This window comes from Chenopodium quinoa, unplaced genomic scaffold (assembly GCF_001683475.1).
Source record: "Chenopodium quinoa cultivar QQ74 unplaced genomic scaffold, ASM168347v1, whole genome shotgun sequence".
NCBI lineage: Eukaryota > Viridiplantae > Streptophyta > Magnoliopsida > Caryophyllales > Amaranthaceae > Chenopodium > Chenopodium quinoa.
This window is the reverse complement of record NW_018742815.1, coordinates 2,648,171-2,705,301: the sequence shown is the minus strand read 5'-3', so window position 1 is coordinate 2,705,301 and position 57,131 is coordinate 2,648,171. Positions and strand designations below refer to the sequence as shown.

The window sequence follows — 57,131 nt, the reverse complement described above, 5'->3', positions numbered from 1 at the left end:
GTATCCCTTATTAAGGTTTAAACCACATTAAAATGGTCAAATTACCTCAAAAATAGAGTTGAAGTTTTCCAAAATTGAATAATACTTCCTCTGTCCCAAATTACTCGAAACGGTTTGACTTTTTACACTATTCACACATCTCCCTTTGATCATCTTTTTTTAACTATTATATTTTAATGTATAGTTTCTTAATATAAACTTTTTATAACTTATATAAATATATAACAAAAGACATCAACGATCAAACATGTGCATCGACAAGCGTGTCCAGTCAAAATGTTGCAATTAATCTGGGACATAAGGAGTAAATCAAAGGTTTTTTTTTCCAAAAAAAAAAAAGATAAAAGTTATGCTACAACTATTCAAAGTACACTAATGTGAAGAGATTAAAATGAGTTATGTTATTCAAATTGTTTTGTCTAAACTTATATTAATGAAATTATTATTATTATTAGCTTGATTATATATTGATATGTGATATTATGTAAAAACTGAGTTAAGGTAAAATACAGTCCCTAAACTTTTTTATTTATAATATTTTAGTTCCTCAACTTTCAAATGAGGCAAAATGGTCCCTCAACCACCCAAGCCTCACCATTTTTGGTGGAGAAAAAGCTTAGTCAGCAAAGTTTAGGAACCATTCAATATGAAGTGTCATTTAGTTATTTTATTTTTAAGCAAAAGTTTAGGGATTTGTGATTCATTTGTTCCAAAAAGTATACATCAACCTCTAAAATTATACGTACACTCCATATTAATTTGCTCTTAATCTTGCATATGTAAGGTTAAACATCAATACAAATAGCCAAAACGTCAATTATTGGGACTAATTATAGTTTCATTATCTTGACTTTGGTGCCTAATCTTGTTGCATCTTTGTGGAATTGTCGTGACGGAAACTTATAGCCAAATGGACCCATGAGGCCGCCATGAGCCCATGACCCTTGGATGATATGGATTGGAAGTACATAATAAATTAATAACAATCAACTTATTATACACATGGAAATTTGGTTATACATAGTGTAATGCTAGTATATTATATACTAGATGTAAGCCCTGCGATGCACGGTTTTTAAATATATCATTTTGTATATTTTTTTGTCTAAGAGCTAAAAATCGAATAAAATGCGCAGCTTCAACGCATTTGTTAAGAGTTTGACTTTAGTTGTCTTACCTTTTTTCTTCTTCTTTTAGGCCCATTTAAGCCTTAGATCTTCAAAGGTGTGTTTTTTTTTAAAGAAAAAAGGGATTAATCCTCAATTTTGTAATCTATGCTAGTAAGCCCGTGCGATGCACGGTTTTTAAATATTTCATTTTGTATACGGAGTATTTTTTTAAGGTAAAATATTTTGTTAAGTTTTAAATTATTCTTATTCAAATTTTACGTATATAAAACTTGAATTTATAAATTGAAATAAATATTATCTCATTCATCGGATAGTTAGATAAAATCATTAAATAAAAATATATTTTTTAATTTCTAATTATTTGTTAAAATAATATAAATCCTAATGTAAAAGATAATTTTTGTTTTTTTCATAATTTAAATCTTAAATTACTATTTTTTGTTTTCAATTCTCAAATTTCATTTGTTAATTTTTTCTTAAATGGCGTCTGAAAATTAAAATTCTACATTAATATATAAATCTAATTTTTCATTGGTCGAAATATTACTTTTGCTTATGTGACGTGCGATGCACGAATTTTTATATACATTTTGTATATAAATATTTTTTTGGTGATCTCTTAATTTTTTTCTTGCATTATAAGTTTTATTCTTATTCAAATTTTACGTATATAGAACTTGAATTTATAAATTGAAATAATTATTATCTCATTCATCAGATAGTTAGATAAAATCATTAAATCAAAATATATTTTTTAATTTCTATTTGTTAATTTTTTCTTAAATGGCGACTGAAAATTTAAATTCTAAATTATTATATAAATCTAATTTTTCATTGGTCGAAATATTACTTTTGCTTATGTGGCGTGCGATGCACGAATTTTCATATACATTTGCAAAAATTTAAAATTTCATTCGTCACTTTTGTTTAGGTGGCGAGTGATTTTTTTAATTCTAAAATAAAATAGAAATCTAATTTTTAATTGGTCGAAAATATACCTTTTCTTATGTGGCGCACCCAATGCTCTTCAAAAATGTCTACTTTATTTATATATATTAGATTAGATTATTGATGTTTAGTTGTATGTTGTATGTTATAGGCCGCAATTGATGTTTAGTATACTAGTAAATTAATAACAACATAGTGTCAAAAAAAATAAAAATAATAACAACATACTTGTATAGTTGTATGTTGCATGTGATAGGCCACAATTGGTCATTCGTGCGCATAGGTGCTTTGGTAACTTGCTTTTTGACGATCGTTGGATACTTGGATATACATCATCCTAAGCTACGACTAGTAGATTGAGTAACCAAAGAAGACTGACAATAAACTAAAATACGAAATATGTAGTAACAAGGTTAAAGTTATTAATAATGTAATGGTCCAATGCAATATATATGCATGTCTCTTGTGGTATAGTAAGGATGGTCAATAAATATTAGACGATTTAAGTATACTGTATGGATTTAAAATTTCCAATCCAATCCGGAAATTATACGGAAATTATTTACGAAATTGGTCTCGTGGCAAAATTATTTCCCAAACTAAGCTTCTGAGGTGGAACGTTGTCTCGGACAGCGTTTTACACTCAGTTTTTTTTAAAAAAAAATTCAAGAAATAAAACGCTGCCTCAGGCAGCGTTTTATGGTAGTTTGACTTTTTTCAAAAACTTCGTATTTCATACCTGTTTTATACAAATAAACGCTGCCTGAGGCAGCGTTTATATCTTTAAATGAAACGCTGCCTCAGGCAGCGTTTAATGTACAAGCATAAAACGCAGCCTGAGGCAGCGTTTTTATCTGTACATTAAACGCTGCCTCAGGCAGCGTTTCTTGCGGGAATTATAACGAATTCCAGGCCTTTTTTTTCTCAATCTCTTTCACGCAATTTACACACTCTCTCTCACTAACTCTCATTGTCAGCAACAAAGAACCACAGCCGTTGCCAACGCCTCCCCTGCCGTGTAGCCGCCCCTGCCGCCGCCAAAGTGAACGGAAGTTGTTGCCGGCATTGTCTCACTCACTCTTTAAATCCGGGTAAACCCTAAATTTGTAGCACATTGTTGAATTTTACATTGAATAGTTGGTAGTAGATAGTTGTTGTATGTTGTAGCAAATTGTGATGTAAATTGTATTAATTTGTTGCTAATTAGTAATGAAATGTGATAAATTGTTGATAATTATTGATGATAATGTGGTACATTGTTGAGGAAAAATATAGACGAAATTGTTGATTAAATTGTCGACGAAATTGTTGATGAAATTGTCAATGATAATGTGGTTTGTTTTTGATGAAATTGTTGATGGTAATGTGGTCTATTATTGTGAAAAAAATGATAAAATTGTTGATGGTAATGCGGTATTAGTATGTTGATAGTTGTATGCGGTACTAAGAGTTTATGAAATTGGTGATGAAAATGTTGATAATGAGAATGGACTTGTTTCATTGTTGTCATATTAGCTACACATGTAGGTTCTCGAAATTTGATATAACTTTCCATTATCGAAGCTATGTATGTTATGTATTGTTAAATTAGGGTTTTTTGGCGTTGTTTTAGAATTCGATTATCCTTAAATGTGTTTTGGTTGGTATGTAGAATATGGCGTCACAAAATGTAGTGTTGTTATGCCGGTGGGGAGGTGAAATTATGTGCGATGGATCAAATGTTGAGTACAGTGGAGGGAATATGGAACTTATAACACTTGAACCGAACATGACTGTGAATGATCTGATGAATGAGGTTCACAGTGAACCGAACACACTGTTAACTTCCAGTTGAGAACCTGTACATGCAACAAACCCCTGATATTCCACCTTCCATGCTCTCATGTTCTACCAGTGTGTGCGACTTATTCACTGTCCGAGAGGCCATGGGTGGACCCTTTCCTGCAATCGGATGCGTATATGAACACGTATGCACCACAGTTCTGGCCTATTCCATGTGAGGCCACTTGGACGCAGTACATAGGACCTAGACTCATCCCGGACGCCAGCATGGTAAGAGGAAAAGGTCGGCCAAAGTCAAAGCGCATACGCAATGAAATGGATGACACTAACCGACCTAGGACTAAATGCAGCCGCTGTCACCAACAAGGTCACAATCGCAAAACGTGCCCAGCTAGATCAACCGAAACATAAGCTTGTAATTGTTTAGCTATAGTAGTAGAACAGTAGATTCATGTAGTAGTTGATTAATGACGTTATGTAACATTTGTAACGCTTGGATTATATTTGAGATTTGGTGACTTATATTTCGTACTTGTCTTTTACCTGTGACAGTCATGTCAATTTCATTGACTAGTAATTCTGTTTTTTAATTGGTTTGGCCATATTGTTTTGAATGAACAGATATCATGGTCGGACACGATCGGATACCAGGACCACTTGACCCTTCTGTCCTTACACTGCAGGATAGACATCGGAGTGTTGACATATGGGAGCAGACGGTAATTTCTCACGTGCCATTTCATATACAGATTTGTCTTGTTTTTTTGTATACTTGACCCTTATTTACAGTTTTTAAATGAATTACCAGGTGGACATAGCGGAAATGTTGGGGTGCAGGCACTTGAGGTCCAGCTGGGAAGTCGATCCACGCGTTCTTCAGTACGTCGACTGGGTTGGCTTTGGTGGTATTCATCGCGTGGGCTACAGAGAAATAGATCGAGGACTTATCACAACATTAGTTGAGAGATGGAGGCAGGAGACACACTCCTTCCATCTTCCTGTGGAGGAGGCGACAATCACGCTGCGGGACGTCGCGATACTCACACACCTTCCCATCCATGGGAATGCAGTGACAGGGGGTGTGGTACTTGACCCCGCAGGTTTAGTAGGTCGGGTTTTAGGGGTTCAGCCAGAGCCAAACGAGATCAGGGGCAGCGTGCTGAGGACCGGTTGGCTATGCGACACTTTTGGACATTTACCTCAGGACGCTGACGACGCCACAGTGCAGAGATACGCCCGAGCTTACTTGTTCCTGCTCATCTCGGGCGTGCTCTTTGGAAACAAGAGCGGAAGCCATCTTCAGATTATTTACCTGCAGCTGTTAGACCACGACTGGGATGAGATCTGTGGATACAGTTGGGGTAGTGCTTGTTTGGCGGTCTTGTATCGCCATCTGTGTAGAGCATCACAGCGTGGAGCACAGCTGATTGGAGGTCCTTTGGTTGTGCTACAGGTAAACCTCATCATTATCCTTAAGCCTAGTCTGATAATGACTTGACGTTATTTATGCTTTACCTTTTATTTGATTTTTAAAACAGCTATGGGCTTGGGAGCACATCCATGTAGGGAGACCAGGTAGGCCTGTTGTACACCGTCCAGGGCAGCTGGACCAGGACGATCAGTACGCAGCATACGATGCTCCCCCGCTCCCTGAACCCGATCAGGCATACGGTTGTAGGTTCGTAACATTATACTTGTGTACTCAAATTTTGTTATAATTAGCTAGTACAACTTCTTAAATAATTTGTTGCCACAGGTGGGTGGTTCCCAGACTAACACATGCGCATACAGCGAGAGGTCTTCTCTACTACCGTGACGCCCTCGATCGACTCTCGGATGAACAGGTGGAATCTTGCACTAAATTTGTAATCGTTTGTTTACTCTTTATACTGTTTATTGGCATTGCCCTAACCTTTTCACGATATATCCTTGTTGCAGAGGACATGGGATCCCTATTCTGCTGTGTTGGTAGAGGCCACGCCGGAACACTTGCTCGAGCATCGTGCTGAGTTGCTTTCCAGGACCCCATGATCTGTTTCGAGGTCGTGGAGAGCCACCTACCGAGCCGAGTGTTGCGACAGTTCGGACTTCACCAGCCTATCCCCATGCCCTGTGACACTAGTATTCGCCTCCACGGCATTGACCGTCGTGGAAAGTTGGAGACAAACTGGGCACTGGAGCATCATCAATTCATTGAGCTTTGGGGCCAGCGGTTGGAGTCCATCGTTGACGGTCACCTGTTTCAGGGTGTTATGGATCCGCGTGATCCTTACATGGTATGGTACAGGCAGATTACACACCTTTTCATCAACCCTACCTACACCCCACCGTCCACGCACTACCATCCAGCTTATGATGTTATCAGCGGACTTGTGAGTTTTTTCAGTTTCTTGTTTTCCAAAATTATTTGAAATTCTATATCATATTACTAATTCATGGATGATTACTGCAGGCGGGGGATATGGGTGCGATGGTTGATGCACTTTCAGATAACTTAGCAGCCGTACCCACCAGAGCCCAGGTTGAGCAGGTACGAGATATGGGCATACATAGCTTGCAGAGATATGGCCATGGCCATCTCGTCCACCCCAGGGACGATCATGACCCCAACTCCTTCCATTCACAGTTCGACTTCGGACAGAGTAGTGGTGAAGGTCATACTTCGGGCTCTACACAAGCAGAGGATTACTTCATCCATAACACCGCTCCCGGCCACAGCCAGGATGACTCATCGTCTCGCCAGCTGACTTCTCCACCGTCCCGAGACCCATTCACCACCATTCAGCATTACATGAGGCGTCCGAGGCGTGTTCGTAGATGGACGGAGGACACACAGGATGGAGATCAGTTAACTCCAATACATGAGTCCGGATAGTATTAGTTAGTTGATCCTTTTGTGGTACTCAGATATTTAACAATGTTGTATATAACGCTTACATTATTAATACAAGAAATGTTTTCTAAATGACTCTCTGTACAATTTGAAGTTTATTTCCCTTATTTGTCTGAATTTGACTTTTGTTAGTGAAACTATATCTTTTATATCCGTTATATGTATCAAGCAACATATATTTGGTCTCCTGCACTTAAAGTGCTGTTTCACGATGGTTATCATGCTGTTGGGGTTGTTTCCAGTGTTTGATGGTTGTTGGTGGTGGTCGATGGTGGTGGAAAGGTTGGGGCTGGTGGTGGGAATGCTCTTGCGTTGTTTAGGGTGTTTTATGGTAGTTTATGGGTGGTTGAGAGTGGCGGGCGGTGGTGGTGGGGGAGGTGGTTGATGGTGGTGGGGGTGGTGGTTAATGATGGGGGTGGTGGGAATGTCCTTGCATTGTTTAGGGTGTTTTGCATTGCATAGGGGTGGTCGAGAGTGGCGGCCGGTGGTGGTGGGGGAGGTGGTTGATGGTGGTGGATGGTGGTGGGGTGGTGGTTCATGGTGGGGCTGAGCTGATGCTGCTGGGTGAGGGTTATGTGTAGGAACAGCAACAGATTGCAGAAACTGCTGGTGATGCAGTGTAGCAGATGCTGCTGGTAATGCAGTCTAGCAGAAAAACGCTATCTGAGACAGCGTTTTACTTCTTGATTTTTTTTTTAAAAAAACTGGGTGTAAAACGCTGTCCGAGACAGCGTTTCACCCCAGAAGCTTAGTTTGGGAAATACTTTTCCCACGAGACCAATTTGGTAAATAATTTACCAATAAAGCTCAATTTGGGAAAAAATCCCAAGCTGAAGGGGAAACAATGTCAAGTTTCTGTCATTACTCATTTTTCAATGTAGATTTTATCTAGTGTGCGTGTATGAGTATGCTTTAAGTAAAATCACTCAACATTAATTATGGATAAAGCACTTAATAACGAATACTTGGATAAGTATTCTAAGGCTATAAGCTTAATGAAGAAGCTCCCTGAAGATGATCCGCGAAGCTTCATCCAACAAGCCAATGTGCATTGTGCATATTGTGTGGGGGGACACTATCATCAACTAGGGTTCCCGGGTTTCGATTTTCTTATACATGACTCTTGGTTATTTTTTCCTTTTCATAGGTGTTACATATATTTTTTTGAAAAGATTTTAGGCAAATTAATTGATGATCCATCATTTGCTTTGCCTTTTTGGAATTGGGATCATCCTGATGGTATGTATATGCCCTCTATATATACAAACCCGACATCAACCTTGTATGACCCATTTCGAAATGTAAGTCACCTTCCCCTAACCTTAATGGATCTTTCCCACGACGGGGATGATAATAATGAACTTTCCCCCAAAGAGTTGATAGACTCAAATTTGGCAATTATGCATTGCCAAATGGTATCCAATGCCAAGAACCCAACACTGTTCTTTGGTAGGGCTTATCGAGCAGGTGATGAGCTACCAATAGGATCCGGGACAATCGAGTTAATGCCACACAATGTAGTGCACAATTGGACGGGAGATCCAACCCAACCTAATGGGGAGGATATGGGTATATTCAATGCTGCAGCTCGAGACTCAATCTTTTATGCCCACCATGCTAACGTGGACCGAATGTGGGTGCTATGGAAAACCCTAGGAGGTAAGAGGAAGGACATTGAAGATTCCGATTGGTAATGTTTCATTCCTTTTCTATGACAAAATGCCCAACCAGTACGAATTAGGGTTCGAGATTGCTTGGATCACAAGAAACTCGGATACATATACCAAGATGTTGATATCCCGTGGCTTAATTTTAGGCCCAATTCTTCTAAGATTAAGCAAGATAAATTGTTGTCTGTTGCAAAAAGGAGGGAAGATTCAACATCAGGGATTACACTTCCTAGAACTTTAGACTCTACTATACGAACACGAGTGGCAAGGCCACAAAAATTAAGGAGCCAGAAGCAAAAAGAAGACGAAGAAGAGGTGCTAACGATTAACTTGGAGTTGTCACGAATGGATAAGTTTATCAAGTTTGATGTATACATTAATGAAGAAGATGATCATCCTAAGAGGAAGAGTCGTGTGAACGCTGAGTATGTCGAATGTTTTGTGAGTTTGCCACACAAGCAACACAAAACTAAAGATCGTAATAAAAAGACTTGTTTGACAATAGGGTTGACAGATTTGATTGAGGATCAAGGAGTAGATGGCGATGATAATAGCGATGTGATATTTGTGCCTAGAGCTGGATTAGATGCAGTTGTCATCATTGATGTGAAGATTGAATTCATTTCTTGATGGTGGTTATATGATTACATCTACTAAATTACTCTTAACTTATTGTCATTTACTCAATCTCATATGGACTTGTATATAATTAGATGCAACTATACAAGTAATGCATAAATAAGTCTTATTGCGAGTTGTAATAGATAATTTCACATAAATTTATACATGATAATCATGGGAGAAATAAAGCATCTATCCTACATTGTTTATTCGAGGTTAGTATATGCTAATTAAACATTTCCATAATTCAACAGTTTCGTTTCTCAACGCGATATGGCATGAATGAAAATAAAAGCAATAGATTGATTGTGTTTGAATTACATTGTCCACCTAATTAATAAAGTGTTTATACACAGATCGAAATTGGAGTGCAGTTCAACACTTATTGAAATTTTTTCCATACAAAGTGAGAAAAGAGTACTTTATTAGGATGGAGGTATATTCCAAGGAAATCATCTTGACACATTCCATATATTATGAGAGCGTATATTTCTATACTCTTCTCACACAAATGCTTGCTAATATCAATTTAAAGTGTGACTAAATCTTTTTTTTTTTAATTTTATTTTTTAACAAACTCTACATAAATCCTTTTAGTTATTATACTTCGTATAAATTTCAATTCTATTACGAAAGTTCCACTAAGTAGATTCACTTCAATCAATCGTCACTTTGTCAAGATCAACCCACAACTTCTCTTAAATTTCTAAGTTAGACCACCATATTATACTCTCATGATCTTCTTCTGATTAGGAAGATCATAAATACTTATCTGTATTGGTTCCAAAACCATATAATCCCACATGAGAGGTTCGTATATACACCCGGATGTCCCAATTTAATTTTTTTTGTTTTTTTTTACATTAAAGTCCCATTAAACTTTGCCAGGAGTCCAGTACGTAGAAAAACTACAATTTCGTGTTGTACTTTGTTAGTTCGTTGTTTATTTTTAGATATCCCCCAATAAATATTTACTACTACTACATTTAAGTTGTAACTGTTGCAATTGGACAAAATTTATACGGAGTACTCTTCACTTATTTTACTTTTCTCACTTTTTGTTTCGCCTTCTCCCGCATTCTCTCTCCGGCGACACCACTACCACCGCCGGCGACGCCGCCGTCAACCGATCCTCCTCAATTTCAAGGTTAGCTCATTATATTAGCTAAATTGAAAGTAGGTGAAATAAATTTGCCTTTTTTTTTTTTTTGGTTGTTTTAAATAAAAGATTATTTGTGAAATTGAAATTTATGTACTTTTTTTAATTACATGAATTATTGGTTATGTACATTGTTGAATTTCATACCAATTGGGTATTATAAAGGTATAATCTTGCTTATATTTTCTTCAAGATGTTGAGTTGTGTGAATTTGTATTAAATTTTGCATTTTGCAAGTAATTGAATGATCCTTCCTGTATTTTGTTGCGCCCCGAATTTTAGGGTTTGTTTTGATTACGAGTTTTATGGTCTGTATTTCTGTGTATGTGTGTGCCTGTGAATTGTGGTCAATTGCCGGGGTTTTTGAATCAATATTGGTTTTTTTTTTTTTTGGGATGATACAGCTTATTTCAGGCTCGGTTTGGTTTGGTTTGGTTCCGGTTTTTACCCCGGCTCGTTCGGTTTTGTTTTGGGTTTGTTGATGTGTTTTATGGTTTGTTTGTGTTTGTGCATATATATATGCTTGTGAATTGTGGTCGATTGGCCATTGTGGGGAAACTGAATAGCTGTTATTTTCGAGTATTGTGTAACTCTGTGCTAGAGTCAGTATCAGAATGACCCGGAAGTCTTATGGTTTGTTTGTGTTTGTGGATATATATGCTTTGGTATCTTCTGTTGTGTTTTGATTTTTATCTTGTGTTATATCTATATGTTTATTGTTTGTGTATTATGAAGTATATGCTTGTTAATCATGGTCGATTGGTCATTACAAGGAGATTGGAACAATGTTAGTTTTCGAGGATTATATAGCTTTCTAATCATTTGGTTTGTAATAGGAGGGTGACAAGAGAAAGGAGGAGAAAAAAGGCAGGATTTAGCTTTGGATATGTCTATATTTGAAGGATCAGATCTTTTATTAGACATGGAAACAAACGCATGTAATAAAAAAAGACGGAGGGGTGAATCCTTTGTTACTGCTCCAGATAATAAAGCTGATGAAGATTATGTTTCATTTTTGGAAGGTTTACAACAGTTTTGGGAAGCGAAGTTTGTGGAGGATGACGATGTTGATCCAACATATATGGAATTCTTGGGAAACTTGAAGGAGTACAATAATGCATATATGTGTGATGTGTCAATAGAAAACGGTGTATTGTCCCCGATCTATTATGAAGATGAATACGAGTCACCTAATCTGATGAAAAGGAAAACTTCACAACCTTGTTGTGGTACTGTTATTCATGAGAAAAGGAACTTACATCAGGATGTCGGTTTAAAATCAACTCGAAAAAATTCCGGTGTAAAGGATAATTCATGTGATGTATTTCCCAGGAGCTTAGATGCAGCTGAAAATCCAAAATCTGGTTGGAAAAATTCCAAAGCTGGGAATGTCTCTGATGGATTCAAGAGGAAAACTCCTATATCTCGCAGGGGTGATCGTGCTAGGGAGAATAGGATCTTATATATTGATCGTAATCAGAAGAGTTCTGATTCCAGGAATGATCATCTCGAGGAGAATAGGAGTTTAGACATGGATAGTGATCAGAGCAATTCTGATTCTGAGAATGTTCGTCCTTATGGAAACAAGAGGAAGACTCCACATTCTAGCAAGGGAAATTGTGTTAGGGAGAATAGAAAATTAGACGTGGATAGTGATCAGATACTAGGTCCAAAATATTCTGGATCTGGGAAAAAGATGTCTATAATAGTTGATGAAACTTATGAAACGTTCTTGAATAGTCTCCACATCACTGAAGACTCTGTGATATATGAATATGGAGACCTACAGCGAATCTCTTATGAACCCAATGATCAGCAGAAAACTGGTGTTAGAATTAAGAAAGATACAAGACCACCATCATTAACTCGTAAACCTACAACACCAATTCCAGTACCACAAACTCCACCTTCTAGAGCAAAAATTACATCACAAAAGAAATCAACTCCAACAGATAGCCTTAATACACTAAGCACGTCTGTAAGTGTTCTTTTAGCAATATTCCATTTCATCTAAATAGTGCATTTTTTCCCCACCTCTGACATTCACACTAACTTGTCTATTATCTTGATGCTTTCCCATAGAACAAGACGTGCAAAAAGGGGAAGATACAAAGAGTAGATTCTTCTGAGTACTGGTACTTGAATAAAGAGTTACATCGTTACCTAAGAAGACCCTATGAGAGAAAGGAGTTTGACGAGCTTTTGGCGGAATTTAATTCTAAAAAGCCTGTGTCAATTTATAGAGACTCCCGTAGCGGTGGATCTTACAGGCCGGGACATATGGGCAAATCTTTGCTTGAAAAATTTCCAGGTAAGTTTGTTCTTGGTTTGGTTGATTAGAGTGCTTCTTTTCTGTCTTCTCTTTCATCATTGCAGCTTAAGAAAGCTGGGAAACTACTTAATTAAAGTTTTAGACTACTTGGTCCAATGAGTTAGTTATTACATGAGATCACTTATGTGAAAAGTTTTTTCTGAATGATTCGTCTAGCTGTTATAAATGATGTACATTTATTTGTTTCACCCAATTTTCTGTTTTTGAAATATTGACTTACCTGTAACTCTGTCAATAAGAATGAAGTATGAGACACTTAAGGTGGTAAAGCAAACGGATAAATTGGTAATACTTTCCAAGACGGCACTGTCATATGTGGCTCTTACTCATAAGAAAATATCATAATTCTTTCTCCTTTTTTTGAATTGCCTGTATTGTGATGCTAATATGCTATTAATGCTGTCACTTGCATGTCCTTCCTTTTCTGCGCTGCAAAGATTAATTGTTTCAGTAGAAGTTGGGTTCATGTGTACTTTTAGACAAACAATTCATATATCTGTTGATGTCAACTTAAAAATTTCTCCATACTATATTATGGTATTTGATGTCATTTTGAATGTAAGAGTGCTATGTGATTTCCTTTTGCTACCTTGACAATAATTGATATTTGTAAAATAATAGGTAGATAAATTTACCATCCTGAAGAGAGAAAAAAAATTAGGCCCTGTTTAGTTTGCCTTATCTTTGCTTATCTGAACTTATCTGATATATGTCAGATTTGACCAAACTTTGACCTTAAATATACGATAATCTATACGGTAATAATGTAGCAAGTGGGGTTTTGTTAGATTCGTAATAATGTGTATTTTATTAATATGTGATTTTTAGAATATTTTTCATTACAAAATTAAAGATATTTAGCGATAAAAAACTACACATAAAGCGATGATATGATCTAAACTTTTTTTTTTTTATCTGAACTTTTTTTTTCTGAAATAAGTAAAAATATGGTGAACTAAACAAGGCCTTACTTGGCTTTGCCGATGAAACTATAATATAACCATGGGTAGTGTAATTTGTGGAATAACCTTTTAATCTATGAGGACCATGACTATATATATATGTATGTATATGTGGCTTGTATCAATAAGTAATCGAGTACAAATCATAAGCAGTTTCTTTTGTTGCTTCTAAGTTTCCTACTTTATTAACAATACGCATAAGGGTTCAAATCAACTAAATTTCTGAAGTCTCTGACTTCTGGTGCACATTCAACATCCTATCTGCAAAATAGTCAAACTGGTGTGTTAAATCATTTTAGAAATATATCTATGCTCGACAAAATTAGGATCCATGACAAAAAAAAATTTAAAATCTTTTCCATCGCCATACCACATTAGTACAAAGACAACAAATGAACAAACTCATTCTGTGCGATGTTTACATTTGGCATAATTTTTAAAGGATGATACGTTCGTATTGCTGGGTTTCTTTGTAAGAAAAAAAAAAATTTGCTTAGATCGTTTCATATTTTTTGCAAACGATTTGACATAAAGTGTTAGTGGAAAGTGTCAAATCGTTGCAAATAATTTGAAATGGAGTTGGTACATCTAAACTTCAAAACTGGATATACAATAAAGGAAAATAGACTTATGTATGATTGTATGCTAATTTCGCTATCATGTTGCTTTTGTGGCTAAGCTGGTTCCTATGGTTTGAGTAGATAGTTTACTACCTTTGTTATTTATGTTCAACTCACTTTCCATTTAGCCCCCCCCCCCCTTCTCCGTTCTCCTATGTTCTACTCACTTGTACTTTATTCCATTTTGGCAAACCCCCCTTTGCTGTTGTTTTTCTACCAGTCCTTGAACCCTGGACCTATGGTTTCAAGAATCTTGAAAGTCACCACCAGATCCAAAGAGGACTAGTTTGGCAAACCCCCCTCTACTATGCTACCTCATTATATTATCTCCTTTCTATACTCTCTTGCCCTTTTCTTACACCCACCCACCCTTTTACTCCATCGCTCCTGCTTTATTTAACTTTCTCTTACACCCACTAACCTTTATCAAGCTTTCTTAATTTACGTAATTACAACAATAATATATATGTAATTCCTCTGTTTGTTTTTAGTTGCCACGCTTTACAGTGCAAAATTCAACCATTAATATTTATAATTATAACTAAGCAAAAATTATAAAAAGTTGATATTTTGAAATTATAAATCGAGACAAATATAACAAAACCCCACATGACTCTATGTCTTATTTTGTATAAATCACAAAAGACGGTCAAAGGAGAGCGTGTGAATAGTGCCAAAGTCAAAACGTGTCAAAAAAATTTTTTAAAAAGAAAGAGATTAGGTATGTGTGTGTAGGGGTGTTCAAAGTTTGGTCCGCACTGGAAAAATGGACTGGATCGAACCAAATTAATCGGTCCGGTCTCCGAGCCGAGAAATTCATTTTTTTGGACTACAGTCCGGACCGTTCCAAAACCCTATAAAAACTGGTCTTGGACCGGACCTGTTTTTTGCTTAATATTATACATAAAACCTTTAATAATGATTAAAATTATCCGACCAAGCTTGAAAAATTTGTCACATGAGTCTTTTTATACTAAACATACAAAAAAAGACGTTAAAATGTTGTTTTTCATTTTTTTTTTAAATTTCCATAAATCATATAAATTTAGGAAATTTTTAATAAAAATTCTAAAATCGGTCCAAACTAGTCCGGTCCAGGTTTTGGACCTATTTTTTGGGTTCGGTCCAGTCTTCGGTTTATTAAATTCAATTTTTCGGTCCTAACAGTGTGTGTGTGTGTGTGTTTTTTTTGTCAAACTACATATGTTTTTTCTTGCTTATATTATCCTGCAGATTTTTGTCTGTCATTGCATCAATCATTTGCTTATCTTGATGTCAGATCTGAAACTTGAAATAGAAAAGGCACAACCTAATCGCCCCAAGGTTTTGAATCTCCTACGAATGTGTAGATTTTATTTGCAGGTAACAACTCATTTATCTTTTGTTTGTTTTGGTTTCTTCTCTTCCACTTTCTTGAAGATTATGTCACTAACATAAACTAGTTTGAGATTAAATTTATTTAGCCCCTGCTGTTCCTGGGATATAAAAGCCCACCAACAAAACTTGGCTTCTTCATATATTAGTAGTTTTAGTTTTATTTATTTATTTATTTTGGTCAGTAATTCAGTATGGTAGCATGCTTTCAGTTCACACTATACCCAAATAGAAATAGTATGGCCTTTATTCCAAAACAAAACTGTAGAGCCATATTGGTTGTAGAGTAGACATAATTGGAAATTGAAAATCTCTCTTTGTTGGTGATTTTAGATCATCATCCTGTTCTTCCTGTGTGAAATTTCTGGTCCTTGTAAGAGATAAACCGTGTATGTTAGGGGTCAAGCCAAGTCATTCAGTCTATTTTACTCCAGACTTAAGGCCCGATCTCAGTGTTCATCATACATCATAACCACTGGGTTTTTGTATAACCTCTTTTGACTATTTTGCTTATCAATGGACAAGATCTTACTGAAATGTAATGATAACTCTGTCTGTGAAGTAAATAAAATCTTTGTCAATTAGTTGTCTTTTGAAAATAAAGGGTCTAATCTTTTGGAAAGTATTGTCTGCTTCCATCAATGTTCTTGTGACTGCTTCCACCAATGATGTTTTATTTACCTTAACCAGGGGAAGGAAGTAGCTGGAAGAAAGAAAATCTCTGTACTAAAATGAAATAATATGGAATTAGGAAGTTAAGCTTAGATATTTTAAGCAAGAAAGCAGCCTAAGTTGATTGAAATTTTTTACAGTTCTGATCTTCATAAATTATGGCAAACTGTGCTAGACATTTACAGATGCATGGTCTCATTCCAGTGAAAAGCATGCTGCCTAGGAGCATTTTAGCTTGAAGATATTTGTGCCTTTGTGGCAGTATATGTAAATTATTGAGAGGAAGTTGCTTTTTGGCAATGCCTACCTACGTTTGTTTTTCTATTTAGTGCAGAACAACATTGTTTTAATGATTGTTTTTTTCTAGTCTTCTGACAATATTAGCTTTTATTTTTGGCACCAGAAAATCCCTTCAATTCCCAGTGGAGTTTGTGAGCCTTGGAAGGATGACCAGACTAAGAAAATTTTGCCCAGATCGTCCTGAATGCCCATAAAATGGTTCCACTTGACTGGTTGTGTGGCACGTCATGGTTTATTTTGTAAAAAGTCTCGTATCTAATTCTGATTTTTGCTTCAGTGAACCATGCTGATGATATACACGAATGTTAAGCAAATGGAAGAAATAGGTTGTATATTAGTGAATCATCTGGCTCATTGAAGATCCCTTTTTGTATTACAGTAAAACAAGCTTCAATGTGTAATAATAATATGGTTACATCTTATTACATACCTGTTTCCACTATCTGATTCTTGATATTACTGTACATCTGGTAGCTCATTGCTGTTGAATTTCATTCGCGGTTTTCCCATGCTGAAGTTTAATACTCTTGAATTCATGTTGTATTTTATCTCACCGTCATAGAGCATCTTTCTGATGTAATGCTCTATGTCCGATCCAATGAGGCGAAGTGTGTATTCTGTCAGAGGTGCACCCTGGTTTCCAATCAAAGGTTATACTGTCAGAAAATTCAGCAGTTTTACTGACTCAGATACATTGGACAGTATGCAATTTTGGCACTGCATGTATTTAGCGTTTTCTACTGATTAGTGATTACTGATTCAGACCTCTGGTAGCAAAGTGGACCTAAAGTTTCCTATTTTTGACTCCATCAGCCACTACCTGTGAGTTTTCCAGTAGAAAATTCTTAGTTTCTTTCTCAATTTCAGTATCAAATACGCAGTATTATACCAAGTACAGGGTTACATCTGAGACATTTTTTAGAGCTTAGGATACTAAATTATTCATCACTATTCAATATTTCCGGGAGTGTTTGCCTGTTTGGCTAATGGCTTTTTGTTGGCTTTTTAATGTGGCATGACCAGTCGTCTATTACCCAATATAGGGAATATCTTATCACTATAGAAATTGGCCATGATTAGAAAATTTTACATTTCAGAGTTAAAGCTGTTGGAATTGCTTATGGAAGCACTTGAATTTTCTAACTATTTGATTATACTAATATGATTATAACTAGCCCATTTGGCTGAGGAAATTAGAGACGATACCTCATAATGATCGACGAGCTCCTGGAAGTAGTTGTAAACCTGGTTGCAGTTGTCATCAGTCCACAAGAATTCATTAGTTGGATCAAGAATAAGTGTGAGTTTATCCATCTGCGTCTGATCCATCGCGCAGGTTTCAGGGTCAATGTAGGCAGCATAGATCCTAACATGCCTGGTCACACTGCTGAGCCACTGCCCTCCATATTCTCTTGCCAAGTTTCTGTTCTTGACATTCACTTGGGGTTCAATTGGAGTCGGTATTTTCTGCTGTTGCTTCATTCCTTCTTGCTCTTCATTTTCATTTTCTGCCTTCAGTTGCTCTGATTCTTGAATTTCAGCTTGCTGTTGAGCTGAAATACGGAAGCTGAGCCTCTTTGGCAGGGCTCGTTTGCTTCGGATGTTCGAAGAAAAGGTAGGGAGTTTAATTGAAGGTATGTATGATGAAGCAGCTGCCATAGTTAAACAAGTTGTTTTGGTTATTGTTCTGAGGCATAAGCTTCCAATGTATTTGAGTCCTCTATTTTTTTTTATTTTTTTTTCGGATAAGATGTAAGTTGTGTTGTTTTCATTTGGGGGGAAGGGGTTGGAAATTTGAGATTAGATGAGAACGGTACAAATTACAATATGACATTCCGTAGAGATTTTTTTATTATTTTTTATTTATTTATTTTTATTTATTTTTTTTGACAATTTAATTTAGATAATAAAGAGCATTTTGAGTGGAGCAAAATACTCCAATGAATTAGAAAAAGGCTAAATGTCAATACAATGTAGATAGTGATATTTGTGACTTAATACCATTATGGAAAAATTACTCCCTCATTCCATATTAATACCTTTATGGAAAAATCACTACAATTTTATATGATTATCTCATTTGCATTTTACCACAATTGCATTTTACTGAACCAATGGTAAATTCAATCCCAAAGTTATATTCTTTTCTTCTCACAATTTCATTACCATGACTTTGCTTGTCAAGTTACACTAAAATTCGTTCCTATTATCCTTTTTTTTTCTTTTTTTTTTTTTTTTTTTTTTTTTTTTTGTTACTTGACATAAAGAGCATCAAGAGCTGTATGATGTGGAAGAAATTGCCTTGATGTGTTTAATGATCCTCCAACCTTGTAGCAACACAAATTCAAAACAAGCTCAAGAGGAAGTTCTCAAATGATTGGAAAAATTTTCCCTTCTGTAAATCTCACTAATTCATTGATCATTACATAAAGTACAAATGTTATAGTATAATCTCTACAACTTTACAAGGCGGTATATTAAATAAAAAAGAAATAATAATTAAAAAAAAAGTATACTACACAATCCCTTCACTCCCAATGAGCACCCCAAGAAAAAAGGAAAAGAAGAGGAAATGCATATAAACAAGGCATTTACAAATGACTGCATCTCCATGACATTCCTTGTCCTTTCAATGACTGCAGTTAGTGGCGTGTTTAAGGACTAATAAAACCTAAGATTTACCTAAAGCCTACCCAGTAAGCGAAGAGGCTTTATCAGTTCGTCAAAATCATCCAACTGAGAATTCTGAGGGCCGTCCTCAGATAAGGTGTGATCACTCGTCGGTCCATCCTCTTGTGCTTCATCATCACTAACATCAAGGCTGACAAAATCACCCAAGTCTCCTTGAAAGAGAGCACTACTGACTTTGTTGGGTTCAGCATGATTCTTAAGCATAATGGGTTTTGTCTCAGGATCTACAACCACTGAGAGACCAGAACCAAAATAACGTCCCTTAGCATTCTTCTGATCTCTCTGGCCTTTCCGTTTCTTAGTCTTTCCTTTCTTTGGATGGTAAAGTTTGCATTTTGATCCTTGGGGGCAGCTACCGGAGGCTTCAAATTCGGGGCAGATGTAACTGTGCTTCTTCCGGCACTGCAAGTGTGTAGACAGAGATTTGTTCTACTTGTTTCTATCAGGTAAGTCGACATGTGACACTCACAAGCAAACAGAGAAGTTTGGTTGAAGAAACCAATAAATGAAAACATAATAGTCAATTTGAAATCCCAAAACAAAACTTGAGATACCCTTCTGATAATTGTGTCACAGGACTTTATTTATGCATGCCATGAAATGAATGGTTAATATAATCATGATGGTAAAAAAGACTCCTGCTATGATAGACCTAGAACAAGCTGGACAAGAAAATCTGACAATATCCAGAGAAAACACGACAAACAATGCCACATCCACCATTGCAAAGTCGAACCAGAATCCAGAACCCATATATGTGAAGATGTATGCACTACCTCCAACTAATTTAGTATCCTAAGATTGGTAAGATAGAGCCGGTAAGGAAATGTCAGGCAGGGGAGGAAGAAAAATCTTCTGTACAAAGGTCATAGCATTGAGATTAAAAAAAAATGCTACTTGTCTGTGCCTCTATTTTCTTTTATGTTCTAATATAATTTTCAAAGTAAATGTTGTTTAATCAGGTAAATATTAATCATACTTTCAAAACACAAAAACTACACAAGCAGTAGAGTTTGCAATACCAAGGAATTTTCCTTCTAATCTAGTTTGGAAATAATGGGGCGTTTAATAATAGAAAGACATGAATAAAGGGGACAAAAAAGAAACTATTTTGCAGAAAGAGGATAATGATTTGACAACAAAGACATCATATTTTACCCCCCTTGTCCATAATGACACTTTTAACTCGTAAACTTTAACCAACAAAATGGGAATGGCAAAAGTCAAATTTATGTGCAGCGGCTAACTAAAGAAAATTATTCTAGACAACTAAAAAAGGAAAGGTGGACAAATGCATTTGGACAGAGACAAAATGCAAAGGGCTAATGACTTGAAAAACAAAGATTTAAATATATTGATGTTAGCAATTAATACCTCATTCCCTTCAGCACAATAGCCCCTGAGGAAGCTCTCACATATAGAGGCTTTTGGATTCACATTGACATGACGATAAGGACACTTCTCATTAGAGCATAAGCCTGCATGAGAAGGCAGTCAACATTTATGCCCGTTGTGATACTAATCAAATGCATAAAAGATAGAAAACCACCTTGCAGGAAAAATGAACAATCGGGCATTCTTTCCGGAATAACCTGCATCACAGATATAGAATTAAGCAACAATGGTCCAAAGACAATCATCCAGACAGAGGGCATAGCATGATAGACCTTATGAGTCAATTTGCAATCCAGATCGGCACATAAACCCTTCAAAAATTTGGTGCAGACAGCAATTTTGGATGGATCATGTATAAATGAACATTTTCCTTCACCCTTGTTGCATTTACCAAATCTAGTGAAAAACTGGCAGAATTTACGTTTTTTGGCTAATCGCATCCTAGCAGTGTGCAAACTCCATCGAACTTTTTCACTAGCCAAAATGCGAGTGCGCCTCTTTGGGTCTCTAACAAGTTGGTTGCCATTGCCAATCCGAACATACCTACCAAATAGGAAGATATTTATCCAAAACCAGAGGGAAAGAGTGAGTTTTATTCCAAGAAATAACATTCCTGCAAACAGTTGCTAGTAGTATTGACATACTCATCACTTCCAATTATTAGCCTCTTTGGCACATAAGTTTTTCTGACATCCTTATCTGTCTTTGAAGCAGTAAAGTCTGATGCTTCCTCATCTATTCAACAATTTATGGTTAGTTTAAATACTATTGAATATCAATCATAAATAACAGATGAATTCTTAAAAGAAGATTGAGGGAAAGGAGGAAATCAACAGGATAATCTGAAAGGTAAATTGATACCATGTGGATCAAAATTCCAAGCAGCTATGTAAAGGAGCATTAACAATTAGCAACACAAGGCCACCCATTAATTTAGTTAAACTTATATATAGAGCATTAAGATATCCTCCAGCAACAGTAAAATTTAATATCTATATTGAGCGAAGATGAACGTCACTCACAAGTCACACCCTTTAGCAGAAGAAATATAGAATGCCTACAACTACAACTAAACGGGATGGGAGCCAACAATTGACTCACTACCACAAGTTTTAAATAATCAGAGCTTGTAAAACTGCACTTTGACACACTCTAAAGCTGTCCATGACCATCCTCACACAAGACTAAAAACAACTCTAACCATGGCCTTCTATGACCGCATATTGTAATTCTTTAGCTGTATCCTCTATCAGGACTTAACAGTTTATGCTAGCTAATTTTCTAGTGGAATGACAGTAGAAACCATCTAGCACATCCCATTATTCCCAATCGGCAACAACTACACAAACCACATTCTAAAATACAAAGAACTGAATAGATGCACAATGTTCGTATAGCACTAGGTGACTCTAAAAGCAAGTTGCTAGGAAGAAGCATATATCAGCTGTTGATCCTCTACATCCCACAAACCCCTTCCAAACACAAGGATGCACGGTGCAATACTTGGATATAAATATATAGACCAACTACTATTAACGACAGCATGAGAATCAACTTCTACCTCCTGATTTTGACATAGCTATGAATAGGCTACCGACTACCCCATTGATATACCTCTCGCTGGATGAATGTTAAGAGTCTATGTTGTAATTGAAACAAAACCAAAATTTCTTTTTAGCTCTTAATCATATGATGAAGGAAATTAATGAAGCAAAAGAACCAGGGCAAAGTAAACTAGAAACCTGAAATCCTTTGAAGTGTCCTCCTTGAAGGATCCATACGGTATCGAAAAACGCCAATACGAAATATTCGTTCTCCTGTTCATCACAAATATTTATAACCAAATCAACTAGAGTGGTGAAGGTTGCAACAAGACCATACCAAAATACACAATACTTAACCAGGGGTATAGGGGAAGCCCACACTACGAATTAGTTATTTATGTCTCAAAATAGATTACAGAATACATCATGACCTAAGAATCTTGTGATCAACCTACCTGCTTTAGAATTAGTTTGTAAGGATCCAGATTTTTGTACAGAATTCATTGCAGCAACTGCCTTAGCAGCTTCCTGTGAATGGTTAATAAACAAACTAATAAGACAAAACGGAGTATAATACCCAATTACACACAAAAGAGCCATAGGAAAACAATATCATTTGTAATCATCACATTGAAATAATGATTTGACTAACCTCTCCAACCTTCTTTGAACGCTTTTCCATGGACTTCGACCATTTTAAACTAGTTCCAGGAAGACTTATGACCTTTGATCTTCTTAAAGAAAAACCACGACTCGACCTTACATACACAGCACCCCTCTTTTTGGAAGAAAGCAGTTTTCGACTAAAAAACAAACCACATAATTTCAGTCAGACAAATGCATCCACAAGCAAAACCATTGAAATAAAATCAAATTGATATAGCATATGCTTTCAGCAAATAGAAGAATTTTAAGAGCTGGCCGAGGTCAGCCAGACAAACCTCCAATAAGTAGCTCTTTTCCAAGGTAACAAGTGGGACAGCAGTCTCCTTGATCTCATTGAATCAACACCTTTACCACAGGACTTGGACTCACCCAACTTCCAAACAAGCGAAAATTTCGTAGATTTAACTGCATAATATAGAAAAATTAGTATGGACTCTTTTCCAGGTAGATGATTATAATATGACAAAAAAATTACGCATGCAGACAGAAGCTAAAGCCAGATGGAAAATTCCAACTAATTATTAAAAAATATTACAAACATAAAATGCTATGTAGTAATCCAGTATTCAGTTAATGAACTAAAGTAGTCAGATGGGAAGGCGAGTAATAAGATACCTTTATTTGATAGTCTTTTGGTAAAACTTCTGCCAGAGGAAGCATGAAAAGCCCTTTGAGAAACTGACATGGGATTATCTTTATTTACCACAGCCAATTGCTGAATATTGCCATCAGAGGAAGCTCTAATGAGTTGGTTTTTTCTTCTCTTGAAGTAATTGACATCGGAAGATGTAGCTGTGCCCTTGTCAGTGTTAAGCAAAGATGATTGTGAGGACTTTAAAGCAGCAATCAATTGATTTAATTTGTGCTTAACGTATATCATCTTCTCTGAATTCGATCCAACCAAATCTCCATCACTCAAAATAACAGGATCCTCCAAATTTCTGTTCACAGCAGATTCAGGATCCATTAAGGAATTCAATGCAACATCAGGAGATTTAAGTGCCTCTTCACTGTCAGTTCCTACAGAGTGATCCACATGTAAGGAAGATACGCATTGTCCAGAGTATACAGCATCATTATCTGATGTCTTACTACTGCAGGGTAATGGAGGTGTTTTTGGCATTTCAATGGGGGCATTTCGCCCTCCTTTCACAAGCCCATCAGGTAACCCAGTAGACTCAATCATCACAGAGCCCACAATCTTGCTGATCTTGTCTGTCTTATTTGGCCTTGGCCGATCGATGGTTGCACCAACAGCAAGAGAACCTGAAGTGGATGCACCAACAGCAAGAGAACCTGAAGTGGATGCACCAACAGCAAGAGAACCTGAAGTGGATGCACCAGAAATGGGATTTCTTACAAGACTGTTTCCTTTTCGTATGTAAGAAGTGTCCTGAACCTTCACAGCTTTACTAGACAGTGCCCTGTGTGGTGGAGGAATTCCCCCGGATGGCTTTTTTGCAGGTATGTTAGCTGTTAAGTTACTTGTTCGATGCCATGTACGAGGTTTTACTGGAAAAGTCTGTGATTTAGAGGGTTTAATCACGGCTGAAAGATGGCTGGTGGAAGGACTTGCTTCAGAACGGGTTAGCACATTCTTCCTCTGTCTGATCATGAAATTTGAGCTGGATTTTGTAGTCTTTTCCTGCTTTGATGACATCAATACACCTTTCTGAGCAAATGGCTGAACACCTGATGTTGCTGATATACCTGGCTTCGAGCTTTTCTTACGACTTTCAGGAAGCAGATTGGCCTGGGAGGTAATCGAGCTCTGTTTTGCAAAAGGTTTACTTGATTTTTTGTCATCCTTACACAGCTTCTCACCTGAGGTCACATGAATCACTGGACTGGCAATTGATGTATTCAAGGATGAAGGAAGAAGAGAGCAAGCCTCAGTTAGGCCCGAATTGGATGGTGTATCCAACATATCAAAGTTTGCAGTAACTCCGCCATCAGTAGATTCAGCATGTGACTGCAAACAACCAGACAAAGAGGACAGATTAGAATTTAGAGCAATAGCACCATCAAAATCCAAATTCATTGCCAGAGATCCTTGCTCTGCATCCCTGGTATGATCACCCGGCAAGCACTGCAAATTACTCTTTCTCTCAATTGTTGTCAACGTATTGAGCCCATTTCCATCATCGGCTCCAGCCGTCATCAAAATCTTGTCTACCTTCTGATGACACCCGGATTCAGGCAAATTAGACTGCTCTACATCTGGTGGGGTACTCTCTGTGATAGATAAACATGAATCTGTGCACAGGAAGTCAGAGATTGAATTGTCAGCTAAGCTACATGTTTCTGCACACAAATTGCTGGCTGCTCTGTCAGCTGCACCTTTCCCAGTAATTACAGACTTTTGTAGTTCAAATCTCTCTGAAAATTGTGGTGAATGATTGGTGGAGGGCTCATCAGCTACCGGTGTCAACAATTTTCCAGACACGGGTAAATCAGAACTCTCAAACTCTGGTGCATCAGAGAAAACGGATTCCAATGGATATACTTTCCTTTTCTTACCAAAACTAGAAGAATGCTCAATTAGATCTAAATCAGGAGGGTGATTCATGGAATTCATACCCTTCAAACAACTTCCAGCAATTTCATTCCCATGTGCAATATCTGATTCGACACATGCTGACCCTGAAACTGCAGAGCTATGTTTCTCCACAGGATGGGTTGCATTCTCAATAGGAAAGCTTAAGTTCACAACCAATTGACACGATTCCGATATTCTCGAATCTAAAGAGTTTGGCTCAGTTTTGGATTTTCTCTTTCTGTTGAGTTGAGAGCTATCCTTGTTAACAGGAACAGCCAATACACCACCTGCATCAACACAAGTCTTTGAATTGTCTTCTTTTCCTAATGTGGTATCATCATTGACTAACATGGTCTCTGAACCTTGACAATGTTCCTCCTGAATGTCATTTGTATCCCTGACATCAGAAGCACTGTTTTTTACATGTTCTAAGCTAACGGTAACATCATCATTGTAACTGAGGGAGGTTCTTTTGTCACTACAGACATCAATTGAGAAACTTTCCAACTTTTCATAATCCTCAGAATATTTTGATTCTGGCTCATGATTTCTATCAGAATACAAACTCCCTAATGATAGTCCAATAGTAGCATTTTCAGGTGAAGAAAATACCTGATCTTCACAAGACTTAACAGCATCAGTCAATGGGCATGATAAATCCACTATATTTTCTTTCTTTGAGACATTAGCTGGAATTGAGACAGAACTCATGTTTTCTACAAAATCCAATGTATCCACGTTTCCACGACAATTGTCATTACTATCCACATTGTCTCCAACACGTATCACCAACTCAGAGGAACCTTCCTCAGAACCATTATTGATGACCAATACAGGAGCCATATCCTGATCCTTGACACTGTCCTTTTCAATATATACGTCTGAAATAAATTTCTCCACAAGTTTTGTCACGTCCTCATCAGGATTAGAGATTTTCTGCTCATCTTGTAACATACCCTCCATGTTTCCATGACCATCAGAAAATCCAATCCTCAGGGATCCTGGTGAACCAGGAAGATGTTCAGACATTCCAATCTCCCTAATTCTCTTAGAAGAATCAGATGCTTCAGTAACAGGATGACCTAGAACTTCCCTTTGATCTGAAGCAGCAGAGGATTTACTGACTTCAAATTTGCCCATATCCACTAATATGTTCTGAGTTGAATCAATAACATTGCCGCCACAAGAAGACTTTGTCTCTAAATTCTTTACAGAGACATCAGAAGGCATAGAGACATCAGAAGGACGATTGGCTGAACAGTCAACATTTACAAGCCCACTATCTGTCTTTATGGACACTGATCTAGATAGGCGGGAAATAGGACTATTGGCTTTCCTCTTCTTCCTAGCAGTACGCGTAGATACATTATCTAATCCAGCTTTCTTATTAACCCTACCCAAAACCTCACCTTTCGAATCTGCCTTAGAAGTAATACCTCCAGACACGCTAATAGATCCACCAGAAGACAATTCTGAGCGACTACCGTGTACCTCTAGATTATTTGGACTGCCAAGTCTCTTCATGATAGAAGACACTCTAACCCTATTCTTAATATCTTTCTCTTCCCTTTTAGATACAGAAGAATAATCAGTAAGACTCCCTACTTTTGGCAGACTATCACCATCTATTCTAACACCTAAATCAGTCAATGAGTTATTCACGTTACATTCTACCCCAGAACAAGAAGGGGCAGCCATGATCGGCTTGGCCACTAAAGCATTTGATTTAAAAGACACGTCAAGCTCGACAGGGTTTCTCACTCTCTCTTCACTCACCCTACAATCTAAAGACTCTGAATTCGACTCTTTTCCTTTGTGTGGACTAGGAGTTTTATTACTGCCATTATTTTTGTCAAACCTATTCCTAAAACTACTACTATGTTGCTGCTGTGGTTTCCCTGGTTGTATCCTAAGAAATGCACTCTTCTTCTGCACATTCTTCTTAGGAGTACCGCGATTACTATACTCTTGAACCTCTTCATTCCTCCCTCTATTACTTCCCTTATCATCAACCTCAACCCCTCCAATCCGAAACTTGATGGGAGAACGAGACACTTCCCTCGAACCACCACCGCCACCACTACCCCGCCTCATATTCACATTCTCCTCCAATACAACATCATCCCTACCACCCCTCACCAATCCCTCATCATTCAACGACCCTCGACGACATTCACTACTCCCCGAATTCAACTCAATCTCCTTCCTCGCCGGCATCATCTCAGGATAATACTTTTCATGATGCTCAAACTCACGATGATCACGACCAAAATCCCCTTCCAACCTATCAAAAACCCCCAAAACCCTACGCTCATCACCCCGTTCCCGGTCCCGTTCCCGATCCCGCCTCAATTGATACTCAACCCCATCAGAATGATGAACCCTAACACGAGATTCTAAACCCAATTCCTCCCTAAACCTAGGAGGACTTTCAATCTCACGCCTAACCCTATGAACAAATTGAGTAGGAGAACGACACACACCAGGCGACATCGGCGAAACTCTGGAATCCGACATCGGCGAAACCCTAGACGCCGACATCGGCGGAAGCGGCGGCGGCGGCGGGAGTTGAGATACCCGAAATCGAAGCTGATTTTCAACATCAACATCATCAATCCCATGATGATTATGATTATGAACATGATGATAATGATTAGGAGGGATTACCCGAGTCGGAGATCGAAACCCATCTCGATGTTCATCTTCCAGAAGACGACGATGATGAAGATGAGGCTGTTGGTGGGGGTTATGGTGGTATTGGTGAGGAGGGGAGTTGATGAAATTGAAGGGGGTTTCAATGGGGGAATGATGAGAAGGTGGTGGGGATGGAGGAGGAGGATGATGAACGAGGCGAGGAGAGAGAGGATGATGATGATGGTGGTTGTGGTTGTGGGGTGGAGGAGGAGGAGGAAGGTGGCGTTGCGGCGGAGGTGGGAAGTGATGAGGGTGGTCGTCGGGGAAAGACGGCGGCGGCAGCGGCGGCGGCGGAGGAAGGTAGCGAGGTGAGTCGATGAGTTGAGGGTGTTGGTGGTGGTGCTGTTGTTGCCAGGGTTGTTGGTGGTGGCGGTAATGGTGGTGGTGGTTGTTGTTGTGGTGGTTCATGGTGGTTGAGGGGAAAAGAGAGCGGTTATTTGGAGTAGGGGGTTTGTTTGAGAAGTAGAAGAGTCGGAGTTGTTTACAAGAAGAGTGGTTGGTATGATTTTGTTTAGGGAACCATAGTGAACTTTAAGAAAGACCCTTCATTTCACTACAGTTGGAACCTCACTGGCCTTATCGGTAAATTACTTACTTTGAGCTGGGGTCCCCGCCAGCTTTGGAGAAATATGAAAAGACAAACTAGCTTTATTCCCGATTTCTTTTTTTTAGTAAGTAGACCGCAAAGCCCTGTTTTAAAACTTCCCTTTTTTCTTCCGTCCACGAGGTTCTGAAAGAAAGAAAGGGGCGCAGCTGCTATATTTGGTTACCCCCGTCGCGTCGTTCGCTTTCATGCGTGTGAAAGTAAGGTCTCCCCTTCTTCATCCGAAGTATCTCCCCGGAACGAGTCCTTTCCTAAATGGCTAAGGCTCGCAAGGGCCCTTTTGGGGCTTTGGTATTTTGAGCTAGGTTTTACGGCTTCAGTCCGGTAACCGAGAGCGAATTTTTAAATTCCTCGGATTGAATTTTGACTAGGACTATAAGAGGAGTCTTTGATGATTTTTATTGGTCAACATTACAGTGGATTCAGGGATAACAGGATGATGAAGGGAATAAGGGTTGATATTTTTAATTTTTTTTTTACGGCCGTAATTTAAGGGTTGATACTTGATATTAAGCCGTGGGATTAGGGGGCTTTGATACACTATTACACTTGTCGTGTTTTGGAGAGTATTGTGGCTATAGATGTCTTGGGTTGGGTTAGTTTATGACACAACACGACATAAGTTAGGAGGAACAAAAGTACGATACGGTTATGATACATTGATATGTTATTGTTTGTGTTAGGTTATGGGTTATGCCTTTTTAAAACACGACATTATAAAAAAGGTAAAATAAGTTATACGTATTTGACTTAGGTAGGCAAATAATGGTACATCAGCACATGTGCTCTAAGGTTGCTTGAGTTGCACTTTTGACAGGTAACTTATGCAAGTTTTGTACATCTTTTAAATTTTTTAATATAGTATACAATTATGAGCTAAACTAGATTGATATCCTATATTAACAAAAACATGTTAATATCACCAAAATTCCTCTCTCCTCCCCTCACATGGATATTTTTTTCCTGCTCCCTCCTCCATTCCCATGGCCACTACTTCCTTCTATCTCCTTCCCTCCTATGGTCATGCCCAAAATCGACCACCTTGACGGATCTAATGCGGTCAGCCTGTCGGCCGACCAACATAAGACACCCTAATACAAATTATGAAAATTGGGCCTATACTAACCCCTTAGGAAAAGGGATTATCTCATACTGATGGTGTTGCGGCAATCGGATGGTGGTGCTAACGGTCTTGCGATGGTTGGTTGGTGTTACTAGAGTTTGTATGGTTGTTGACTGGTGAAGCTAAAGGTTGTGCGATGGTCAGCTGGGGTCGAATGGTGAAGCTAAAGGTCATTTGGTGAAGCCAAAGGTTGTGCGGTGGTGCAATTGATAGAGGGGCGAGAAAGGGGGTGTGGTTGCTAAATTTACAAAATTATCCTTGGTGTGGCTACTAAATTTACAAAATGAACCTTAATATTAACAATTTTTGTTAAAATAGGATATCAACTTGTATTTTCTCTACAAATTCAAGCAAAATGTAGCAATAATAGTACTAATTTATGTCATTCTATGCTTAATTAACATTGCTTTTTTTATATGAGTTGGGTCTTATTTCAAAAACGCTCAAACACCAACTGCAAACTCCAAACTAGAAACTCCTATTTCTTATTTAAATTTCTTCTTTTCTTAAGAACCGCCTAAGAAACCCCCATTATTGATGCTCTTATCTGACCACGAAAATTTTGAAAGGACTCCAACAAAAGATAATGGTTAACTGATTACATGATTTAGTACACATTACATGGTATTTCATAGTCCATAGTATATAACCCAAAAATATCTAGTTATAATTTTTAGGAAAATTTGGATTTTGGTACCTCGAAAATGGGGGTAATTGAATTTTAGTACCCATCTAAAATTTTATTTTAAATTGGTACCTCAAAAATGACTAAACTATAGATATCAGTACCTCCGTTAGCATTCTGTCAACTTTGTCGTTAGTAGGTCCCATTATCTAATTATTTAATAATTTAATTTATTAAAAAAAAGAAAAAACATTTAATTAAAAAAAACTTAAAAAATAATTAAAAAAAAACTTTAAAAAAATAATAGTACCCCGCCACCCAGCCCTGCCTCCCCGCGCCGACGCCACCCCCCACCCACCTGATCTGAAAACCACCACATCGAAAACCCCCTCCCTTTCCCGTCGCCGATTTCCCTCCTCTTTCTCACTCTTGGCTGCCTCGACATCACCCCTTCCCCCTTTCCCCCAAATCAATTTTTAGGGTTTTAGGGTTAAATTTCTGGGTTGTGGGTGGTGGGTTTCAGGGTTCGTGGGTGGTAGGGTGATGGGTTTCTGGGTTCGTGGGTTGTGGGTGGTGGGTTTAGGGTTCGTGGGTGGTGGGGTTGTGGGTTTCGGGGGATCGTGGGTGGTGGGGTGTGGTGGGTTCGTGGGTGGTGGGTTTCTGGGTTCTTGGGTTCGTGGGTGGTGGGTTTATTGGCACCCCTGCCTGGCCGCGGCGGCAGTTGCTGTGGCTAGGCTTCGTGCCTGGCCGCGGCAGCAGCTGCTGTGGCTGGGCTTCGTGCCTAGTCGCGGCGGCAGCTGCCGTGGCTTGGTGGTCGCCGTTGGCTGGAATAAGGAGGGAAGCGTGACTGGTGGTTTTTTTTTTATTTTATAAGTTTTTTTTTGTTTTTTTATTTTAAAAATGTTTTTTTTAATAATTTAAATTATTAAATAATTAGATAATGGACCCCACTAACGAAAAACTTAACGGAACATGGACGGAGGTACCAAAACCTATAAAGTTACACTTTTGGAGGTACCAATTTAAAATAAAATTTTAGATGGGTACTAAAATTCAATTACCCCCATATTCGAGGTACCAAAATTCAAATTTTCCTAATTTTTAAAGGTTGTCAAAAATGTTTTACTTGTAAAAAAAATAATTGAAAACGAAGAAGATAATGTCTTATCTAGTTATCTTGGATCATCACTAGTTTTGTGTGGTTAGGAAAACAATTGATTGAAAATGAAGTGTAAGATAAAGAATAACCATTGATATCGTTGAGAGGGAAAAAAACAAACAGGTCCAGGATTAGCATTTTGCAATCAATAAGCCCTAGCAAATGAAACAATATCAACCATAAGAAAGAATACTTGGTGCAATATCACTTTAGTTACACAATCAATCTCAACTATTTCATTTTCACTTATTATATAGTACAATATGTTACATATCTATGTACAAGATTCGGCCATATATTAGAGAACTAACAGTCTAACAGGCCTTTTACAGCTACAGTTTCAGCTTCACAGCTTCATTTCACTATCTATCTTACACTTGACAACAGAAAACATACCAAAAAAAAAAAAAAACCACCGAATAATGCATCATTTCTCGCAGTCAGATATACTGTAAGTAAACCCGACAACTCCTTTGTTACTACATATACAAGCAAATTAGGCCAAGAACTGGTAGGGATTAATTGTTGATCTCAGGAAAAGGGAAGAAAAGGATATCATATACAGAAAAAATTGAGTTGTCATGTATAGTTAGGATCTCCCAAGAAAAATCTGCGTCTCAGTCAAGGCTTGATGAGCGACTCCACCTGCCTCGGAGGTACTCTTCAAGTGAAACGTGTTGCTCCAAGCTGCTCACGGAGAGAGAATCATCCTCGACATCAAGCAATGCTAGACTAAGGTGTGACTGGAGATCAATCTGTGTAAGACCATCCTCGTCCTGCCTGTCAATGTTGTCTGAAGCGTTGACTTGGAACCTTGCCCATTTTATAGTATCAGGGTCTCCTTGCAGGAGCTTCAGTATCTGTCTCGACCAAGAATAGCAAATTAGAAAGAATGAATACAATCGTTCAAATAAACACAAAATTAGAAATTTGAAATAAAACAAAAAAGGTATATGAAACATGTAAGATACGAGGGACTAAATTTGTGCCAATCTATCTCACAAAAATAGTGATATGCTTCTGTATGAGTATGACTACTAAATGAAGTTTTAAGAGAAAAATAACTTCCGAGTAAAAGAGATACGGGTTAAGACCTTATTTTTACCATAACTATATTCAAGGGAAAAAAGACGTTCACAAAAACAAAAAAATATGCAGCTTGTAGATATTTGTTCTCTCTAAGGATGGCAATGAACAAAGCCTGACCCTCAGTCCTACCTCAGGGAACTTCCCAGATCAGTCACAAACTTAAATATTTACCAATACAGTACATGGAAATACAGCTTGTGGACATAAAAATGAGACTTTAAAGTGCTTTAGTTGTAATCCTTGTAAATTCAACTTCTAAGCATAAATCAAATTGCAACTTACAACTCTCATATGAGGCCGAGCTCGTGGTGTCCGTCTGATGCAAAGGGTAGCAGCCAAAACCATTCGTTCAATCTGGTCTTGGTTATAATTACTGCCCAAGCAAGGGTCTAGCAACTTGGAAACTTTACCGCCATTTAGAATTGGCTTAGCCTGATGACAATGAACACTCGTTATATTGAGATGAAAAATCAAAACATAATGCACAATGGAGAGAATCCATACAGGAACAGGAAGAGTAACCTACCCACATAACTAGGCTCTCTTCACCTTTTGGTAACTCATTGCTTATGGGTTTTCTTCCTGAGAGAAGCTCAAGAAGCACAACCCCGAATGCAAAGACATCAATTTTGTCCGTCACTTTGCCGTACATGAAGTATTCAGGAGCCAAGTAACTGCAACGATTAAACACATTTCAAATTATGCACCAACAATTAAATTATTTATACATGCAGGAAAAGGTGCAAAATTATAAAATCATGTTTCAAAAGGTTAAAAGCAAGTTCACATGTAGTGATGGTTACAGAAAACAAAGACAAAATTTAGAAGTTTCCGAATACAGACCCAAATGTTCCAGCCACATCCGTACATGTAATATGTGAAGAAGTTGATGCCCACTTAGCAAATCCAAAATCAGAGAGCTGAAGACAATAGAAGCAATAAGTCCATGAGCATCCATAAAAAGAGAAACCAGAAACATTTGCACAACAAGTTACATAGCTCATTACCCGTGGTTCAAAATCCTTAGACAACAATATATTTGATGACTTCACATCCCTATGAATTATTTGTTGACTGCTATTATTGTGAAGATAATAAAGCGCCTCAGCCACACCCAATGCCACCTTGAACCTCTCATTGCAACCAAATGCAACAGGGTCTTTTTTGTCGCCTGCAAATAATTATTGAACTATTTATTGATATCACATCCAACTATACACAGCTTCTAATAACATCATGATTAAAGAAATGCTTGATCAGCAAACTACCATGAAGATTCTCTTCGAGGCTTCCTCTGGATAAAAGATCATAGACCAGTAGAAGGTTACTATCCTCAAAACAGAACCCAAAGAGGGAGATTATATTCTTATGATGTAAGGAAGTAATTATCTTAATTTCCATCATAAATTCCTGTAACACGTCCTCAGAAGGTTTTAAAATTTTCACTGCCAATTCTTTGCCATCAGAAAGAGTACCTCGATAAACCCAACTACTGCCTCCTTTTCCAATCAAATTATCTGTAAGCAACAAATTATAAATCATTATGCACTATAATGATTATCTACATGATCATTGAAATGGAAAAAAATGGTGTCAGAAGTCAAACCAGGCATGAAGTTTGATGTTGCTGACTGAAGCTCCTCATACTTAAACAACCTACATGTTGAGGAATACCTCTCATGAAGACCTTCCAATTCTCTGAGTGCACTTCTAGAATCTTCATCCAGAGTGTGAGATGGGATTTCAGTGCTAGATGGAACCATACCATTATTCTGTACTCCTTGATCACAGGAATTTGCATCATGCTCCTTACGATTTTTTTCAATTGAAGATGAGCTTACAGTGGACATATAATGTCTGCTGGGCAATGATGTTGCCCATTGCACAACGGAGATATCACGTGAAGAAGATGATGTAGAGCCTTCTCTTGCAGACAACAATCTACGTCTAAGGAGTGGCCAACCCGGTCTAAGTTCAGGCAATTCTTTTACCAGCAACGAAACTGAGCTTGATGCTGCTTCCAACTTCTGGAATGGAACTAAAGCCTTAGAGTTGTCTTCTTGATTATTATCACCAGGCTCTTCAGTCATGCTGGTGCAAGGGAGGGAACTATTTGAAGAAAATGAATGAGAACAAATACAACAAGTCTGTGTTGTCAGCATTTCTGGACGCAAAGCGTCAATTTTTAGCCTGGTTTGCTCCAAATCTTCATCTATACCTTCATCACATACCACTTTAGGTGAAATATCTGCATCATCATTGTTGAGTATTGAGTTGATAGTTGATGATCTTTGAAGTCCTTCCAAGATACTATTCTGCTGATCATTGGCCCCTGAATAAAATGAAATATTCAGATATCTATATATCTACTAAAATTCAATTAACCCAAATGATCAACCCACACCCAAGCTGTATCCGACCTGATGGCCCTTTTTTTACCTGAATTGAAAATGACTTGACCCAACATGAATATTACTAGGATCGAAATTGATTTATTCCTTTGTAAACTACAATTTACAATAGACATAAATGTGACTAGACCCCATTGACCCGAACCAAATGACTCAGCTAAATTATCCCAAACTGAACCCAATCCAAATTATCCTCTTCTACCTCCAAACATATGTCACGACATTCAGAAACAACTTGAATACAAACTAAGTGGATAGACTGCTTACAACCTTTCGAATCCTTGCGTTTTCCTGCAGCAGCAGTGGCTTCTCTTTGGAAGACAACTTTCCCATTACGAACAGCAAGAACAGAACAGTCCTGAGGTAATTTCTTGGCACAATACTTGGCCACTGAAGTAGATGAGCGGATGGTGTGATGTTTAACAGCAGTACCAACTATAACTTTATTAGCAGCATATGAATTCGCTTCACGGACTATAATTTTACGGACTGATGAACCACGGCATATCTTCAGCTTAAGATCAACCTACAAACAAAGATACCAATTTAGCAACTTAGCAACTTAGAATCAGCCCCACAAAATTTTACTTGTGCAGGACTCAGCTTATCTTAGTAGGCTCTGTCTGATCCAAATATTTCGAAGAAACTAATTATCCGATTTTCATTTATTTGGTTTGTAAGGTAAATCTGTTGGGAAATTAAAATACTTCTCAAACTATTTTCCTCCTAAAAAACACAGCCTTTATTTTGTTTCCTTTTCTGCCAAATTCTGCATAGCCAATCACAGATCAGACGCTAACCTGTTTCAAGTTGCAAAAACCTTCATATACACCAAGAACAGAATCAAATGCCTTCACCAGTGAAAGAAGCGATGATTTACCATCATTATCAAAAATTTCTGTTCATAAGTCAAAAAAAAAAACAATTAATCTCAAAAAACTCTAAGATCATAAATTACAATTAAACATACAAGAACACATCATTGCATTTCCAAAAAAAAAAAAAAAAAAATCCCCCATAACCATAAGAAACCAAATATTTTCAACAGTAAGTTATACGTAGTACAAAATGAGAAATCAAAGAGAAACACCCACATTTAAAATTCACCATTACTACCCATAACATCAAATTCAATGACAAAATCATCCAATTTTTAGTTTTTATTTTTGTTACAAAGAAATCATTAATTTCTGGCTTGACCCCAGAAATTTTTAAACATTTTAGAGTAAAAACAATGAGAAATTTTGGAAAAACACCCAAATTTGATATCCACCATTGGTGCTCATAACATTCAATAACAAAATATCACACCCATAAAATTCTACCTAAAACCCAGAAAAAATTGCGCCATTTTAAGAATACCCAGATAACAAAATCACTAGAAAATTTCAGAAAAATACCTAAAACTAAAATCCACCATTGGTGCCCACAACATTCTAATCCAATATCATAATCAGTTTAATCACACCCACCAAAATCTACTTAAAACCCAGAAAAATTCACATTAATTTAAGAACACCCATATAAAAAATTCACAAAAAACTTCCATAAATTAGTCAAAATGATAAAGAAAAGTTTACCATTTGGAGCAAGAACATGAAGAGCAAGCACAACATCACCAGGTTGAGCAACTTTAACAAGAGACCAAGTAAGCAACTCTCTACTTAAAGCATCCATCTTCACCCCGACAACCACCGTCTGCGACGGCCCATCGCCGCCGTCATGATCAGTCGGAATCATTTTCCGGCGAGAAATTAATTAATTGAAAAATGTCAAAGTATATTGAGAAAATGAGAAATGTTACAATGATGATATTTTAGTAGCTTGTAAAATTGGGTTAAGTCCATAATATATGATTTAGAATCAAATATTTATATAAATGGAAGATAATGAAGGTGAGTTTGGTTTGGGGTTTAAGGTTTAACCGCCGTCTGGTTGCTTTTCAAGGTCGAATAACAGATTAGAGGAGAGAGAAAGAGAGCGTAGTGAGTACTAAATATTCTTACTTTCTGGTTGGATGAAGGCACTTTGTAGAATGGGAAGGTGGCTTGGATTTTTCGATCAGCTAATTGCCTGTTGCCTAATTTGTGGGGCTTTTTTTTGGTGCTACTTCTTGTTTTTATGTTTTTTTATACGATTTAGAAACATGTCTTTTACTTTTTTAAAAAAAAAAAAATAATGAAGATGTCAATTATCGAATTATTAGGAAATAGCAACATAATAAGTCTTGACATGAAGTATCTAAAATATAGGTCAAATTTGATAACATATAAGTTAATGGTATTCCGATGTTGGTTACAACCTTTGCTAGTAGTACTTCCACCTAAGAATAGGATTGAAAGGAAATTTGGTACGAATTATGTTATATTAGGCCTTAAGAACTTTAGGTTCTTTTATAAACAAATTTGATAAATTTTAAACACCGTTAAAAAATATGAATTATATCATATAACTAATATATAAAGCTAAACTTTTAGTCAGGCCACGAAATAGCGACACTTGGCATTCTAACTTTTCACCAAGTGTCGCGCCACCTTGGATAAATTTAAATAGACTTCATGTGATAAAAAAAAACCGTCAAGTGTCGCGCCACCTTCGATAGATTTCATAAGATAAAAAAAATATTAGGTAAGAATTCTATAGAATAGAATTTTAGAATAAGATTATTAGTTTAGAGTTATATTTTTGATAAAATATCAAATAATAAATTTATAATTAGGCCACAAGACAACATCATTTAACATTTTAATTTTTCACCAAGTATCCACGTTGGATAAATATAGATTGACTTTGTAGCAAAAAGAGTTAATTTAGAATTCTATTTTCAATCAAATTGAATTATAATATGTAGTATAATTTTATCTTAAAAGTCCATAAACTACCCGGGCATCGCCGGGTCACAAGACTAGTATATATATATATATATATATATATATATATATATATATATAATTAAATTAAAAAACCTTTATAACTTAAATATTGAGTTGTATAGAACTATAGATAACTCAATATTTGCATGATCTTATTTTATAAAAACAATTAATAGGATTAGGAAATACTATTAAACTAGCTAGGTAGTTATATATAGAGTATTAATTATGCATATTTTTTTATATCTTGACATTCCAATAGTGGCCAAATGGGATGTTTTTTTTTCTTTTAGTAACAGCCAAATGGGACTTCAATATAATTAACTACATTATAATTAAACTTACACTAGCATAATCTTCATTCTTTAGTAGATTAAATTGGAGTTATGGAAGCTATGTGGGGTTGGTAGGGTCTAAGAGATCATATATGTAAAAATGTCGACTTTTATTGGGGGGCTATGGTACATAGTGAAAGGATGAAGGAAGGCTGAGGGGGATGTTTTGCTCTTGCTTGTCAATAGCAACTTACATAGCCTAGAAGACTAATGTGCCAATCAAAGAATCGAGTGATGTCTAAGTATACATTACCCATTTTAGCAAGATTGCTTATTTATGAATAGTAGTCTTCAATTCTTATCCGATCCCTTTATCTTAGATTAATCTAATACAAAGTACAAAGTATTTAGGGGCCGTTTGGTTCGCGAGGGGTAATCGGAATGAAATGAACAAAGGGAAAGATATGGAATGGAATGAAAATACCTAAAATTTTCTATGTTGTTTGGTCTTAAAAACAAAGGGAATGAGGGCCACCAGTCCCACCACCACACAACCACCTCAAACCTTCACTCTCCACTGTTTCCAGCCACCAAACCACTCGTCGCACCTCCCTCCCCCTTCGCCTCCCTTCGCCGGTCATCCCCGCCCCTCGCACAGCTCTCCTCGCCCCTCGCAAAACCTCCCTCAACCCCGAAAAACCACCCTCAGCCCCGAATAAACCCTAGAAACTATTCTCCCTTGCTGTTTGAGGTGCGAAAGTCTCCGACGAGGGTTGGGGGAGGTGCGAAAAGGGTTGAGGGAGGTGCAAAAAGGGGCAGCGACGTGCGATTCCGGTGCGAAAAGGGGCAGCGAACAAATCCGATTCCGGTGCAGGGGAGAGTCGATGAGAGTTGGCAAGGGTCGGGGGAGGGGCGACGAGGGTCGGGTAGGACGGTGGTTGGGTTTTCCGGTGGTTGGGTAGGTATGAAGGTGGTGACGTGGTGGTGGTAGGGAATGGGAATGGAAATACCTAGGGGGGTGGGGAATGGGCTTAGAAGGATTTGGGGGAATGGATGGGGGAAAGGGAATGAAAAAAAGGGCTAACAAACATCAACAAAGGGAATCAGGGTGGTTGATTCCCTTTCCCTTTGATGAATACCCCCAACCAAACGGCCCCTTAGCATTTTCAAACCATTTGAAAGTTTTGTAGGATTATTTTCCATTTCTAGCTTTTAAATGTGCTTTGTATCCGCTGAAACTTTTTTATTGTTTACATGTTAGTTGTCTTACATTGAAAAAAGATGAGCGAAATATCATCTTAGATTTAGAAAACTACTGACCTACTATGTGAGACTTCCTTTGAGCTTATAAGTGATTTCAACACTACTCTACTTTGTGTGTTTTGCTCATTTCAAAAATTTGGTTAAAGAAAGACTAAAATTGAGTGCAGCTTAACTAATTTCATCTTGTTTTATCTTAATTTCTAAATTAGATTTTGAAATTTTGAAAGACTAATTAATTATCCAAATAAAATTTTGTTACTCTTTTATATGTGTACTCTTCAAATATTAAACCTTCGTAATCATAATTAGTCGAGTACAAAATTAAAGATTTGTTTTTTAACGATAAGTAAGAACAAATAAAGCTATTTAATTTGATCATTTCTGAAATAAACAAACATTTAAAATAGAACTCGACATGGCCTAAACTTAATCAATTGAGTAACCTTACAATTAATGAATCAAGTAGTACAAGTAGCTTAATTATTGTTATACCACAATTGCTTAGAATCCATTAATAGTTTTCCCAAGAAGCTTGGATTCATTTAATAAGGTGGGCAACAAAGCAAAGTTAACCGACCAATTTCACTCGTGACTTTCACAACGGACTCATTTAGCAGTTGGACTTGAGGCTCCAATGAGCCGTTACATGTGACTCCTTCAATTTATTGCATTCTTACGCGTGTCCTCTCCTCTTTAGCTCATATTTGTACGTATTACACTTAAGATGGTCACACGTAATAAGACCAAAAATGTTATTACTTGATATGCAAGTTAAGCTAATTACTTAAAAATCGTATCCGAATTATATGTTATATAAGACTTCTAACAAGTTACATTTTGAAATTTTTATACTTGTACGTATGCAACCGTCTCATATAAGAATTTCTTTAGTTAGTTATTGATGCTATTGCTAAATTTAATGTGTTAAGAATTTTAAGACAATTTAATTGATGATGGTTAGAGATAAGGCATAAGAGATTAGATCAATTTTAACGATAACGGTCAAGAAGGTTTTACATCCTCAACTTTTATTTTTAAATTAATAGGGATTAAATGATAAAATGTTGCTTTTTTTTGGGTAGTACTATAATCTGAATTTTGGGATGGGTGATTATGTTGCAACTTATGATCAAGCTTGGAGTTTATTCAAGTACAACAATGAGCTGAGAATTGATTAATAGATAGAACTAAGGGTTTGTTCTCATACGTTGAAATTCAGTTCAATTCAGTTCAATTCAATTCAGTTCAGCTCAGCTCCTAATTTTCTTTTCTTATAAAATATTCATTTCAGTTCAGTTCAGTTCAGTTCAGTTCAGCTCAGTTCAGTTCAGTTCAGCTCCTAATTTCCTTCTCTTATAAATATTCAGTTCAGTTCAGTTCAGTTCAGCTCAGTTCAGTTCAGTTCAGTTCAGTTCAGCTAAGTTCAGTCAATGAGAACAGATCCTAAGTAAGAGTTTTCTTGCTAGCTAGCTTATTCAAATTTAGTTAGAGTATTCTTATCTTGAATTTTGAGACGGATTTACAAATTTTAATTACTATAATTATATATTGATGATACATATATATAATAATGTAACGACTAGCTATTCTGTATATTACTTGACGACTTATTTTCTAAGAATAACTTTTATGTAATGATTCATACTCCGAAATAAATGGCTGTGAATCCACCTCTGTCACATTAATACTAGTAGATGAGAAAATATCCAATAAAATGGGAGTACTAGATCTATGTCACAGTCTATAACCAAAAGTTATAGCAACAAATTAAGATGAAATGTCCCCTTTTATCAACTGTTTATTAAGTGACAAGATTCCGGCCAGAATCATCTCATAATCATATTCGTTAAATCATCAACACAATAAAAGCAAACAATTATCAAAAAGATAAAATAAAAAGAGTAACAATGAGTATTCTTGTGATTAAAATAAACATAATTATAGTAGAAAACAATTTAGTTTAGGGCCTGTTCATATTTACTGAACTGAGCTGAACTGAACTTATTGGAGCTGAACTGAACTGATTGGAGCTGAACTGAACTAAGCTGAAATGAATATTTTATGAGAGAGGGAAATTAAGAGCTGAACTGAACTGAACTGATTGGAGCTAAACTGAACTGAACTGAACTGAACTAAGCTGAAATGAATATTTTATGAGAGAGGAAAATTAAGAGCTGAACTGAACTGATTGGAGCTGAACTGAACTGAACTGATTGAAGCTGAACTGAACTGAACTGAACTGAACAGAAAATAAGTAAATATGAACTGACCCTTAGTGTTTTCGGATTACAATCAAGTGCACAATTGATTTTAAACTTTTTTTTAAAGGTAGTTAGTCATAATGATGATATTATTCCACTAGAATTAGATTAGTTAGTGGATTGTTGTTTGGCTCCAAATATTTTCACCAGAAGTCGCATCGGAAACTTAAAATGACATATCAACTAAAATTTGTTCCAAACATCAACTTCGATTCATTTGTTTCACCTTCAATTCATACCATTCAATTTATTTGTCTATAATTTTAAAACCAGTAGTTAGATAAGCTAAATTTACATCTTGTTTTATGGTAAAATTAATACGGAGTACATAGATTACCAAAAGTTATTACTCCATACTAAAGACTAATTCGGATAATAAACAAGGCTTAAATAAAACATGGTAAGAGACGTACCTATTATAACCGATACTTCTTTAATTCTTTTGTCCCTTTTAGTTGTTCCTTATTTTTAGGTTGAATGTCTCTAAAGGTTGTTTATGCTTTGAATCTTGTTAGTTTTTATTGTTTGGTAAAGGGTTTTTTATCATATAATCCAACTATGTTTGACTATGCTTAAGATATTATTTTTATTTTTAACTCATTATATACATGTCTTGCTATTGTATTTATTATTTCCGTTGCACATATCATATATGACATAAGTCTGAAAAATGTTATAGAATGATCATATAATGTAATGTACCAATTGTTGGTGTAGTGGTGATTGAGACTACACTTGGTAAGGAAGACCTGTGTTCGATCCCCCGCAACAACAATCGGGAGGGGACTGGAACCTAACCACCCAGAACTGATCCCGAATCCGGATTAGCCCAAAGGATGAATCGGATGGAACACCAAAAAAAATCATATAATTTAATGTAATGTAATTTTTATGATAAATTATGTTGCTTCTATTTAGTTTGAGTTCTGTTGTCACAAAACGCACTCACCTTAATTACTAAAATAAACAAAAACGATAAGGAATGAGATCTGAACTAAACTTATTTTAAAAGATGCAAATTTTTTTTTTGTGGGTCCATACAATGAAACAAACGTAATTCATTGCCACATAATAAATTTGTAAAAGGGTCGTATGATGTCATTATTACTTGAAGATGATTTATGTGCTACAAAAGCGACTTTCACAAGCTTCAAATTCAATTACTGAAGATTGGGAGAAATATCAAGGGCTTTCGTAATCAATATATTTGGCACCATTCATCTACTTGAACTATTTCATTCACACATTACTACGTTAGTCACTACTTAACATTTTTAGCATGTGAGTGACATTATTAAAATTTTGATGTGTAAAAGGTAGGTATGTCTCCTTTTCATGCATATAATGACATGAATGGAGGATATTTGATTAGGTTTGCTCTTAGAGTTCATATCCTCTCTCATTCCAATAGACTGGAAACAAAATCAATTAAATCGGATTTAATACGAGTCAATTTAATCAAACCGTATTAGATAATAATAAATAATCCAATCTTTTTGCCCTGTTAGGATTGATTTATATGATATAATCATTTAAGGTCAATAGCTAAATAAATTATAATGAGAGTAGATCGCTCTTAGTCACAAAAATTTTTGAGACTAGGTCAATTTTGGTTTGTTTCAAATTTATTGTTTATGGATCGGATCATCTTTGGGCTGGGATAGGTTTTTTTTAAAGAAGGCAGATATTGGGCTAGGTCTACTTTTATCTGGGCTAACTTTTTAGGGCTTTTCAATAATTTAGGCCTTGCTTGCTTGGGCTTCAGAGTTTCATTCTACTCTACCATCTTATCCACTATCCTTTTTTAATGTTTTGAATTGTGTAAGATTGGGCCAAAATTATTTTCACAAACCAAAACTCGGTATGTCCCTAATATTTTGCCCATTGCCAATTTTTGTTCAAAGTTTAATACTTCATCTGTGTTTTTATAAGTGTCACATTTATCAAATTCGGCCGTGTTGTAATAAATATTACACTTCTCTTTTTGGTAAAAAACTACATTAATACTTCCTATGTTCTTTTCTACTTGACCTAAATTTCTTTTATCACACTTGCCAATACAAAACTTTAACGATCAATAACTTAAATTCTCCATAAGTAAAAATTATAAAAGTTATATATTATGATAGTACTTATTGAGACGAATCCAAAAATATCATACATAAATATATTTTTCCTTACATATTATTCACAAAAGACGGTCAAAGGAGGGATGGTGAATAGTGTAAAAAGTCAAAGCGGGTCAAGTAATAAAGAATGGAGGAAGTATATGATATTTCTTGCCTCTCATGGTCTCCACCAAAACTCACTACTACTTTTTTATTATATCTTTCCTCTCACATTCATTACTTTTTAATAAACTATAAACCACACTATCTTTCTTTTATTATTTTTTTAATACTTCAACTACCCCACTTATCTCTTATTTTATTTAAGTCAATTAAATTGCCTAAAACTATGTACCGGTCAAATAGTAACACTGAATATAAATTCCCATTAACGTATAAGAGATAAAACAGTCATGTGGAATTTTGTTGATCCATCTCATTGTATATTTTATTAATATAAATTTCATAATTTTATTCGTATAGATTTGATATATAAACGTTTTAAAACATGTATTTGTATTTGAGATTGTGAAAAGTCAATTGGAAAAAAAATTAGGGACATAGCAAGTAATAAAGAGAGGTTTCTGCCAAATAGCTAAGTGATAGATTGATGCCCCCTATACTAGAGTAGTTTATACTTCATTCATTTTTTTTCCTTTAGGCTCGGTTTGTTTTGGAGAAATTGTTATATACATCCGGATATATCGTACACCCATGAATATTTATTCTCTTTTTTATGATTGTTTTTTCATTTTATTATCAAATGAAAAATTAAATTAACCTTACATTAGTTGGGTGTACGGTACACCCGGATGTATAAGATCGAAGCATTTTTCAAACAAACTACTCCGTACATGATTTTGATTTTCCCATTTTTTTGTTGTTTGTATATAGGATGGAAAACAATGAATTTTCAAGCTGGAAAATAAGTTTAGGCTATAATTTTCTATGTTCTCAATTTCCAAAATTAATTAAAATGATTATTATGGAGTATCCAAATAAATTGTATGACTTTTTAAAATCAACTAGTCTTCTGGCCCGTGCGATGCACGGGTTATGCACGGGTTATTCATATAAAATTGTATTGATAGATAAGTGAGGAAATATCAGTAAGTTATTATAGGGTATAATATGTAATCGGAAACATGATTAAACAAATTAAAATTTTGGAACTTTAATAAAAAAAAAGGGTTAAAATTAAAGAGAGAATTGGAAAAGGTCGAATTAAAGGGGAGAGATAAAGTGTGTATGAAAGATGAATTATAAGTTTAATGAAAGAATTAAAAAAAATGGTGTAATAAAAAATTAATAGTGTAAGATGACATGTGGCTCTATGGTTAGAGAAGTGTAATAGAATGGATGTGACATGTGTCTTTCTTAGTTTCTTGGTTATAGTCTTTAAATACTAAAGTATAAATAAATATAGATTATTCAACTTATATTCATGACGCTATCAATAAATCATAAAAAAAAAAATTAAGGGCTTGTTTGGTATCATTTTTGGTTTTTAGTTTTCTCTTTTTTTAAAATTAAAAACCAAAAACAGGTAACAAGAAAAAGGTGTTTCTACTTTTTTGTTGTCAGTTTTCAAAATTATTATGATTTTAATAAGTTTAAATAATTTTTGAGTCATTATGTGACATATATTATATACTTTTATACAACAAAAAACCAAAAAACAAAAAAGCACATCAATGTCAAACAAACTGTAAGCTTTTGTACTATGCCTAAGAACTAACGGCTTGATTGTTTTCACATATTTAAGTGAGAGATGGAGATAATGTTAGTGAATAACAATAATTCCTCATAAATACCTATAAATTCGTAAAAATATGTAGAAGCTTACCGATAATAAAGGACAACTAATTTTAACAATTAGTTAATATGTTAAAATGTATTCAAAACTCGAGACCATCTACATAATATATACTTCCTCATTTCTTTTTATTTGCACAATAGACTTACTTTTTATGAGAGATTTTTTTAGGTTAAATGGAGCAAACAATAAGAGACAGAGGGAGTACATATAATTTTATTTTTTTACGTAAGTGAGTAAGCAGTAATTATGCAAGTAATTAATAAATTAAAGCTAATGTAATGAAAATGAGACCCACCACCACCGACCATTTAGAGAGATAGGTCCAACTAGTTCATTTAAAAAAAAAAAAAAAAAAAAAAAACCCTTAATGGAGGCTGTACTCGAAGTTGCTTTCATTCAGCCGTCCCACATGAAATTTTGAGCTACTTGCAAACGACGCTTTTACCCACGTCATGCTTCACATTATCCATTAATATTAATTTAAAAATGTTATACATAACTTTTTTTTTTTTTTTTTTAGGACAAGCGAGCTAATGTATTTTATTAATCAATGGACAAAGTGTCCGAGAGAACATAAGGAGCAACCATTTCAGGGCAATGGTTGATCCAAACTTGTTCGACACCAAAAGGCATTAGCTAGCAAGGTAATGGACTACATTATTCCCATCCCTTTTGACATGAGACCAAGTAAAAGACGTAAAAGCACAACTTAAAGACAGAATATCCTCCAACACATTATCAAAGTCAGTGTAAAACATAGCAGCCTTGGACAGTCGATTCACGAGCACTTGGCAATCTGATTCGAGAATAATTTCATTGTAACCAAACCTTTGCGCAAGCTTCATGGCATGGAGAAGAGCCTTCCCTTCTGCTATCTCAGGTGGCCACCAAGCCTTCACCCTTCTTGTTGCTGTAAACAGAACCTTTCCTGCATGATCACGAGCTACCATTCCCATGCCCACCCATCCCTCGACACACAAAGATGCATCTGAATTTACCTTTACCACACCTGCAGGAGGGGCAGCCCATTTCCTCTAGCTGGGTCGGGACTGACGAGAGGGAATTGCATAAATTCTTTTGCTGTACGTGCCAAATTCATCAGCTAGACATCGTACTCGAGCCACCAGCAGGCCATTAGGAGTTTCTGATCCAGCATGAGCCTTGTTATTTCTTTCTGTCCAAATTACCCAAGCAAGGTATGCTGCTCTTTGCTTGATTTTTGCCTCTAGTGTACGGTGTACCCCATCTCACCAGCAGATCACAAACGGTCTCACCATCTTGCGGTCTAGCAGCGGCACAACCACACTCATCCCATAAATCCCATACACGAGTGCACAAAAAAATCGCATGAGTGGCATTTTCCTCACAAACCACACACCACGAACACGCTGCAAAGTCCATCAAGTGTCGAGTGTGCAACAACATCTTGGTCGGCAGTGTATTCGTGCATAGCCTCCATAAAAAATGCTTAACCTTCGAGGAAGCTTCTAAACCCCAAAGTTCCACCCAAACTTGGTGAAATAGATCAAAATCACAGCCCTTACCAAGCATATATGAGGTCTTCGTCGAGTATTCCCCATCCTTTGAAAACGCCAACGTGATTTTGTCCTTTGGAGCTCTCATACTTAGTGGTATAGCTAGAATGCATTTTCTGTCCTGTTCGTTAAACCTGGCAGAAATAAGCTTGTCATTCCATTCCATTCTTGTAAAGTCCACAAGGTCACTCACCAAACATAAATCCTCAGCTTCTGGGGTTGTTAAAAATTGCCCATTTTCGTCGTCTACCCACGGGTCCTTCCAAATATTCACATTTGCTCCACACCCAATTCTCCAAATTATTCCTTCCTTCACAAGAGCCTTTGCACTCCAAATGCTTTGCCATGAATAGCTACCTGACAGACCGAAATAGGAATCAAGAAAAGTACTATGAGGATAGTATTTCGCCTTCATGACCTTCCCTAAAAGAGAGTCTTCCCTAGATACAAGCCGCCACGCTTGTTTCCCAATAAGTGCAACATTGATAGGTTGTCGTACATTTGTCAAAAATAAATTCCTAACAAAACCAACTAACAATGTAGTATGGTAAGTAGGGTCGAATCCACAGAGAGATGGTTATTCAATCTAACTTCTAAGGTATGGAGAAACTAAACTATGTCACGAAATTGGGATAGAAAAACAGTTTAAATTAAAAGAGGGAAAAAATAATAAATAAACAGACCTAGGGTTATGGTTCACCATGTTTATAGTTCTAAATCTATCAAATATCAATAACAATGCAATCAATCAATTATCTAGAGCAATTGCTAAGCCTACTGTCGGGTCTTAACGCTCTCAATTCAACATATGTAGTCCGGTCGCTAACATAATCAGAATTGCTAATTGTAGGTAAGCCTCTAAAAGTAAGATCTTTCGATTCAAACTCTTATTAACAATAATTAATCAAAAAATTGATCAGGTTGCAAGATTAACAACAAAACACTATTGTAGACACCCATTTGTGTCTCCCCAAAACCAAACCCAGTGATGAGTGCTTTTCGCGTCGAATCATAATCGAATGAAGCGAAAGTGTGGAAAGTCTAGTGTTGCGGATAGTTTTAATTTCTTTTCTCTTCTCTCTATTTTTGAAAACTTATTTTAAGAAAAACAGCTAATCCAGTTTGGTTGGTCCATGATATGGGTCCAATAATAGTGTAGTTGGATGGGGCTTGACAAGAGCTTTCCAAGGATATATTATAAGCCCAATTCCGATGAATATTGAGGAAATTATGACCAATTTACCAAACTGGGCCCGATTTGAGCTTTATATGCGGCCCAATGATCTAGAGGAGGGCCTAATATGATTTATCATTCCTAATGCAATTAGGAATGATTTTAGTCTTCTAGATTCTTCTAGAAGGTTCTTTTCATTCCTAATTCAATTAGAATTGATAAATTGACTTTTGTTGACTTTTCAGAGTTTTAATTAAAATCAAAGAGCATTTTCGAGGAAAATATACGATTTTATCCTCCAGTGCAGCAAATTTATCTGATTTTCGAAAACGCGTCAAAAACAGGTCTGACGCCTGGAACCAGGCTTAGCGCCAGCCATTGGCGCCTGGCGCTAGTGTTGGTGCCTGGCGCCAGTTAACCAGGGTTGGCGCCAGCTCTATTTCGGTTGCGCCAGGACTTTGTTATGTTAATTTATCTTTTTGGCTGATTTTCTCTATAAATAACGTATTAAAAACTGTTTTCATTCACCAATTCTCATCAACATTCGTCTACATTCACCTACAATTAGTTTTCAATTCTCATTCTCTTCTAATTCATTCATTCATCAATCAATTCATTCACCATCAATTCATCTTTCTCTTTTCTAAAATTGCTTTTCAAATACAAAATTCCACATTCACAAGATCTAGAAACACATAGCCATATTCGAAGTTGCCTTCGCCCTAGACGTGAAAGGTTTAATTTCTGAGGGTTTGGTCCCAAATCTCTATTTCAATTATTTAATTTAATTGTTTGTTTATTATTTTCCTTGAAGTTACTAACGTGTGTATTTTGTTATTAGAAAGAGGTACGAGGCATCAAAGTAAGTACTTTAATTGATTTATTGATGTTATGATCACGTACTGTTTATATTGTTATTATAATATTCCTAGTATCATGTCTAGGGTAATTTTAATATTAAATATGATTGTTATGATGCTTCCTATGTTCTTCCTAATACTTATGATTATTAGTATCATGTTAGGGCTAAAGATTTGATTTTTATTGCTTAGTGACATACTAGGGTTTGTTATTAATCTATCTTGTTAGTATCATGCCCAGGATCTTGCTATTTTCATTATGCTCTAACATGGATATTATGATTATGATTATTATAATTATTGTTATGATGATTATTTTGATTATAATTGTTATAATTATTATGATTATTATTTTTATGATTATGATTATCTTGATTATGATTATAATTTTATTGTCATGATATTTATTATTATGTTGCTTGATATATTTATTTATTGCTTGATCACACCTTTTATGCATGTTTAAAGGGAATCTGTACTTGTAATCACGCTTAATAAGATAATTAATAATCTTGTTAGGGTTAATATGATTATAATTTCAAGTGATCGCCAATAATAGTTTATTTGTGCATTATATTCAACCAACCTAGATAAACAGTTTTAGGTTAATCCTATTGATTGCATGTTAATTAAAAAACGCATATGAATACGATCAGAATAAAGTAGAGGCCTATTATTAGGGCAGGTTCAATCTCTTTTAGGTTGGATTTGTACCTTCATCCCCGAACCCTTATTTGGTTCTAGACCTTATGGAGTTGACGATCTCTTGAATCGTTAAGGGGTGTAACCTTCACCCTGTGAACGGTTTACAAGTTCCTAAAACTTGTTGGCGACTCTTTTGCTCTATCTTCTTCCATTTTGGACGCCACCGTACTTTAGTGTATGATCACAGTGGGGTTCAAGCTAAGGGGTTTAACGCTTGAAATTTATTCCCTACAACTATCAATTAGAGAAATCAATAATCAAAATATTAAAATTATCAATCAAGATTCATAGTATAAACATGGATTCCCAAACTCTAGAAATAAAACTACTCAAACATGAAATAAATAATTAAAACTAGATCTAAGGAAGAAAACATAATTAAAAATAAGAGATAGAAATAAAATACCTCAATGAATAAAACTAATAAACTCAAGAACAATCCATGGAGAATCCATGGAATTGCTCATGAGAAAAACTAGGGCAAAGAAAATGAACGTAAAAACGGCCTAAGGGAAAAATAATAATCCCTTCAGTATTTATGAACTTCCTAAATTCTAATCTAAAAATAAATCAAGAAAAGAAATAAGAAAATACAAATTACACAAGTTGTATTACTATTGGGCGATAGATGATGACGTGGCAAGAAGTTGATCGATGCAATCGAGGAATGAATGAAGATATGTAGCGGCAAAGCCTCGTGGGCTGCTGTGGCTGGTTGGCAGAACCTGCGGCCGCAGGGTGGTGGCCGCGCCCTGGCAGTAGCAGCAGGGAGGATCGAGTGGGCGCCGGGTTTGGTCGCAGGGTACATATCCCGGATTAAAACAGCCATAACTTATGTTCTAGGAGGCGTCTTGGGGAATGTGACATATCATTGGAAAGATATTCAAGTCTAGTTTCCAATGCAATTTGAATCGCATCTTACCGATCTGTAGAACTCAAGTTATGATCAAAAGAGTGAGCAAAGGTCAATTTTGCCCCTTTGTAAAATATCATTTTTCTTCATTTCTAACTCAAATTCAATTCCGAAAAGTGCATAAAGACCCTTGTGGATGCTATATTCATTCCTCATGCATATAAATCTCAAAATCAACATCCATGAACATGGGATCTTCGATTAATAAGCTCGATTCGTCGGCTTCTATCTAAATATCATCCGAATCAACTCCAAACACTTCGAAAGCGTCTAAATGATCACTGAAATCACCTGGAACATTATGAAAAACACAAACGAAGCGTAATAGAGTACAAAACAAACAACATATGCATTTACGACCTAAAAAGCGACCAAAAGACCTAAAAAGCAACTATAAACTTAGCATAAACGTGCCTACAAATCCTATATAAATGTGATTTATCACAACATTAAAAACCTCTAAGTCCTTGAAGCCCATACCTCTAGAGCATTTCGGAGTACACATTACATCCCATGACTTCCAATGTATTTTCCATTGGGAAGTCGAGTCACCCCAAAAGAACCTTGCCATAGCCGACTTGATATTATGAATAACCGAGCTAGGAAATCTGTATACTCCCATTAAATAGGTTGGAATTGCTTGAATCACGGCTTTAAGGAGCACCTCTTTTCCGGCCCCTGGAGAGTAACTTTTCCTTCCAACCCTGTAATTTCTTCCATATTCTGTCTAAAATAGCACCAAAAATAGCCTTCTTCAATCTCCCTACCACAGTAGGGATACCCAAATATTTACCAGGTCGATCAACACGTTTCATATTGAGTACCCCAATCAAATCATCTTGTTGCTCTGCGCTTACCCCTCCACTAAAAGACACTTCTGACTTCTCATAATTAATTTTTTGCCCGGATGCTACTTCATAGCGGTTGAGTACATCAACTATCACTTCGCATTCCTGTCGTGTCGCTCTAGCAAAAAGTAAACTATCATATGCAAACAAGAGATGAGATATAGCAGGCCCACTCCTACTCGCTTTCGGCCCATGCAACATATTAGTTTGAATTTTATTATTCAACATGTGGGAAAACGCATCAGCCACCAAAATAAACAAATAAGGAGAGAGAGGATCTCCTTGTCTCAATCCCCGGGTGGGATTAACAGCTCCACACACTCTTCCATTAATAATAAAAGAGTAAGAAACCGAAGTCACACAATGCATTACCAAATTCACCTATCTACCGTCAAATCCCATTGTGAGAAGCAATTTCTTCAGAAAACTCCATTCGACTCTGTCATATGCTTTTCTCATGTCTAATTTCAAAGTAATTGTGCCCTTTTTACTCTTACTTCTTTTCTTCATTGTATGAAACAATTCTAGTGCAATAAGAGCATATCAGTTATAAGTCTACCAGGAACAAAAGCACTCTGATTTTCTGTTACAACTTTAGGAAGAATCGACTTCAACCTAAGCACAATCACTTTCGAGACCAGCTTATACAATACATTACATAAGCTAATTGGCCGGAATTCGGATATATTTACAGGGGATTTTACTTTCGTAATTAAAGCAATATTAGTACTATTGACATGCTCCAGAGTAGAAGTGCCACATAAAATACTACGAACAAAGTTAAACACATCATCCCCAATTATATGCCAAAATTTTTGATAAAAGATAGCATGCATACCATCCGGACCAGGAGCCTTACAGGGGTGCATCTATTGCAGGGCTAGAAATACTTCCTCCTTGGTGTACGGCCTCATGAGCTCTTCATTCTTGTCACTAGAGATTACTGCATGTCTTAACATGTTGCAACACTTCTTGAATGTTGACATCAGAAGGGTTAGAGGAGGTGAAAAGTTGCGAGTAAAAATTACCAACAATCCCCTCAAATAAATCCTCATCCTCCTGCCAAATCCCATCCTCATCGTAAAGTCCCTCGATTGATTTTTCTTCTTCCTCTGAGAAGCTTTGTGATGAAAATAGCTAGTGTTGCGATCGCCATCCCTTACCTCCAAAACCCGCGACCTCAGGAACCAATATGCCTCGTGTTTGCAATGAAGCTCATCTAATTTTTTCTCAAGTTCTGTGCACCTCTCGCAACTCTCCATCGTCACCCGTTCTTGCTGAGCCGAATGTAGAGCTTTCTCCACCTTCTCGATTTGCTGCCCCAAGTCATCAAACTTCTTCTTGCTCCACACTGCCAAATTGTTGCTCGTGAGTTTAAGTTTCCCCATCACATCACTACTTCCCGCCTCCTCCGACGCTTTCTTCACCACATTCTCACAGGAACTATCTAGCAGCCAGGATGTTTCAAATTTAAAGCTCTTAGTTCGGTTTCTACTCCTTCTCGGCCTAGCAGTCAACCTCAAAACAATTGGCACGTGATCCGAGCGATGCCTCATAAGATGCTCAACCGAAGCATGAGGAAATAAACTAGTCCAAGTAGTCGACACTAGATATCGGTCCAACCTCTCCCTGACCCGAGTGTGGACGGTTCGAACCCGTTCCCATGTCCACCATTGGCTTTATAGACTAAATCACGAAGATCACAAGCATCCATAGCTTCTCTGAATCCCTTCATATCCCTCCTCTCACGATCAACACCGCTTTCCTTCTCATCATAAGACAATATTTCATTAAAATCCCCACCAACCACGATAGGTAAATTTGTCCCCTCACAGAGATGTCGCACCAAGCTCCACGTATGATGCTTATTTCCTGAATCAGGCCACCCATAAATCCCTACAAAAAGCCACTTCTCATTCCCACTCATCACCTCTCCACAAATATGATTTTGGGAGAAAGAAATTAAACTAAAATCCACGACATCCGCACTCCAAAATAATCCTAAACCTCCTGACTTCCCTCTACTTGCTACCCTAAAAGAATTATTAAAGCCCAACCTCCCTTTAAGACCCTCCACCGCCTCTTTACTAATTTTGGTATCCGAAACAAAAACCAAACTCGGGCATAAAGTAACACTCCACCTCCGGAGTCTTCAAACTGTCCAAGGGTTGCCCAAACCCCGACAGTTCCAACTTAGGATACTCGTTGGAGCTGACGGGGTTAGAACTCGCCAACCTCCGTCGAAAACACAGATGTCTTAGGTGATTCGGAACTACTTTTGCTTCGTTTCCTAACCCCTTCTACACTATCTGCTAACTGCTCCATCACTTCTTCAGCCCCCCTTTTTTGTGCCTCCATCTTAACTCCTCTCACCCCATCATCCACCTCCATGCTTACTTCCCCCCATGCCTCGCCACCCTCTTCCATCCCTTTTTACTCCCCTGCTTAGTCCCTGCTTCAAAAAGAAAAGTAGAGGAGCTCTTTTCCTTTCCCACCTTCTGTCCTTCAACAGACCCTTCTTTAATCAAAGAAAGGTTACTTTCATTCAGTATTCCAGCCGAATAAGCCAGCAGCAACGAATCAGGGACCCCACCTCCTTCCCCACTATGACTTTGCATCTCATTAATTGCCCCATCAGTCAACTGTTGAATTTGCTCTAATTTATCATCATTCTCATGTAAAGCATGTTATATCCGAGGCCTAAGGTATCCTCCTCCAACTCAATAGTTCAATACAACCTGTAAAAGTAGAACATAATCCGTAAATATAATTTGATGGTAAGGAGTCTGCTTCAAAACAAGGCATATTACCATGAGTAATGTTATATGCAACCCTATATATAAGCATTAAATATACTCTTGAAAATTGTATAAAATTAGGAATTCATGACTAAAAACACGCGTAAATCAGTGTTATTAGTATTTATATTTTGATGATTTTTTACCTTTTTGCGATTTTTAAGTGAAAATTTAATTTGCTTTGATTTATCACCATTCTCATATAAAAATTGTTACTATGTAAAAAATAAAGGTCACTATGTAAAAAATAAAGGTCACTATACTCCGTATTAAATATAATGCCAGTTATGTATTTACGTGTGAATAAACCTTAGGTCCACAATAATATTATTGTGAACCAGGTCCACATCAAATTTTCTGTGAACTATTTGATGATTAATTTAAATTTGAGTTGGATGTAGGGGTGAAAGTTCGGTATTCGGTTTGGATTTTACTCCAAACCGAATCCAAACCGAATTATTTCGGTTTCAGATTTTTGAAACCGAATCCAAACCGAATTTGGATTCAATCCAATCCAATACAAACCGAAATAATTCGATTTTGAAAAATGAATCCAATCCAAACCGAATTTTTTTGGGCTGTCATTTTGGGCCTTAAATTTGGGCTTTTATTTGGGCCTATTGTTTTAGTCATTTTAAAGGCCTAAATTTTGTACATTTCCTGAACAAATTTTTAAGAAAAAACTAAAGTCTTTAAGACTAATATTTGTCACATTAAGTAATAGCATAATTATTAAAAAAAAAACATTCCAGCCATTAGAATAAAATTACAGACATAATAGAAATCTTAAAAATGAAATAACAGTCCAACAGCAGCAAACTTAATTCAATTGGCAGTAGCTTAATTGGCTGGCAGCTTCAACTCTTCAACCGTTCAATCAAGCTCAACCAAGTCTTGGTTATTTTGACCACCACCAATTGTGTCAAATTTCTCAACTAACAACAGAAACAAAAAAAACAAGTTACATAATATATATGAAATATTGAAAAAAAATATCATATAATAATTGTTGTTATTAAAACATATCAAACAGAGGCTATGGGTGAACATCAATTATCACCAAACAATCAATCTATCACCAATTCGAACATCAAATATCACCAAACGATCAATCTATCACCAATTCGAAGTTTTCGAACAAAATAAAGGAAATCTAGGGACAATTGGACAAAGGAAAATTCACCAATTCGAACTATAAAACATCAAATTCACCAATTCACAAAGGAATATTACCATTTCGAACATAACAAAACATCAAATTCGCAAAATCGAAGAGAAGCAGGAAAAGAGAAGTGAAATCTGAAAAGAGAAGGTATTCTTACCTTTGACTGAATCAGAACGTGGTGGTGACTGGTGAGCGTTGAGCGGCGGTGAGATACCGAAGTACCAGACTGGTGGTGGACGGACGGAGTGAGGTGGTGAGGGAGAGAAGAGGGAAAATCTAGGGTTTTGGTGAGGGAAAGTGAAACTGTGAAAGGGAAATGGGAAAAGAGGGGACGAAAAGATCTAGGGTTTTGGATATATATATGTCATAAAATGGGCTAGTTCGGTGTTCGGTTTTCGGTTTTTCGAATTCCAAAACCGAATCCACATCGAAATATTTCGGTTTCTATTTTTTCAAACCGATCCAATCCGAAAACCGAAAAAAACCGAACTAAATTGCTTATTCGGTTTGGATTGGTTCGGTTTTCGGTTTTTATCCAAATTACTTTCACCCCTAGTTGGATGATATTCCTGATAAGGTGAATGTATGTAGAATATTATTGTTTACTAAATTTGTAATGTTAAGTGAGTTTTACTACCTAGTATCTAAGAAAAATTATTTGATCAAGTATAAGAATTTATATGTTCATTTTAACAAAACTATTTGGTAAGTAGTAATTTTTTTTATATCTTTAAAAAGTTTTACTTTGTATTTTAACCTAACAAAATCAACTATTTTCATTCTTATCCACATAATTCTATGTTCTTAGAAAAGTAAGAAAGAGAAAATTTTAATCCCATTTGAATTTTCAATTACCCAATTCAAGGTGTATAAAAATACATTCATATAAGTAAACAACTTTTTTTTTTAAACATATATCATTAGTTAGTATAATATTTTTATGTTTTTGTCAATCAAACAACTAGGATATTTTAAACTTATTTTGACAATCAAACAAGTACATGATTATTTGAGGTGGTGAAACCTTCACTTTCCATGAGTTCCAGCGTGTTGGCCAAATGTTTGATTTTCATAGGGGAATTTGATGGAGGGGTTAGTAGGTGGATGAGTTTCACTCCCCCATTAGTCCATTACGTATTGATATAATACGAATTAATTTTTGATAATGTGTAACTTAGTAGAATATTTAATTTAATTAAAAATTATTAGATAAATCTATAAAAATAGTTTTGTGTTATACTTCACATATATCATGTATAGATTGATAAGATAAATAGGATAAAGATAAAGGCAAGATGAATAGAAATATATCATGTATAGATTGATAAGATAAGTAGGATAAAGATAAAGGCAAGATGAATAGAAAGAAATTGGACACACAATATTAAACGTGGGAAAAATTATAAAAAATCCATGAGCGTCCAAAATAATCCATTATATGAAAAATAGGAGTGTACAAGAACCCTTGATGAGTATTACAAGAGAACTCTCATATCTTACATAGCGGTATTTGTAGGTAAATTCTCTCTAA

General features: G+C 36.4%; 5 protein-coding genes and 1 pseudogene across 9 annotated transcripts; 2 read left to right on the top strand and 4 right to left on the bottom strand.

The window, feature by feature from the left end:
* Positions 1-7,691: 7,691 nt before the first annotated feature.
* LOC110725420 (polyphenol oxidase, chloroplastic-like) lies at positions 7,692-9,053 on the top strand. The gene is given in 1 exon segment (XM_021904900.1): positions 7,692-9,053. A coding segment is annotated over 1 exon segment (1,362 nt).
* A 270-nt stretch (positions 9,054-9,323) lies between these two features.
* LOC110725740 lies at positions 9,324-16,905 on the top strand. Of its 2 annotated transcripts, none has more exons than XM_021905209.1 (5): positions 9,324-10,191; positions 11,040-12,181; positions 12,286-12,514; positions 15,397-15,479; positions 16,567-16,905. In XM_021905209.1, the coding sequence occupies exons 2-5, from the start codon at positions 11,090-11,092 to the stop codon at positions 16,645-16,647; spliced, it is 1,485 nt and encodes a 494-aa protein (XP_021760901.1). In that variant the 5' UTR covers positions 9,324-10,191; positions 11,040-11,089; the 3' UTR covers positions 16,648-16,905. The 2 variants fall into 2 exon arrangements, with proteins under 2 accessions (XP_021760901.1, XP_021760902.1); XM_021905210.1 differs by having other exon boundaries at positions 9,325-10,191; positions 11,226-12,181.
* Positions 13,548-18,229, bottom strand: LOC110725743 (NAD(P)H-quinone oxidoreductase subunit M, chloroplastic-like). 2 transcript variants are annotated; one of them, XM_021905212.1, is made up of 3 exons: positions 17,670-18,229; positions 16,894-17,096; positions 13,548-13,774 (listed from the first exon to the last, which is right to left on the bottom strand). In XM_021905212.1, exons 1-2 carry the CDS (start codon positions 18,120-18,122, stop codon positions 16,920-16,922), a joined length of 630 nt encoding a protein of 209 aa, XP_021760904.1. In that variant the 5' UTR covers positions 18,123-18,229; the 3' UTR covers positions 13,548-13,774; positions 16,894-16,919. The 2 variants fall into 2 exon arrangements, with proteins under 2 accessions (XP_021760904.1, XP_021760903.1); XM_021905211.1 differs by having other exon boundaries at positions 13,548-13,758.
* Positions 18,230-18,685: 456 nt separating this feature from the next.
* Positions 18,686-29,372, bottom strand: LOC110725738. 3 transcript variants are annotated; one of them, XM_021905207.1, is made up of 10 exons: positions 24,101-29,372; positions 23,375-24,070; positions 23,035-23,164; positions 22,746-22,896; positions 22,549-22,621; positions 22,292-22,366; positions 21,194-21,284; positions 20,704-21,092; positions 20,529-20,632; positions 18,686-19,556 (listed from the first exon to the last, which is right to left on the bottom strand). In XM_021905207.1, exons 1-10 carry the CDS (start codon positions 28,398-28,400, stop codon positions 19,146-19,148), a joined length of 6,420 nt encoding a protein of 2,139 aa, XP_021760899.1. In that variant the 5' UTR covers positions 28,401-29,372; the 3' UTR covers positions 18,686-19,145. The 3 variants fall into 3 exon arrangements, with proteins under 3 accessions (XP_021760899.1, XP_021760900.1, XP_021760898.1); XM_021905208.1 differs by having other exon boundaries at positions 20,704-20,746; positions 20,822-21,092; positions 23,375-29,370; XM_021905206.1 differs by having other exon boundaries at positions 23,375-29,371.
* A 2,339-nt stretch (positions 29,373-31,711) lies between these two features.
* On the bottom strand, positions 31,712-37,241 carry LOC110725739 (annotated as a pseudogene).
* Positions 37,242-51,018: 13,777 nt separating this feature from the next.
* Positions 51,019-51,838, bottom strand: LOC110725418. Its single transcript, XM_021904899.1, has 2 exons — positions 51,454-51,838; positions 51,019-51,080 (listed from the first exon to the last, which is right to left on the bottom strand). Exons 1-2 carry the CDS (start codon positions 51,836-51,838, stop codon positions 51,019-51,021), a joined length of 447 nt encoding a protein of 148 aa, XP_021760591.1.
* Between the last annotated feature and the right edge of the window lie 5,293 nt (positions 51,839-57,131).

Coding starts and splice junctions, on each gene's coding strand:
- LOC110725740 (XM_021905209.1), top strand. CDS start 11,090: ATGTCTATATTTGAAGGATCAGATCTTTTATTAGACATGGAAACAAAC. Junction 12,182..12,285: donor TTAATACACTAAGCACGTCT/GTAAGTGTTCTT, acceptor GCTTTCCCATAG/AACAAGACGTGCAAAAAGGG. Junction 12,515..15,396: donor TTTGCTTGAAAAATTTCCAG/GTAAGTTTGTTC, acceptor TCTTGATGTCAG/ATCTGAAACTTGAAATAGAA.
- LOC110725743 (XM_021905212.1), bottom strand. CDS start 18,122: ATGGCAGCTGCTTCATCATACATACCTTCAATTAAACTCCCTACCTTT. Junction 17,097..17,669: donor AGCTCGTCGATCATTATGAG/GTATCGTCTCTA, acceptor ATTGGAAACCAG/GGTGCACCTCTGACAGAATA.
- LOC110725738 (XM_021905206.1), bottom strand. CDS start 28,400: ATGAACCACCACAACAACAACCACCACCACCATTACCGCCACCACCAA. Junction 21,093..21,193: donor CTAATAATTGGAAGTGATGA/GTATGTCAATAC, acceptor CCTATTTGGTAG/GTATGTTCGGATTGGCAATG. Junction 20,633..20,703: donor TTGTTCATTTTTCCTGCAAG/GTGGTTTTCTAT, acceptor CTTCTCATGCAG/GCTTATGCTCTAATGAGAAG.
- LOC110725418 (XM_021904899.1), bottom strand. CDS start 51,838: ATGTTGCATGGGCCGAAAGCGAGTAGGAGTGGGCCTGCTATATCTCAT. Junction 51,081..51,453: donor CTCCAGGGGCCGGAAAAGAG/GTGCTCCTTAAA, acceptor ATAATGTTCCAG/GTGATTTCAGTGATCATTTA.